Source organism: Bombus pyrosoma, linkage group LG4 (assembly GCF_014825855.1).
Source record: "Bombus pyrosoma isolate SC7728 linkage group LG4, ASM1482585v1, whole genome shotgun sequence".
NCBI classification, from domain to species: Eukaryota; Metazoa; Arthropoda; class Insecta; order Hymenoptera; family Apidae; genus Bombus; species Bombus pyrosoma.
The window spans coordinates 831646-902052 of record NC_057773.1 but is presented as its reverse complement, the minus strand read 5'-3'; the positions used below and the strand labels follow the sequence as shown (position 1 = coordinate 902052).

The 70407-nt window shown below is 29.7% G+C and overlaps 9 protein-coding genes, 1 long non-coding RNA gene and 1 other non-coding gene across 25 annotated transcripts in view; 9 read left to right on the top strand and 2 right to left on the bottom strand.

Moving 5' to 3' along the window:
- The window catches only part of LOC122567068 (ATP-binding cassette sub-family G member 4-like), an 8847-nt gene extending 4027 nt beyond the window's left edge, over positions 1-4820 (top strand). The window contains exons 2-12 of one of the 2 annotated variants that reach the window (XM_043725163.1): positions 280-367; positions 945-1168; positions 1613-1730; positions 1824-2013; positions 2112-2319; positions 2423-2599; positions 2676-3037; positions 3115-3283; positions 3354-3454; positions 3542-3697; positions 3795-4820. In XM_043725163.1, the coding sequence (XP_043581098.1) occupies positions 1009-1168; positions 1613-1730; positions 1824-2013; positions 2112-2319; positions 2423-2599; positions 2676-3037; positions 3115-3283; positions 3354-3454; positions 3542-3697; positions 3795-4139 (1986 nt within the window). In that variant the 5' untranslated portion in view covers positions 280-367; positions 945-1008 and the 3' untranslated portion in view covers positions 4140-4820. The remainder of the gene's footprint in view (positions 1-279; positions 368-944; positions 1169-1612; positions 1731-1823; positions 2014-2111; positions 2320-2422; positions 2600-2675; positions 3038-3114; positions 3284-3353; positions 3455-3541; positions 3698-3794) is intronic. The other variant, XM_043725162.1, reaches the window with a different exon arrangement.
- A 3286-nt stretch (positions 4821-8106) lies between these two features.
- LOC122567071 (40S ribosomal protein S28-like) lies at positions 8107-8769 on the top strand. Its single transcript, XM_043725173.1, has 2 exons — positions 8107-8452; positions 8592-8769. The coding sequence occupies exon 1, from the start codon at positions 8202-8204 to the stop codon at positions 8397-8399; it is 198 nt and encodes a 65-aa protein (XP_043581108.1). The 5' UTR covers positions 8107-8201; the 3' UTR covers positions 8400-8452; positions 8592-8769.
- A 6238-nt stretch (positions 8770-15007) lies between these two features.
- On the top strand, positions 15008-25941 carry LOC122567065 (ATP-binding cassette sub-family G member 4). The gene is made up of 12 exons (XM_043725156.1): positions 15008-15343; positions 15802-16149; positions 18962-19079; positions 19553-19742; positions 19864-20009; positions 22492-22730; positions 22802-23098; positions 23256-23413; positions 23518-23686; positions 23766-23866; positions 23958-24299; positions 24454-25941. Exons 2-12 carry the CDS (start codon positions 15957-15959, stop codon positions 24610-24612), a joined length of 2112 nt encoding a protein of 703 aa, XP_043581091.1. The 5' UTR covers positions 15008-15343; positions 15802-15956; the 3' UTR covers positions 24613-25941.
- A 127-nt stretch (positions 25942-26068) lies between these two features.
- LOC122567066 (ATP-binding cassette sub-family G member 1-like) lies at positions 26069-33871 on the top strand. 4 transcript variants are annotated; one of them, XM_043725157.1, is made up of 13 exons: positions 26069-27909; positions 28017-28031; positions 28106-28268; positions 29640-29757; positions 30106-30295; positions 30627-30772; positions 30854-31092; positions 31170-31372; positions 31452-31620; positions 31912-32012; positions 32130-32285; positions 32407-32647; positions 32728-33871. In XM_043725157.1, exons 3-13 carry the CDS (start codon positions 28124-28126, stop codon positions 32898-32900), a joined length of 1881 nt encoding a protein of 626 aa, XP_043581092.1. In that variant the 5' UTR covers positions 26069-27909; positions 28017-28031; positions 28106-28123; the 3' UTR covers positions 32901-33871. The 4 variants fall into 4 exon arrangements, with proteins under 4 accessions (XP_043581092.1, XP_043581093.1, XP_043581096.1 ...); XM_043725159.1 differs by lacking the exons at positions 26069-27909; positions 28017-28031 and adding exons at positions 28426-28457; positions 28799-29021 and having other exon boundaries at positions 28149-28268; positions 32728-33869; XM_043725158.1 differs by having other exon boundaries at positions 26069-27700; positions 28017-28268; positions 32728-33870.
- Positions 33872-34419: 548 nt separating this feature from the next.
- Positions 34420-35202, bottom strand: LOC122567067. The gene is made up of 2 exons (XR_006316687.1): positions 34776-35202; positions 34420-34710 (listed from the first exon to the last, which is right to left on the bottom strand). It is a non-coding gene; the product is annotated as an uncharacterized LOC122567067 (long non-coding RNA).
- Positions 35203-35523: 321 nt separating this feature from the next.
- Positions 35524-38330, top strand: LOC122566863 (60S acidic ribosomal protein P2). The gene is made up of 4 exons (XM_043724720.1): positions 35524-35652; positions 36234-36406; positions 37988-38089; positions 38161-38330. The coding sequence occupies exons 2-4, from the start codon at positions 36235-36237 to the stop codon at positions 38229-38231; spliced, it is 345 nt and encodes a 114-aa protein (XP_043580655.1). The 5' UTR covers positions 35524-35652; position 36234; the 3' UTR covers positions 38232-38330.
- On the top strand, positions 36095-36167 carry LOC122567263. The gene has a single exon (XR_006316741.1). It is a non-coding gene; the product is annotated as a small nucleolar RNA Me28S-Am982 (small nucleolar RNA).
- A 514-nt stretch (positions 38331-38844) lies between the features above and the next one.
- LOC122566860 (clathrin heavy chain) lies at positions 38845-49083 on the top strand. 3 transcript variants are annotated; one of them, XM_043724709.1, is made up of 14 exons: positions 38845-38985; positions 39087-39360; positions 40284-40491; positions 40565-42412; positions 42516-42835; positions 42972-43237; positions 43322-43556; positions 43688-44070; positions 44239-44536; positions 44645-45085; positions 45168-45730; positions 45831-46053; positions 46131-46206; positions 46582-49083. In XM_043724709.1, the coding sequence occupies exons 2-14, from the start codon at positions 39319-39321 to the stop codon at positions 46713-46715; spliced, it is 5037 nt and encodes a 1678-aa protein (XP_043580644.1). In that variant the 5' UTR covers positions 38845-38985; positions 39087-39318; the 3' UTR covers positions 46716-49083. The 3 variants fall into 3 exon arrangements, with proteins under 3 accessions (XP_043580644.1, XP_043580642.1, XP_043580643.1); XM_043724707.1 differs by having other exon boundaries at positions 38850-38997; XM_043724708.1 differs by having other exon boundaries at positions 38930-39360.
- Positions 49084-49662: 579 nt separating this feature from the next.
- Positions 49663-52412, bottom strand: LOC122566862 (ribonuclease P protein subunit p29). 4 transcript variants are annotated; one of them, XM_043724718.1, is made up of 5 exons: positions 51608-51902; positions 50714-50921; positions 50497-50636; positions 49952-50342; positions 49663-49854 (listed from the first exon to the last, which is right to left on the bottom strand). In XM_043724718.1, the coding sequence occupies exons 2-5, from the start codon at positions 50727-50729 to the stop codon at positions 49718-49720; spliced, it is 684 nt and encodes a 227-aa protein (XP_043580653.1). In that variant the 5' UTR covers positions 50730-50921; positions 51608-51902; the 3' UTR covers positions 49663-49717. The 4 variants fall into 4 exon arrangements, with proteins under 4 accessions (XP_043580653.1, XP_043580652.1, XP_043580654.1 ...); XM_043724717.1 differs by lacking the exon at positions 51608-51902 and adding an exon at positions 51155-51600; XM_043724719.1 differs by lacking the exon at positions 51608-51902 and adding an exon at positions 51013-51126.
- A 61-nt stretch (positions 52413-52473) lies between these two features.
- On the top strand, positions 52474-62716 carry LOC122566861 (UHRF1-binding protein 1). 5 transcript variants are annotated; one of them, XM_043724714.1, is made up of 18 exons: positions 52474-52661; positions 53054-53255; positions 53407-53598; positions 53686-53911; positions 54005-54171; positions 54244-54403; positions 54473-54730; positions 54810-55049; positions 55170-55196; positions 56101-56193; positions 56269-56456; positions 56531-56768; positions 56854-58058; positions 58137-58271; positions 58874-58885; positions 59886-60248; positions 60321-60468; positions 60682-61514. In XM_043724714.1, the coding sequence occupies exons 1-18, from the start codon at positions 52618-52620 to the stop codon at positions 60726-60728; spliced, it is 3945 nt and encodes a 1314-aa protein (XP_043580649.1). In that variant the 5' UTR covers positions 52474-52617; the 3' UTR covers positions 60729-61514. The 5 variants fall into 5 exon arrangements, with proteins under 5 accessions (XP_043580649.1, XP_043580645.1, XP_043580647.1 ...); XM_043724710.1 differs by lacking the exon at positions 60682-61514 and adding an exon at positions 61610-62716 and having other exon boundaries at positions 52475-52661; XM_043724712.1 differs by lacking the exons at positions 55170-55196; positions 60682-61514 and adding an exon at positions 61610-62716 and having other exon boundaries at positions 52476-52661.
- Positions 62717-65993: 3277 nt separating this feature from the next.
- Positions 65994-70407, top strand: part of LOC122566858 (zinc finger CCCH domain-containing protein 11B-like) — a 14572-nt gene continuing 10158 nt past the window's right edge. The window contains exons 1-5 of one of the 2 annotated variants that reach the window (XM_043724703.1): positions 65994-66151; positions 66405-66504; positions 67097-67216; positions 67307-67481; positions 68177-68293. In XM_043724703.1, the coding sequence (XP_043580638.1) occupies positions 66445-66504; positions 67097-67216; positions 67307-67481; positions 68177-68293 (472 nt within the window). In that variant the 5' untranslated portion in view covers positions 65994-66151; positions 66405-66444. Of the gene's footprint in view, positions 66152-66181; positions 66317-66404; positions 66505-67096; positions 67217-67306; positions 67482-68176; positions 68294-70407 lie in introns of those variants that run through there. The other variant, XM_043724702.1, reaches the window with a different exon arrangement.

The window sequence follows — 70407 nt, the reverse complement described above, 5'->3', positions numbered from 1 at the left end:
TCATATACACCAAGCAGAATTTTATTGGATATATTAGATTGAGAATGTATAACAAAGACCACCGCGGTCATCGAGTGAACATCGAACACGCGAACTAATATATCCCAAATACGACTAAAACGGATCTCAAGGTCTTCCCATTGATCGCTTTAAGGCTTTCACAAAGCATCAATATAATTTGTCGTTCACAAAGTAAAACTGCGCAAAGTTTTTAAACTAAGGTTGGATACTTATTGTTAAATTGTATGGGAAAAGTATTGGTACGTTTGACTTTTTCAGGTGGTCCTTCGCAAAAATACACATTACATTCGAATTAAATGATGCGAAAATAAAAATATAAGCAAAAATCAACGAAGTCAGATTTTTGGTAATTATATTTAATGTATATTCATAAGTACACAAAATCGTTCGAATTTGTTTACAAAAATTTAACTGATTATCCCTTTGGTAACAGTACATACGATCGCGATATCGATTAATCCTTATTTTTGTTGAAACCTTAAAACTAGAATGAAATGAGCGATTAAATTACAGATGCGACGAACATCGTATGCTTAACATCGCATAGCTTCTAAAATTCATTTTACACCACTGCAAGCCACGCTCGCAGGCATAGGATAAAAGACTTAGTTATGTTCTAACTTTACCGTAACCGGGCTAATATTTAAAGCGAGACAAAAAATGTAAAAAAGAAGAAAGCTAAAGATCTAACAATTATTAAAGTAGGACTAGAGTGAACTGTTTCTTGTGGCAGTTTCACTTAAATATCGCTTTCGTGAAAACGAAAACCAACAGTTATTTAATTTGTTGAATTAAAATATCTATTCCACAAGCTATTTCAATTGAGCTGAATTATCTGAAGTGTCCGAAATGTTCGAAATATTTGAAATGCGGGTAAAAGAGTCCTTTCTGAATGCTGCAACATTTTCTTGTTTGTATTCCAGTGGCTCGCAAAATAATCTCCATTGCAATTGCAATGGTAGTGCGTCTAATGGTACCGCAGTTGCAATGTGTAGCAGTAGTATGTTCGCGAGAAAAGTACCAAACCATAGTCCAGGACAAGATGGCAAAAGGCCGGCAGTAACATTGACGCATTTACCGAAGAGGCCACCGGTTGACGTTGAGTTCAAGAACTTAGCGTACAGCGTATCCGAAGGCAGAAAGAGAGGTTGGTCTTCGAAAGAACAACACATTACGTAAAAAACATAACGAACGAGAACGATATGTATAAATATTTGTGCATAGAAGCACATTCGGTAGACACTTTCTTCAAAAATATGTTCAACAACAACCTAGCTGAAATAATCAATAGGAATGTATAGGTTGTATCATCTCCTGTTTCGGCCCAAACGTACCTTAGATATGCAGCTGGACTAGGTTGTGAAGAGGCCACAGCTAGAGAATCTAGGCACTCGCGAAATATGCGCTTTAATGAAATTTCTGTATATTACCTTCACGAACAAGTAAATTTGACAAGATTTTAACTCCGTTTTGTCAATGCGAAATATGAAATAAATCGTTAAAATATCGTACAAAGAAGGAGAGATAGGAAAATATGAAAAAATAAAGAAACAAGAAAAGATGATGAATCTTATGGTGTTTTACGTTGCAGGGTACAAAACAATTTTAAAATGCGTAAACGGTAAATTCCAATCGGGAGAACTGACCGCTATCATGGGTCCTTCAGGTGCTGGGAAAAGTACACTGATGAACGTTTTGGCAGGTTACAAGTGAGTTACGTTTCTAAACAATTTATATGATGTTAAGAGACAAAAAAATACAAGTTGAATAAAAAAAAACATCACGGTATTCTATATTTTCAGAACATCTCACTTGAGTGGTTCTGTTTTGATAAACGGAAAGGACAGGAATCTGAGGAGATTTCGAAAGATGTCCTGTTACATAATGCAAGACGATCGTCTTTTACCTCATTTAACGGTCTATGAGACAATGACTGTTTCGGCTAATTTAAAATTAGGAAAAGACATCAGCGCGAGGGAAAAGAGAGTGGTGGTACGTTAAAAAAACGAAACTCTGGAAACAAATAAAACGCAGAAACAGTAGCCGAATCACTTAAAATAATAATTTGAACAAAATAACATTTAACGCAGATCGAAGAAATCATCGAAACGCTCGGCCTAAGCGACGCGAGCAATACACAAACCCACTGTCTTAGTGGAGGGCAGAGAAAAAGGCTATCAATTGCATTGGAACTTGTTAACAACCCTCCGGTGATGTTTTTTGATGAACCAACTTCTGGCTTGGACAGTTCGACTTGTTATCAATGTTTAAGTTTGCTCAAATCGTTAAGCAGAGGAGGTAATTGTGGCAACGAATTTCTTAAATATGAAATCATCACTATCTCATAGTTAGTAATGCTGTCTACTCTTTGATAAATGTTTTTATTTCTGGGATATCTTAGGAAGGACTATTATATGTACGATACATCAACCAAGCGCTCGACTGTTTGAAATGTTCGATCATTTGTACCTTTTGGCCGAAGGTCAGTGTATATATCAAGGAAACGTTGGTGGCCTGGTACCTTTTTTATCGTCAATGGGCTTGGAATGTCCTAGTTATCATAATCCAGCGGATTACGGTAGGTGCAATTATTAAGTTAAAGACTTGAATAACATTCAAATTTCATTAAAAAGAGGAAAAACAATTTCGTTTAGTTATGGAAGTGGCATGTGGAGAACACGGAGAATGCGTGCATAAATTAGTCATGGCAGTAAATAACGGTAGATGTGCTAATTATCAGCAACATCAGGCTACGATAAATGCAGTGCAAACTGTATCGAATGACATCGCAAAAGAATCGCCGCAGCAAGAAACAAAATCTGAATCTGCTTTAATACCAAACGGTGTGACAAAGCAACCGAATGGCGGGACGGTAATCAACATACCAATCTCTTGTACGACTTCTTTGTTGGACAGTGCGGAGAGTATAGAACAAAAAGTTGGCTTTCCAACGAATAGTTGTACCCAATTTTGGATCCTTCTTAAAAGAATATTCTTATCGCAAATAAGAGACATGGTTAGTATACTTGCACACAGCCTTGTTCAATAGTAATATTTCGTTTGCTTAACGATATTTTATCATTTTTATCGTAGACATTAACGAGAGTAAGGCTGATTTCCCATATAATCGTTGGATTCCTCATTGGTGCAATTTATTACGACATCGGCAATGAGGCCTCAAAGGTAATGAGCAATGCCGGTTGCGTCTTCTTTACGGTGATGTTTCTCATGTTCACTGCTATGATGCCTACGATTCTTACGTGTAAGTGAACTACACGATAAATACTTAAGCCTTGTCTTTCTATATGTATTAACAACGTTTTTTGATATAGTTCCGACAGAAATGGCTGTATTCGTGAGAGAACATTTAAATTACTGGTATTCTGTGAAAGCTTATTATCTTGCGAGAACTTTAGCCGATGTACCCTTTCAAGTAAGTACATATTACACTTTTTATTTCAACATCTATGTTTTCAATGAACACTCATTTCAATTAACGTGTTTGTTATTTTTATTGTAGATAGTGTATTCTATAGCATACGTCATTATCGTATACTTCATGACGTCGCAACCATTGGAAACAAATAGATTCATGATGTATTTAACTATATGTATATTAACAGCGTTAGTTTCGCAATCCATCGGTTTAGTAATAGGTGCAGCGATGAGTGTAGAGGTACTGTTTTATATTCTAATCTGTAAAATTTGCTTTTGTGTTATTTAGTGTCATCTCTCGGGCCTTAATGAAACGACAAATTTTATCCTTCTTGCAGAGCGGAGTATTTATTGGCCCTGTATCGTCAGTGCCCATCATTCTGTTCTCCGGTTTCTTCGTCAATTTTGATGCCATTCCAAAATATCTCAAGTTTCTTTCATATGTGAGTTATGTCAGGTACAGCTTTGAAGGTGCCATGATTTCTGTATATGGTTATAATCGTGCTAAGCTCAAGTGTTCTGACGCTTACTGCCACTTCAAGAGCCCGACGAAGTTCCTGGAAGAAATGTCGATGCAAAACGCTGTCTTCTGGCTAGACGCCGTTGCGTTGGCAGGTTTTTTGCTTACCTTGAGAGTGATCGCCTACTTTGTACTGAGACTGAAATTACGATCTCTTCGTTAAAACACACAGTGAATATAATCGATGATCACTTGGTCGTCATCGTGTTAGGAATATTCGTTTTACCTCAATTTAGCCCGAACGTGAGAGCTGACAAGTCTTCTTCGGAAATTCGCGGTTACGATTCTAAATTTCGATTCTTTCTCTGAAAATAGAAATACCCGGACATTTATGTATCAAAATAACATAACATACATGCCTGAAAATGGCGCGATGAAATGTTTTCTTTTTCATTTGTCGTCAACTATTAAGATTTTCTACTTTCTACTTACTGGAATTCATCATCTCATTTACACGCTCATGTTGCAAATGAGAAAATCGCCTTTAAAACGTTCTATTATGAAGGGTGTACAGTGCTTCATTACCTCGAGTTTTTTTTTTGAAAGAAACGAAGTTTAAAAGGAAGCCTTCATTCTCAATAACGCATTTCCAATATCAATTGCAATTAATGTAATTTCTGCCATGTAAATACAAATTGTAAATGTTGAAGAAAACATTCATATTTCACGCAAACTCAAAGAGATACGTATGTTGTTTCATACGATCAAATGAGATGACTAACAATAGTAGACACAAACGAATGGTACGCATAAAAGAACACAGTTTAGGCATTTTTAACACAATAGAGTGCGCCAGAATTACATTGAAATTGTAAATCATCGATAATAGACCGAAAAGAGATCACTGTTGGTACTATACATTCTCAATCGAAGTGCAAACATTTATAGCCAATTATTACAAACTCGCCAGGAGCCTTAGGCCCATTCAAGACTCATGGTCCCTCCAACGAGCGCGTGTGCACCACGCGACAGCATAGACTTTTTTTGATAGATAAGCAATTGAATTTACAAATCACGAAAATTAGAACGGATTCTTTATTGTTCTTATAGATATTTATGTCACTACATTCACTTACGATTAGTCTATGCGGGAGGTATCTCGAAGATATACCATTGATGATAAACGACCACTAATCGTTTAAACCTAACGGACAAAAAGAAGTTTTAGCCGAAAACATTGAAGTACCAAAAATTAATTTACATATATATGTCCGATACTTAGGTATATCGGCGAGATACCTATAAACACATATTTGTACTAAATGATTTCTTACGAGATCACGAGCAATCCTTATCCATATTGTCATTCCATTTATAGATAATTCAATAATTATAACGTTTAAGTGATAAAGAAAAAATGATAAAACATATACTGTAAAAAGCTCACACCTGACCAATCACTAGCTGCCTGTGCGTTTGCTTCTAAGTCTGGAATGCTGAACATTGTTATATTTATTACGATATAGTCGTTTAATTAACGAGGTGAAGGAAGTATATTATTAAAAAAAAAAGAAAGAAAAGAAAAAATTAGAAATAAAAATGAAAAAAAACAAATTAGGCATGTGGGTATGACTTTAACAGGATTATTTCGGTTTTTGGAACTTTTACAAGAATTTTTTTCACGGCCTATGCATTGTTCTTATCGCTACGGGTTCATTTACTCAAGGACTGAAAAAGAAAAAGCGGAAGGAAGAAACGAAAAATTTATAGACTTTTCTTTGACTTACTTAAATTAGATTTCATTTCATGGCGTTTCATAATATGTATGTAGTCATGTCATAATCATAATATGTAATCACACGGTTGGGGTCAGAATAATCTTACTCTCTTATAGATATTTGATGAGTTTTTCAATTTTGGGCAGAAATAATATATGTAGATTAAAGTATTATCATATAAATATTTTTATATTTCAATATCAAATATAAATCTGACTTACTGTTAGTACTTTTGGTTTAAAACAAACTTATTATCGTATTTTATCTTTATGGTAGAAGCGAATTATATTAATTGTATTCCGATGTATATTTATTATCTTTAATGTAATTGCAACATAATTATGACAGTACTTATTACAGGCATTCTATATGTTTAAAATCTTTCCAGGAAGTCGTTCTTCTTTACTCTTAGACAAGTTGTTTTCGATGCAATATCAATCAAGATATTAATCTATTTCTCTTTAATGGAATTTAAGAATTAATTCGACCATAAATTATCAGACTGTTTATTGAATGATAAACCGGTGACTTTGCATACTGCTAATACAGTATGCGAAGAAACAATTTGTGAATCATTAAGTAAGGATAGAGACAGGAGTAGGCCAAAAATTTCCTTATTCTTAGATTTGCTATATAATTATCATTTATATTTCTACTTATTGTTATATGTAAATAAGCAAATTAACCAAGCATATAATCAAGGAACAACGACGCACTGCAGTATACATAGTATATATCTATGTGTGAATATTTTGTTATTATTTCAATTTTACCATGGTAAAACAATTAATAATAAACGTTATACCGTAATCAAATTGTCAAGGCTTAAAATTGACATTACCATAAATTTGGATATCGTATGATCATTTATATTTCATTCCAAATGCGTTCTAGTAATAATAATATGGAATGTCTGTGATTCAGTATCGACAAACATTGTTTGGTGTTTAAAGACAAGCTCTATGAGGTGTACATATAAAATGGTATAAATGTAAGGATTAATAAACATGAAGTAATAGGACATCGAAATTGAATAGATACAATAAGATAACAGTTATGTTACCATGTATACTGTTATCATGTTTTGAAAATAAAGGGTGGAATATCTGTTTAGACCTTGGTTCGCATTTATAACATAACAAAAGTAAAATATTCAAAAACCAAAATAAACTATTTGATTCTACCATACTATAGTCAGCTCTATATTCTTAGTAGTTTTGCTCATAAAAATATATACCAACATATTATGTAGAACCAAGGTTTAAGCGTACGTAATATCGGTACAATGAATTGAAACTGAATAAAATTCATATTCGTTTACCATTCGTTCTTATTATCGGTTCATTGTTTCTTATGACACAAGTTATTGATTATTTTTTCTATGTATAATGCTGCGTAATTGCATTCGCGATTGAATGAATTATTAACAGATGTACAGATGGTAAAATGTTAGGTTTAGTGGTTTACACGAACAAAATGTTAGGTTTACACGAACCCGCGCGTATTGTGTTCAAGGCTCGCGAGAATTGAGACTGTAATAACGAACAAGCAAATTTTTAATTGCACGTGACCATCTTGCGAGCAGAACTCTCAAACTGCTGTTAAAGAATTTGAATAGCATAATATCACGTTTGCATATACATAATGTAGATACGCAGCATAAAAAAATTAATTAAGACGTTCTCGCTTTTAGGACACATATTCCACACGTACAATGTACAATGTATGTATATTGTCCGACCATGTATCGCATACAATTCATGACACTTTTTTCAAGTATTGTAATTTTATATAAACAAGAAAGTATACGTGTGTAAGGCTGTGCGTTTGTGTGTGCGACATCGAAAACAAATAAAAATATGTGTATAAAAAAGAGAAACGATATGTACACGCGGGAAGGAGGATATTACAAATCCTTGCGAAATAAAATTTCCAATATAATATTTCGTGTTTTGAGCAAAGAATGACACGTTTATACTAAAGCACAAATGAATAAAAACATCTGTATAATGTGTAAAAACACAATGATGTTACCTTTATTCAAAATGTAATTGTACTGGATATCGATAACGGATCTATCTAGTGCGCTTGAAATATAGAATTCGAAATTGTAGCCGAAAGAATTCGTCAGAAGCACGTGGTGCATAAGCGACCAATCTAATGGAGGAATAGAATTATTTTAAGCTTGCTTTTAGCAATGCTGCCAAAGTAAAGCGTCTTTAAGTTTTTCATTTCTTACAATTTAAGATTAGAATGCTGTAAAATATGACAATTAATTATTTCACTAGAGCATGTCAAAATTGTAACGTTAATTCTTTTCTACAAATGTTCTATGTTTTTTATTACATAATAAGTATTTCGAATATTATTGAATATATATATTCTCAAATTCTATTAGAAATTGTGTAATTAAGTTGGTAAGTGCAGTTTATAGAATTTGTTGCGAAAGTCACAGTCCACTGTGCAATAACGCATCAGAGTTTCAAAAAGTTTGAAAATTTAAAGTCATGGAGAAACCTATAGTTCGTGCAAGGGTAGTGAAGGTCCTCGGCAGAACAGGATCCCAAGGACAGTGTACTCAAGTCAAAGTTGAATTTTTGAACGAACAAAATCGTCAGTTAATCAGAAATGTGAAGGGTCCTGTACGAGAAGGAGACATTCTAACACTCTTAGAATCCGAAAGAGAAGCTAGACGGCTACGTTAATGTATACACTTTCTCCTCAAAAACTGAACAAAAGATATACCGGATCTCTCCAGGTATTCATATCCGTCCCCTCGTCTACCTAATATAAATTTACATCTAAGAGGGGTTTCAAGCAACGTTCAGTAATTTTTTTTTAACTTATTAAAGTCAATACTGCAAAAGTAAATCGTTAACTGAATACTCATTTCCTAGGTATTATGAACAGAAGCTTATTGACATTTGTTTTAAAACTGCAATGGAATTCCTATTTTCTTATATGTATATCTATATCTTTAACAAAAAAGCTACATTCACGCATACCATTGATGGAAACAGCATGTAAGTACTATCATTGTTCCAGCGTAATTAAAACATATTAAAATTTAAGAAATGAACTGTGTTTATTATTATATCCTGCGAAACAACATCTAATGTAATTTACATTTTTATCCTCAACCTGTTGTAATTTTATTTTAACCTGAACAGAAATGTAAGAAAAAAGGAAAACAAATTATATATCTGGAAACATTGTAAATACATATTTCTCAGAACGAAATCAGAAACTACTCGTATTTCTATTCTTTTTTTCGTCTTTTTTTCTACCAACGAACTTTCTCGTCGGTGTTTACATAGATTATTTATAGATGTCGCGTCCATCAGGTAATACAAAAAAGATTTTACTTTAGAAGTAGAAATAATTATTTCGTGATTTCATTTTGGCGAAAATTATAAACGTATTCATATAACAAATAAAATAAAAATATATTGTAACATTTTATTTCTATGATTTTGTACTTATTTAATACTTATCTGGGTTATTTTTACATGCAAGCTGTAGTAAACGTAGTAATATCGACTTCCGGTGGCAGCACTATCAATCCATCTAGACAACCGTTGGACTTCTTCATTTCAGTTTAGCTTGAACTATCGCGGTAAAATGTCGTTTTGCTGCTGTTCAATAATTCTTGTATCTTTCAAGGATTGATTTTATTTCTTTTTAATCATAATAGTTCGTTTTTTCATCATCCTTTTCACCTTTTTTTATTTTCTTTCAATTTATAGTATCGTGTTCAAGCTAGACTCCGTGTAATCGCGTCGTTCTATATGTTAGTGTTAATTTTTCGCGTCCACCGCGTCTTTCGTGTGGTGCAGTTTGGTTTCATTGCGACTCCCGAACGATCGTAAGTCCCCTTTTCACATTTCGCTTCCTTCTATTTACACGTCTGTAAGGTGAAAATTGTATACTTTTTGAAAGTAAGGCAAAACGGAAATCGCCGCCATTTTCCTTGTTGCTTTGACGCAGTCAAATCTAACAGGGCTTTTGGCAGTTATTTCTGAAGCGTTACGATCACAAAGATACAATTTGTGCTGCAGTTGGTAATAATCGAATTCTCTGGAATTCGAAGATTACTGTGTTGTGCACCGCCATTACATGACCCGTTTTACGCGGTGATTCGGCAGATATATAGTCTGCTGTTCCTCAACAGCCTCTTCATTTTTAATACGATTCTTAGTAATCGGGCTGGAGGGATCACACGTGTAAAATCGGTAACCCATTAGGAATCTTTGCTTATTGTAGATGAGCAGAAGCAACAGAAACATTAATATCTCTGCAACGCAGAGAAACGCAGTTTCCTAGCTTTGTCTCGTCTACAAAATTTGCGTGTGAATGGAATAGCAACACAATTATTGTTTCTATTTCATTTACGATTCTACCTTTTCCTGTATCCCCGAGACGACGAATCGGGCGTGGTGTGCAACGTAATTGAACTAGCACAACTCCCATGGTATGGAGATTTCTTATATAGTTTCATATCGTTCTACCGTTATCGTTGGCTCTTCTTTTATTAAGAAGTATGCCATTAAGTAACATATAAATTACGCGATTGTACATATCTATCTCCTACCTATCTAGTTTATTAGCTAGGGACATTAGGGATTAGCTCAATTTTTAGATTTTAGATAGGGTTTAGTATAAGTTTTAGTTAAGAGATAGCTTTAAAAGAGTTTAGAGGATGGTTAGCACCTCTACCTCTTTTTCGGGTAGGTCCATTTTTTTGTAAACCGTTCGTTCCAATTGGAATAAACGGTTAATAGACTGCGATGATGTTTACCGCAGCTTGTCGAGTTTTTCTGCAAAGGAAGGGTGGATGGGCCCGCTGGAGTTAGGGCGAGTCACTATTTGCAGCAACCTCCTCGTGGTGTGACTTGGGAAATTTGTATTACTATATAAGTAAATCAAATTTGCTAATGGCTGCAATGTTATTACATTTTTTAGTGGTCTAACTACATGAAATAAAAGTCACTAAGAATAAACATTTATAATATATAATTTTGTGTATACTTTTTATCCTCAAATAATTACATTATTATGTCCCAAGTTTTCGTGTAAGTATGTATAAGTGTAAATTTCACGCATAATTATTATAATTCATATAAATAATTTACATACCTCTCCCTAATCCATGTAGCGACGATAGACTTTGACCGATTGAATTCGCGTTCAGCAAAAAAAATTGATAGTTTGGCGATATTAATGACTTCCATATCAAGGGATCGAGTGAATGTTACAAATAAAATAGATAAATTGGACGATAAGTACCTATGGTGAATGGAACGGAGATTCAGAAAGGGGAAAAATAAGTATGGAAGTTTGGAATTCCATAATCTAATCGCTGACCAATCCGCTGATCGAATTTTAGGATGGAAAAACTAATTGTTGATCAGGAGACCATACAATCAAAACGTGCATCAGTTAGTCAACTATCTATTGGGATGGTTTGTGGAAAGTGATACCATGTACTGGTAACGTAAAATTGTTATATATATATGTGTCTATTTTGTGTTTTTCTATTTCTTGTAATCTTAACGATTTGTGTGAAATCTACATACATTGGTAAGTATCTACAAGGATATATTATTTATAGGGACACATACATATATGGAAAATTAGGTATATAGACGAAACCGAAAACAAATGAATACATACTTTATTAAATTAAATTCAGAAATAATACATGTAATGTGTGGTATTGTAACTACTAAGTAAATATTTAATTCTTTCTTTGCCTTATTTGATTTAAAACACTTGATTATGTTTTATTAAGCCTTCTTGGAAGGCGTGGAATAATTTATAGGCTTCTTCTGATCGTTGTTCTATTCAACTCAGTCAGGAACAATTGAGCGAAATACAGAATGAAAATTCCTCATTAACAGGATTTGATTAAATTTATTCATCATTTTTCCGCTACGCTTAAATCGTTTTCACAAATCTGATAATGTATACATATGACCTTATGATAACAGCTTTTTAGACACTTTTACTTGTTAAAAGTTAGTTTTAGGTAACTTTATGACGATGATGATTTAGTAAAACATTCAAACTCAAATTTTAATATTTATGTGTAGTTATACGTAAATTTCATGAAATCCTTATTATGTAAAAAGCAGTACTAAAAAAAATGGTAGGATATATATTACTGTAACTATCATTTTTGTCTTGCCTGCTTCCTGATATGATGTACTTAATAATTTTGATAATTTGTAAATGTTAATACATTTACCTTATTATTTTACCGTACATTATTTTTTTCTTGTATTGGTCCTAATTGATTATCTTGCATTACAATTTTATATAAGATTTTGTGCGTATTAAGCTTGTTCGACTTAACAACTTATATTTGTTCTTTTAGAAAATTGAATTGTTACGTTGATATTAATATAAATCTACCCACAAAGGTAAAAAGAATTTAATGCTGGTGAAAAGTGGAAAACAAAATAGCCACATCAATTTAGTTAACGATGAAAATAATCGGTGAGTTTCTACTTAATAAAAACTACTATTAACGTTCTTCAGAAATGATCTCGCAAGCTTCTAATAAATGTTTCTTACTGTTTGATTTAATAATTGCATACTAAGTCTTAAAATATAAGTAATTGCAAAAGTTGTGTCATTAACGCATTATTCATATTATATAATATATTTTTTTAATATTGATATTATTTTTGAATAATATAAGATTGATACGCACGTATGCATACATATATACATACATACACGAGATGAAAGGACATGCAGTTGGTGAGTGTGTAAATCTCAATGTTTTCGTCATTGTCATGTCTGTTCGTGATTAAAATTTTAAGACGATCCGTTATCTTTTTTCTATTCTTCGAGGTCTTAAACTTTCGACGTGATAATATATCATTGACAACAAAATAATGTTTCAAAAGTCATAATGTACCAGTATATACCTCTTATTCCTTTCGCGTATTCTTTAATATAAGTTGAAAAGTTCTTAATATGTATATGTGTACATATCTCCTTTCAAATATGTACATAAATATACATGTTTAATATATAATTAGCATCGAAGCATTATTTTTATACCGCTTATTACACTTATTAAAGTAAGGAATGTGTTTTTATTCATCATTAAAATAAAGAATTATTCTTGTAATTTTTACAATATATTATTTCACGGAAACAGAATAAATCAATATCAAATGCTTTCGAATGTGACACATAATTATTTACATCCTTATCGTAGCTACTTAACACAAATGAACGCTTGGACATTGATCTTCTGGTTGTGTAAGCAGCCTTTATTCCGGTTAAATTCATAGAACATCGTGCGATTATATTGTCGACAGTACATACGTATAATAGAATATACATTTTCCTAGTACACTATATATATTTTGGCAATGAATTTCAGCACATGCACAATTTTTACTATTGTATAAGTTTGTCCAAGAAGGAATCAGCAAAGGAATAAAAAGCAATCAGTCTTTTAAGACTAATCTAAAAGATACAAAAAGTAGCAACTTATTTTGATGTAAATTATTTATATCATAATATTTATTGAAATGATATTTGTTAGGAAAAGAATTGTCGTATAACATGCCATTGACAGATTCTAGTAACTATTTTTTATATTATTTTTTTTTAGAATCTCCTCACTTGTTTGCCTTAAGTGTGTCATCAGTTTCTTCCGAGTATAGTCATATTAGCAACATTTATTACGTGCCGCATATCAAATGTGTATGGTTATAAGTGTACCAAATGCATCATATTTATGACTTTGAAGTTATGTTTATGCATTTATCAACTGTATTATCGAGTCGCGGAATACGGGATGACTATGTATGTGCACGTACCCAACCAGTTCCTTCTACACACATACACAGAGAATGATAAAATTTTGTTCGTCGTCAATATAACTTTACAAGATATATATAAAAGAAGATATAAAAAAGATCGAATGTTTATTATTAAGAACGCTATTACAAAATTTGTTTCGTACCATCAATAAGATAGACATTAATACTGAAAGCGCAAAATACGTTATTTTAACATATGATGATTTTAGGAAAGATTCTCAATCGTTCAATTAAGTCACTAATATTAATAACATTAGTAATCTGATAATTTATTACTAACAACAATGTTAACCACCTACGTATTGTGCACAATTCATCTGTATGCTAGTTAAAGAAAATATTAATCCAGTCAAATGACGTTTGTATACAGATATCGGCATATGAGCATGTATTCGACAAAGTAATTAATATTATTTTTAATTAAATTCTATAATCAAAAGAGGCATTGTTTTACATTGCTTTGTAAGTAATCTGATATAATTTTGTAAACCTCGTTCCTGACGATCAATGAATCTTGTTACTTTAATAACGAACTACATGTTTTTTCCGTTTTTAAATTCAATACATTACATGATAGGATGACGCTAGCGGAACGTGACGTGAAACTTCAGATTCCAAAGCATTGTTTTTTCAATGATTAGCTTCAATCTATTCGTTTTAAAAAAATGCGGGGATAAATGCAGATAATAGATAAGTTCAATATATCATAATACAAAATTTGTAATTTATCGGAATGATGATCTTTGGTAATTTATAATCGATATCGATTTTCTTTATACATGAATGAATAGGTATTACCAGTTGCATGAAAGAATATTTTAAAACTTTCTCATTTCTATTATTTTGCTATTATTTATTTTATTTCTACATAATCTTCCCTTTTGGGTTTGGACAAATTTCCGGTTTTACATTAGGGTTATGTTCTCTAATTCTTTAATACTTCCTTTCAATTTTTCACTGTTTTCTATTATCTTGACTTATTAGGAGGCCGTATTGAACTCGTTTCTTTACAATCGCTAGAACCTTTAAACATTGTAATAATGTTACTGCTTCACCGTCATTGTGGCTGTGACTATATATGTTTCTTTTATAAAAATTTGTAACGCGATCAAAATAATTGACGTTTAATAAGTCTATGATCGACTAATTAGAAGAATAGCAGGAAGAAATTGAAGTGTAAAAGTAATTCGAAATAGGTTAAATAGTAATAGGCGGATAAGTACTAAAGGAATGATTACCGAAGACTACAACTAAAAAGATGTCGTGCATGATCTCGACTTTGATCACATTAACTCTTCGTTCCCCCTATCATAATCCTTTGTTGCGTCCTTAAAAAGGCAGAAGTGGTGAGGAAAGGGGAGTGAGTAAGAGAGAAATGGAAGAGAAACAGAGTGAGAAAGAACATTCAGCAAAGCAACGACGGTCAATGGTGATGGCCGCGGTGCAGCTAAATGGTGGAGTCAGCCAGTCCGTCTCGAAACACCGAGGTTTAAACACCGTCAAGAAAGCATCGGGTGGATTTTGTCTTGATTCCTCTGTTGATCTATCGTTTTATTATTATAATCGTGCAATTCTGAAAACGTTTATCATAGTTACGTATATGTGTGATCGTAAAAACTACGAGTGTGTGTTTTATTCTTAATTGTTCGAACGATATTGCCGTGTGTTACGCGGACGTGGGACACAGAAATTGAGATGCATTTACTTCTGACACAAGGATAAAATCGACGGTCTACGCAGTTATTATTTCTAAGTCATGGTCGTCTCTTTTTGACCGACTTCTCATGCGTCACTACTTGAATAATGTAAGAACGCGCGTTATTTGAAATCTATTTGAACCTGAATTGTTTCAATTCTTTATTTTCTTTAGAATATTTTAATTAGAATAATTAATTATTTAGAATAATTAATTTTAAATTCAGCAAGTGATGTGTTGTTGTCAAATCGAGTGTAATAAGTAGAATTATACTATTTGAAGAATTGCTTAAATTAAATATTTTGTCATTCTAAATTAACATAAACAATGCCGGTGTCATTTGTACGTCTTTATACAAAAGATTTTTGAAGCACATGCTCTACGTTCCAAAGAAACAACTATATTTCAATACGAAAATAAATATTTATAAATTACAATAAATCCATAATGAAGTTTCTTCTTAAATGTATCTAATTAAGAAAAATTTGTCATATTTATTTTGTGATAAAGAAAGGATAATGTCCTACTAGATAAATAACTTAAGGTTGAAAACAAATAATTTTTCAGGCGATGAGAGAATTTGTATGCATATCCAATAACGAAAACGTAATACTGCGGAAAGGTCGGTTCATTTGAACGAATATCGACAATAAGAAGAGAAACAGCTACTTAAATTTCATTTCAAAGCCAAGATAAGAAGTTAAAAAAGATTACAATATAAAATGAAGCTTGAGGGGAATTGTTCACATGAAGATAATACCAATGAAATTTTATTACAACCTAGGAATGGTTCAGGTATTCGTTTGCAACTTGTACCAGCACAACCCAAAACGATTACGCATCTACCGAAAAGACCGCCGGTTGAACTAGCATTCACAGATTTAACATACAGGGTGCGAGAAGGCAGCAAAAATAGTAAGTATGCTAACTTTTTCTGTAAATACTATTTGCAGCTAAGTTAAGTAGCGAAGATCATTGGACTCATGTTCTATACAATAAAAAATGAGTTATAGTTATGAGTTATAGTATTATACGAGAACCAAAATCCTTTCATACATTAAAAGAATATAAAAAATAATTTCGTTATTTGTTCCCTTTTGGTCAAATTTATACAGTTAAACTGGTTCTTGATGATACTGGTCATAAAAAGAACGTAAATATTATTTGTGTGAAAGTGCCGTTTACACAATTCAGTACTTGTATCTGGGGCTATATAAGTATATTATTTTCAAATAGTGGAATTAATTAACTAAACAACAAAATATTCAATATTTGATTTTATAAAAGCAAAAATAATTAGTTGATGATTAAACCATTCTTTTTGTTGTCATCGTGTATATATTTTCTTTGAAAAAAATTACTTTCTACGTTATGCGATTTGTAGAGCGTAGTTGACTAAAGTGAAGGAATTAGTAAGTGAAATTTTACAAGAGACCGGTTACGATGGAAGGTTTTAATCACGATTTCCGAAGTGCATCGTATATAGATATATATTTATTACTATATATACTATATATATGTATATTTATTACTCGAAAGGAGATCGTTATTGACATCTTTTTAAATATTTCAATCAGGTCGACATAATTTTTAGTGTGAATTATACTTATTCTTAATAGAGTATTTTCAGCAGTCCGGCACTAGCAGAAACAATAATATAATAAGAAAAACAAATAATGTGGGTGATAATAATACGGATAATTCTAAAAATTAAGTTTTTGCTTCCATTTATCATCAGTTTATACTCCAATCAGTTTAGTGTTCCAACCACAGCAGTTGTGCGATAAAGCTTCGTTTCATTTGTCGGGTTAGCATTTTCATTTTGTTTCAATTAATATTTCTAGAAATTTTCTTTCCTTTAATTTTATGATTGTATTTCGCAATCGAATGAACAATGAAATGTAACTAAAAAATGTTTGTTAAATTATTTAACTTGGTTAAATTATATTCCAGACTCACATTTTATAATTTATTAATTATGTTTTGGTTATAGTTAATACAAAGGTATCTGTAAATATGACGTAAGCCGGAAGCAATCCTAAGCTAAAAGGCAAGGGTTATAATAGATAATATAAATATTTCCAAAAACTTCGCTCTTTTCCCTAATTAATAATTCAGGAGCCACCATACATTGCGATGGCTTGCTTACGTGTCAATGACCAGAGATTTATAATAATACTCCAGCAATTATTTCATTATAATATGTACACAAATCTTATAAATAGGATAATAAAACGTTACATGTTTATATTTTTACGGATATTTAAAGAGTATGGACATCCTGTCACATAAACGAGAAGAAGAACGAGAACGAGAACGAGAGAATCTTAAAGTAAACCATGATATGTCTTAAATAAACGTAAAGGCTGTTTTTGTTTCAGGCCAAAGTTCATTCTCGTAATTGTATTTTTTTCACACTGCTTGTTAGCTATGTAGTTTCGTATGTGACATACATCTGCACACGCATACACCTGCAAGTGAAGCGATCAGGGCAATATGACCGCTTGCAGAAAGTGAATGTATATAGCAATATTTTTGCAACCCACATTTTGCGTAACTAGGAACAGCCTGTTTGAGGTTGACTTTCTTTTAATATCCAAAAAATTATTATCGCGATTACTGAAATTGGCGATGACATTGTACAAATTTATTAATTAATATAAATGAATTACCATTTGCAAGAGAAATGTTTATACGTTAATGGAAAATCAAGGTCTCAAATGCGTTTACCATCTTAATTTTTTATTGCGTTCAGGTGCACTGCTTGTATAAAAGTCTAATATTCTGACTTAAGAAACTGCTTGATAAAGGTTAAAAGATTTCTTCATACATTGTACTGCTATGTGAAACTATGTGTGTTATTAGTATTTATTCAAGTAGAAAGCTTGATAATTTATTTAGGGTTGTTATTACTAAAAACGGAATTCGCGTACTTTATTTCGTTTTTTACACATAACGTTGTCAAATGTAATATCCAACTTCATAAATACTCTTTATATTTTTCAATACTTTTATACTCCAACTTCATAATACTGTTAGGTATACAAAAAATTCACTATCATACAATCATCGCATGGGTAGGAACTTATGATGTATTGTGTGATATAACAACAATGTCATAATATGTATTAGTTTTGGTTTATCACGTAGCAGATAGATAGTTACTTCATTAATTTTTCCTTCTCGCCTACAAAATGAGGTTGGTTTACAAAAATTAATTCACATTCATCCACATATACATTATATGTATATATAATACAGTGGGTAATAGTAATATAACGCATTAGAATATAATAATGATAAATTATACGTAATTGAAAATATATCGTAGACTATTTTGAAAACGTGACTATTTTGAAGAAAAATACAATAACACATATTGATTACAAGCAGAATGATATTCTTACAATTAGGATAGTCTAACTATGAAGGCTAAAGCCCTCAGCTTACGATGAATGACAAAACAAGTTTTGCGATATAAACTACAGAACGAGAAAAAATAATGGATTATGCAAAGAATGATATCCCGCCATTAGTTCCCTTGATAATTATATAGATTAGGGGACACCTCATCGATTTCAATGATCTTTAGATATGTTAGCAAGGTTAACATTCTGAGCACTTTCACTTTAACACATAGCTGCTGCGCCGTTCGGCTTTAATTTTTGACATAGTCATAAAAATATTTTTAATACTTTTACTTCAGTGTGGATTAATTAATCTTCAGATGTAAAGACAATCTTAAAATCCGTCAGTGGAAGACTACGATCTGGAGAACTGACGGCTATTATGGGGCCTTCAGGTGCAGGAAAATCTACTCTTTTAAACATCTTGACCGGATATAAGTGAGTTGTTCTCCATTCGTTCTTCGAAAATTTTCTTCGTTTATAAATACGATAGAGATACATTTTTAAAATAATATCAAAATCTATCAACAAAGCTGTCAAGATTACAAAAAATTAAAGTTCATTTTTGTTGGAATATACTTGAGAGAGGCAATACTAGTTAATATGTACGTAATTCGTAAAATCCAACCGTTTCAACCATCCATAGGTCAATTAAATCTAAATGAGATTCAACTATTATTTATTATGCCGTCTTGTATCACGACACTTACCTGAATTATAGATACAAAAAGCAGCTCGATAGCTTACGAATGATAATAAAATTTGTAATCGCTCCTATTTAATTTATTCTAATAACTATGAATATTCTTTCGTCATTCGGCTTCTTAGCGATATTATACACATGAGATATTCAAAATTGAAATATTATTAAATAGATATTCAACATCAAAATATTTTGGATGTTTATTTAGATCAACAGGTACCGAAGGAAGTATCACAATGAATGGCCATGAAAGGAATTTTAGTGCCTTTAGAAAATTATCATGCTACATTATGCAAGATAATCAACTTCACGCGAATTTAACTGTAGCTGAAGCTATGAAGGTCGCTTCAAACCTTAAACTTGGGTTACATGTAAGCCAAGCAGAAAAGGAAGAAGTGGTATGTTCGTTAAATATTTTGTCTATAGATAACAAGAAAATTACTGCTGCTATATTACTGAATGGAGGATTGAGAATGAATGTTGAACTTCCTGGTGATACCATTCATTTGTATTTATTAGATTCAAGAAATTCTAGAAACACTTGGTCTATCTGAACATCGTCGAACTATGACTTCGAATTTGAGCGGTGGACAAAAAAAACGGCTTTCTATTGCGCTTGAATTAGTCAATAATCCTCCGATAATGTTCTTCGACGAACCTACTAGGTAAGGAAATCTTATTGTATTTAATATATTGTACAATGTGATTTAAAAGGATAAGGGATCTGGTTTAAAAAGGAGATGTTTTTGAAATGTTGATCTATTCGGATGCGAATACATACAGTGACGAGCAAAAGTGTTAACACACTTCGCTGATTTTATGTAAAAGGCGATAATACGACTAATTTTTCAGGTGATCGGTAAAGATTAGGTAACGGTAACTGCAAGCCGCATCTGATTAACGAAATATAATAATTCATTTTCATTAACATTAATAATGTACAGAACATTTTACAGAAATGGACATCTCAAACCGTGTTTACAGTTTTGCACTTTAATTATACTCGTCGAATTAAAGTTTCAACCTAGTATTTCGTCTACTTTCCTTTACTTTTTTTTTAATGCTTTTAATCTACGAGGCATATTGTCAATTAAATTTTTAATTATTTTTGTGGTTCAATATCGTACCATTCCTGTTGTGTTCTTTCCCATAATTCATGAACACCTGAAGGTGGATTATTATATTTTGCCAGCCTTCTTTTCAAAATGGACCACAAATTTTCGATCGGATTCATATCCGGACTTTGTGTTGGCCACTTCAACGCAGAAAAATTTTGATTTTCTAGTCAGGTTCTAACTATTTTTGCAGTATGCTTAGGATCCCCGTCTTGTTGAAATACTACTTCACGTTCATTATATCCAATAGAATTAACTACAGAAGGTAAATTATTTTGTAGAATGGTCAAATAATGCTCTTTTCGCATTATACCTTCGATTCGAACTAAGGGATCAACACCTCTGTGAGTAAAGCAACTCCAACACATAATTGAGTCACCTCCAAACTTCATAGTTTGTTTTGTATCATCTGGTTGATCATTATTCTCGGATGAAATCCAATACCAGGACCTTCTGTCGGATTCGAATCTGTTAATTTTTGTTTCGTCACTCCATATAACTCTTTTCCAATCTTTGGTCGTCCATTCTTTGTAGGTGTCAACAAATTGTTTTCGTAATTTAATATTTTTGTTTGAAAGAGCTGGTTTACTTTCTTTTTCTTTCCCTCGAAAACCAATTCTCTTTAAAGAGCGACGAATGGTCCATTCGCTAGCACTTATTTCGATTTCCTGAGCAACAATTTTTGGTGTTTTGTAACTATCCGACCGAATACAGTGTGCAATTTCACGTGCTGCTCTATCCGAAATAAGTCGCGGTCTACCGTTTTGTGAAGAAATTGGTGCACTAACATACCTTTTTCTTATTCTTGCAACTATCGTATGACTGACACCACATTTCTCTGCAATTTGCCGCAACGACAAACCTTTATCACACAAACAAATAATACTGTTCTTTTTATCTTCACTAAGTGACTTCATCTTGGATTAAGCATATCAAACTGAAAAGTAATCTAACAGTGGTGTGGAACAGTTGACTGCGAAACAGTGGACAATCAGTGCTTATTGACAGTTTCGTTTCCCTGACATTTGCATGCTATCATAAGCGTTTCTGACGAAACGTGCAAAACTGTAAACATTGTTTCAAAACATAATTATTATAAAATATTCTGTACATTATTAATGTTAATGAAAATGAACTATTACATTTCGTTAATCAGACGTAGCTTGTAGTTACTGTTACTTAATCTTTACCGATTACTTGAAAAATTAATCGTAGTATCGCCTTTTACATAAAATCAGCGGAGTGTGTTTACACTTTTGCTCGTCACTGTATGTGCCATAGCAGAAAGAGATATGCTTTTTCTCCTGCAAATAGCTTCACTTTCACCATCATCAATACCAGAGAATCCTCTTTGCCCTTTATATAACGTTTGAATGAAAACATGATCAGTGTCAGGGAATTACCTTTGCAAATTTTTAGAGATTTTTCTATGAATTTCGTTGTCTTATTTGTAATTTTCATTTTTTCGTCTTCTTAACATTCTAAAATGTATTAAGACTCATTATAATTTACTAATGTTTAATGATTACATGCACAAATGTGACGCATTAAAAAAAAGATAAAAATATATAAGCGAATTTCATTAAATGACAAAATGAAAGGATGAAGTAAGAGAAAGTACGCAAATAACAAGTTTTTAAAACTTTTTACTTTCTCGCTTTCACTGATGTCGCGTATACCATTCTTTTTTACACGCTATACTTGTAACTGTCAGTCGCTTTTATTATTTATATTTGCTGAACAATATTGCTTCTATGAAGACACACTCTGATCTATGAAATCATTTCAACAAATTCTTTAGTATGCAATTAATTAAAACTTAAAAAAAACTTAAACCGGCGTTTAACCGGTTCTTGAAGGTCTACCGGAATTCTTTTCCCTGTAATTAAGTCGGAAGAAAAAAGTGATTCAAGATCGTCCATGTATATAAATGTTCTAAAATCCAATGAAAAGCTATTCGAATCCTTTTTTTTTTTAGAAATATTCGAAATATTGCTTGATGATAAGTAACATATGTTTTATCAATTTACAGTGGTTTGGACTCTTCATCTTGTTTTCAATGCATTTCGCTCTTAAAAACCTTAGCTCGAGGAGGAAGAACAATAATATGTACCATCCATCAGCCCAGCGCTAGGCTATTCGAAATGTTTGACTCTCTATACACATTAGCCGAAGGACAATGTGTATATCAGGGATCTACGTCGCAGTTAGTTCCATTCCTTAGAAATATCGGACTCAACTGCCCAAGTTATCACAATCCAGCTTCTTTCAGTAAGCTATTTGTAATATCAGTGCATTTCTAGATTCTTTAGAGATACTGATTACTGTAATTCAATTCTAAGTTATCGAAGTATCGTGCGGAGAATACGGTGACAACATCAGAAATCTGGTAAACGCTATAAAGAATGGAAAATATGATATTCGAGAAGGATACCCATTCCCTGAAAATAAGTCGGAAGGATTGAATAATGTATCTAGTGATTCGTTTTCGAAAGGTGAAGGTCATGACGAAAACGTTGAAATGAAAGATAAAAATGATGTTAATAATGTGGAAGAAAAGTTTCAAGAGGATAAAATAAAGGAGATAAATAATAAAGGAATTATCCCATCTTACGCAACTAACGATATTACGAAACAAGGTTCATAAGGAGATCCAGTAAATTATTAACCTTTATCACTTTTTTAGAGTAAAACGCTAACTTATGTTTGACAGCATTACTGGCTGTTAAAGTAATAAGGGTTAAATAATATATACCAATTATATCTTTTATATAAATCGTTATTTTTATGTAATAGATGTAGTGATACCGGTTGATATGGAGAAAAAGGATAATGCTGAAGTAGCCTTACTTGATGAATCAATTGTAATCACTCCAGAGAGATACCCCACATCGGAATGTCAACAGTTCTGGATTGTTTTAAAAAGAGCTTTACTTTTTAGTCGAAGAGATTGGGTAAGTTGATCAAAATTCAGTTAATCAATTGATTTATTTAAGATTATTCCTCTGACTCATGAGTTATTAGAGATTTTACAATTCTAATGTTATTTCTTTTTTAGACACTTATGTATCTTCGACTTTTTGCTCACATTTTAGTAGGTTTATTGATTGGCGCACTTTATTATGATATTGGGAATGATGGTGCTAAAGTACTTAGCAACCTTGGGTTTTTATTTTTTAATATGCTGTTTCTTATGTATACGTCTATGACCATTACGATATTGTCTTGTGAGTCATATTGGCTTTATTTGTTCTTTTATTTCTTTTGTATTACGATAGTATTTGTAAAAAATTTTATTTCTTACAGTTCCTCTAGAACTACCAGTGCTTTTAAAAGAAAATTTTAATAGGTGGTATTCTCTCAAGGCCTACTATCTAGCAATTACCATATCAGATATACCATTTCAGGTAAAAAAGCAGGATATATGTGACTTGACTCTGTGAAGCTATGTATTCCTTTTTCAAATCTGAAAATTTATATATTATTTCTTTTTCACAGGCAATATTCTGCATTATGTATGTTACGATTGTGTACTTTATGACAAGTCAACCAACAGATATTATGCGATTCAGTATGTTCTTGGGAACATGTTTACTTATTTCTTTTGTTGCACAATCGGTTGGGCTAGTGGTTGGTGCAGCAATGAATGTTCAGAATGGCGTATTCTTGGCACCGGTCATGTCTGTACCGTTTCTTTTGTTCTCCGGCTTTTTCGTTAGCTTTGACGCTATTCCAGTATATCTTAGATGGATTACCTATCTAAGCTACATTAGATATGGTTTTGAAGGAACTGCTCTGGCCACATACTCCTTTGGCAGAGAAAAGCTTAAATGTTTCCAGGTATGATGTGCCTCGTTTGTTTTTATTAAATTCTTTATAAGAGTAATTATTATTAGATACTTTGACAAAATACGCATTTATAGAAATCTGAACTTCAGAACAATGCATATATATGCACATATATACATACATATAAAACTCCATATATTTACAGGTGTACTGCCACTTTAAAAACCCAGAAACAACGTTGGAGGAATTAGATATGCTCGATGCTGATTTCACTCTTGATATCCTTGCCTTGCTTTTGATATTCGTTGTACTTCGAATTGCTGCCTATTTGTTCCTTCGTTGGAAACTAAAGACTGCACGATAGATCACTGTACGATTATTGTCAATTTAACAATGTTATAGCGTACAACACTTTTCCAAATGGACGCTACAGATTAAAATAATGCATTTTTTCATATGATCGTACACTACAAATCCGTGATTAACAATTTTGTTTCTCTTCGACATCGAAAACTGTTCACATCAACAATTTCCAATCATCGAAAAAACCTTATGTACCGGGAGAATGAATTACCACATGCTGTTTATGCTTATGATTGAGGATGTTATAAGATTTACATGAATATAATTTATTCTTTGTTAGTTTTACGATAATAATTCTGTGGTAACTATTGCGGCCATAATTATCTACATTTTTTGTATCCATTTTGTTATATAACACAACAACTTTAGGAAATGTGCATGAACGTATACAGTGATCTCAAATTGATCATTAGTGTGTCTATTATCAATTTACAAAACGATAGCTAGGAAAGGGATTAAATTTACTGCGTCTGACTATAAATGAACACCCACAAAACTCTGCAGTTCTATACATTGAAAAGAGTAAGAGGCCTTAATTGACAACATTTCGCGAGTGATCATATTTTTTATCTGCCTATGGCTGTGAGTTTAAAAATGCAGAAAAATAACACAAAACAAATACGATACGGTGTATCTTTAATTTTAACACAGAAGCATAAATTGATGTTTTTCTATTCAGGATAATGTCTGAAATAGTAAATACCTTGTCAGGTTTATCTTATCACGTATCTCATGTGTTAAATTTTGGCAATACGTCCCCAGCATCATTGTATATTTGAAAACTTAAGATTTAGAATAAGTCTACCGAAGTTGTACATTCACAACTCTTCCAATTGATGTAACTCTTGGCTTTAGTGTATATCTTTAAAGCGAATTTACTTTTGTAAAAGTATAAATTACGTAAAAAATACATAGAGTACTTTAAACGCCTTAAGGGAGACAATTTTGTCAACAGTCCTAATCTAAATTCGTTTTTCAATTTTCAAAGTTTAGGAATTACGATATCGGTTGTTGATGCAAAACAAAAATTAAATTAAACGAATTAAAACGTTTTATTTGTAATATGTTAGTAATGTTCACTAACTTAAAAAATGTACGTTAATGAAAAAATCTGTTTATATCTATTTACACAAATGGGATGAATTATACATGTTTATATGTAAAATGTTTACCTGATCGATTCCGATCAATATACATGTATATATATATACAATATATAATATATTTTATAATATCGTCATGCGAATGCACGCACTTGTGCTGAATTGACATAATATTCGTTGTATTTTATAACGTATGTTTATTACAAATAAAAGTATGCCTTTCATAATATCGCTAGTTTAAACATTTATCATATATTATTACAAAATATAGGAAAGTTACATTTCTTGGTTTTCAAAATGGATGTATTGGTGAATCTAAATTTTTTTACACAATTTCACTTTAGCGAATTATAATAAAATAAATTATATTAAATATAATATAATATAATAAATTATAATAAAATAAAGAGCTACAATTTATGAAAAAGGAAATAAAGATAAAATATAAAATGATAAAAAAATAACAAATGAAATGAATATCGCTATTAAAAGTGTATCATTATTCATGTGTATGAAATTATGTGTATAACATGGTCATCATATTTGCAATAATTACATCGCGGTAATATTATTATGTTATGCTTAAGACTATTTTCTCAATTATCATTTGATTAATTTCATGGAATAGTGGTAATTTTCCTTCTTTATATAAGTATGTATAAGTATCATTTACATAAGGTGTTTATTCCGTATCAAACGTAGTAATTTAGTTTTTAAATCCAAGGAGATATTAAAACGTATGGTTGTGTATCCAAATCTTATACCTATTTTCCATGTAGTATATTAGTGAATTATGAGCTTATTGTCTCCATCGCTTCATGCTCCTTCTTATTGCTTTTTGAAAAACTCCCTATTTTCTAATGGTTTGGATTGGTATTTATCAGTCTTTTAACGCATTTGCTGGTTACATTACTTTAATAAAAAAATTAAATAAATTAAAATGGTCTTTTCGTGTTACATGTATATTAGAATTTGATTTCAATTATAATTTGCAACAGTTACACTTCAAGATTCTGAAGCTTATACTTGTTTAGCGTGGTATTATTTTTAACATGAAAAGAAATCGCAGTATACATAGTACATATATACAGAACAAGTAGCACATATGCAACTTAATCTAGATAATATTGACAATAAATAACTAATAATGGGAAGTTAAATGCGCATTTATTAATATTTCTATTTTACGGTACGCTTCAATCAATATCGCGATATTTTACGAAATACTACAATAAATATTAATACATTGCTTTTACTTTTTGTGTTATGAAAAATAACTAAAGAAAACAATCGAGAAGTTATATAAAACGTGTTTGAATGTAAATAAAGAAGAATAACAAGATTATGGAAAGAATACATGCTACAAAGAATGTTATTCGTTTTTATTGAAACAATGTAAAAAGGACAATGTTAAGAAAATATTGCTGCATATTTTGTAGATGAAAGTATACCAATAGGTTTTCTACAGTTGAATATATTTATATATTTGATTAATGGCAAGTAGGTGAAAAGATGAAACTTGAAATTTAGTTACTGCTTTTTTATAGCGACAATACTTTCTCTTTATCTTGGTTCGTTATCACGATGCGTAATACATTATACATATGTATATCGTATCTATGAAACATATACGAACATTGTGCATAGTATGATTCACACTGGACTTTGCGCGTATTTTTTGATGGTTTCTTTGTTACAATATATCTTTGTTTTCAATCATGTAAGCTATCATAGAGGAAGTTATTTCTTAACGTATATGAGTTTCAATTACAAATTACTTCGTTTCAGAATGTAGAAATGTAGTAATGTACAATATCGTTATAGTACCACCCGATACATTCATGTACGTATAATGTTAAGAATAGGGAGACGGTTAAAGCTATTTCAACTTCAGTCTTTTACAACGATCTGCCGTGTACTGAGCGTTCGACTGTCCCTACGAGTATTCCCATTTTCATTCAGTGACTCTCTTCTAAACAGAAAACCGTATGGCCTTATTAATGTTTTAGATCTTCAATAATTTTAAAATTCGTGTTGCTCTGACCATTACACGTTTATTAACTCGTTTTCGATAAATCTTGCTGCTATTTCTAATTATGTGTATTTGACTTAATTAATTGAGTGAAATTTATCTAAATGGATGCTCATACTTGATCGATTTATCCATAAAAATGTTTCGTAATCATTTATGAAAGGTTCGTGAAAGTTTATTGTTTACCATCGTCAACCTCGATCACAAATAATTTCATAGAACGTAATCGAATTTTTAAAATTTTTGAAAATGTTTTTATAAACTCACTAGGGAATTTTTAACGCGGTAAGTTATTCAACGTATGAGGAAGGTACTTACGTATTTTGAATAATGATCTGAACAAAGTGGATATAAATTAGTGAAATTACTGATCAATCATGTCCACAAAATCGGAGTGCAAGGAGAAGCAGAGCAGCGATGGAATGCAAAACACCCCAGTATCACCATCATATTCAAAAATAACAACCCCTATTGACATCGAATTCAATGACTTAACTTATACAGTACCTTGTGGTAGAAAAGGTACGATAATATAAATATTGCTATACTGTTTGAATACAATAATTGAAGTATTAAAATCTTATTTTATAATTTAAGTACTAAATATTTTCTTATGCTCTAGTAGAACAAATCTGTTTAAAATAAATATATATTGCAATTTTTCATTTTTTTATTTCAGCTCCGTTTCGTCTGAAACATATCCGTGAAAAAGTATATTTGATATTCTACATTGCAATTTTAATAATATGCCTTCAAAAGAAAGATAATAATAGATTAAGAACTCAAAAATGTCTACTCGAAACATTGATTCCTTAAAAATTTCTTAAAATTCCTTTACGATTCAATGATAAAGAAAATTATTCTTATAAAATTATCGGGTAAAAAGATTCTATAAAAGTCTTTTAGTTTTGTTGTGGTTTTAATCGTTTTGGCGCTGTATCCACTCCGTGACTTATTTTCTATAGTTCTATTATGTTTATAATCTTTCTACTTACAAATAACAATATTATACTTGAATAAAACATCTTATGCTTGTTTTATTTTATTTAAAGATATAATTAAGTGCTTTTAAATAAGAAAAGGTATATTCGTTCTGAACATAATTGAGAAGATCAATTTTTTAAACAAAGCATGCATATTGTATACATAAAACACATCTAAAATGGAATCGTTTAATGCGTACCTCACAATCAGTTACAATTCTAAAAAGCAAAAGATGCAAATTAAGTTAAACACATCAACGCTATCATGCTTAAGTCAATCGATTCGATAAAGGTACAGTAGATGTTATGTAATACAAAAAGTAAATATGTATAAGATAATCATATTTGAATCTAGGATAGCAAAAACAAATTTTATTGCTGTATAATTTTTTAATTATTGGTATTACAGTAAACAAGTTAAGTATGATACGTTAATACTTGTCCAAGATAAATCTTATTAAAATAGGTATTTTGTCATGCAATAATACATTAGGAAGATAAATTATTCACTGATTCGATAATTAAATAAATAAAATAAAAAGGTCATGGATTAATCTTGATTCATTGGACCGTTGAATAAAAATGTGTAGTTTTATATAATACAAGATTTTAATATCTTTCGTCACTTCAACATGATAAATATGTACCGTATGCAAATAATTAAAGAACTGCATGGAAAAATACTAAAATTATTCAGGAAACTATATCATGTTATATTTTCTTCGAAATTTTGTTTAATTATGTTACAATACTTGTTTATCATCGGATATTATCAGAAAATTATGCATAGAACTTTCATCTATTTTTCATCTCGATAATGTATCTGCTTTGTATTTATAGTGTATCTACTTTGTATTCTTTTTGTATAACATTGTAAAATAATGAAATGTTCTATTCTCATATGTCTTAGGTACAAAAGTTATATTAAGAGGAATTTGTGGACAATTTAAATCTGGAGAATTAACCGCTATATTAGGTCCATCAGGCGCCGGAAAATCCACCTTATTAAATATTCTCGCAGGATACAAGTAATGTTTCACATAACTAGAATAAAGTACTTACATGTAATGTAAAATTAATAAATGCATTGAGCAATTGTATTCAAATGAATATATGAAAAATTTATCGTCACGACGCGTTATCCGTATGCTTTTAATGAAGTTTAAATTAGACTATTCTGCTTAAAAGCGCAATCAGCATGTCGAAGGTCATTGACCGCACGGTTTACGTCGTAGACTTTACAATAAATAAGTAAACACTCTGTCTAAGTTAAGATCGATAGCTTAGTTGCTCGCTATCATAGATACACGACTAACAATTCTATTTTCATCATTTTTTACTTTTTTCGATTTTAAAATCAAAGCTAACGTTTTCAGATCGGCTGATAGCGTTACGGGACACATAAGTATCAATGGACAAACACGAGACGAGAATTATTTTAAAAAAATGTCATGTTACATAATGCAAGAAGACCTTCTTCAACCATGGCTTACAGTACAAGAGGCAATGCAATTTGCTGTAGATTTGAAACTTGACAACATTTCCCAAAAAGCAAAATCGATCGCTGTAAGCATTTTACGCGTTAGCAATACAATTGCATAAGAACAAAAACATATTTCTTTCGTATGGTGTATGTAAAAAATATCAGGAGAAATCTGTTTGGTTAAAAATGCCATTCTTGTACGCAACCTTAAATTATGTTCTCGGAATACTCAGAATACATTTCATCGCGCACATTTTTTATATTATCGTCGCGCACTCAATGACAGTCTTGAAACAAGAGATCCAAGCATTTCGACATAATGATACTAGCTTTTTAAAAATTTGTTGAAATCTATGAATTATTGACATAGTATCAATCCACTATATCCACTACTAAACATTTACATAATTTTAGATAGATGAAATTCTAAATATTTTGCGATTACGTCATGCGAAAGATACAACTACCGAATGTCTATCGGGTGGGGAAAGAAAAAGACTTTCGATCGCTTTGGAACTCGTGAGTAATCCTCCTGTTGTGTTTCTTGACGAACCAACTACGTGAGTACTTTATGTCGTTTATTAAGGAAGAAATAATGAAATTTCAATGATTGCTCTACAATCCACCCATTCAATTTCTAGAGGACTAGATGAAATATCAGCTGCACAGTGTACCGACCTTTTAAAATCTTTGGTGCGACTGGGGAGAACGATAATCTGCTCCCTCCATACTCCAAGTGCAAGCATTTTCGCAAAATTCGACCACATTTATGTTATAGCCGCTGGCCAATGTATCTATAGAAGCACTGTACATAATCTAGTACCATTTGTTCGACAAATTGGTATCGAATGCCCAAAACACTATAATCCTGCCGATTTTGGTAAATAATAAGCTAATTAACTTTATTTATTGGCCGAATTCATATATCGCTCGAAAACTAAACTGTTATCGTTACAGTGATAGAAATATCTGCGGGCGAATATGGTTCAGAATGGATAAGTCGAATGATAAATGCTGTGGACACGGAATTTCCTATCGTTCCTGTTTCTCGACGAACGAGGTTCGAATTTCAATACAAAGCAAAAATATCGAAAGTGTCCTGGTTCAAACAATTTGTTGTTCTATCGAAAAGAATGTTATTACAGTTAGGTAGAAATAAGGTGCAAAGTAATTATAAAATTTAATGAACGGAAGATTTTGGAAGAAATATGTAACGTAACAAATGCTATTATTTTGCAGAGTTATATGTACTTAAAAATAAGTTTATATATATTCCTGGGCTTCGTCGTCGGTAGTTTATTTTTAAACATTGGAAACGACGGGTCAAAAACCTTATCCAATTTTACTTTCTGCTTTGCTTGTTTGATAATTCTCCTCTATGTACCTATGTCACCGGTATTAATGCACTGTAAGGAAACAATAATTATATGAGGTGAATCGATGATTCTTAATGTGCGTTTATTTAAAAAGGATAGGTTGAACTGCCTAATGGATAATAACATTACTATACAATTAAAAATTAATTAATTAACAAATAATTAACAAGTTGCTAAGAATCCTTTGAATGGTAGAATATGAAAGAACGTCCGGCTGAATGTTCGACTACATTTTCGATCGATTATCCTCTATTATCTTACCAATTTTCATTGTTGTTTTCTTCAAATTCGATCATACTTTTTAGATAATTTTAAAATTACAGTTCCTTCGGAAGTGCAATTGGTTAAACGAGAATATTTCAACATGTGGTACGATTTGAGTCCCTATTATTGTGCATTTACAATAGTTAATATACCTGGACAGGTAAGAACATATTGCAGGTAATGGCATATTGGATTTCATCAAAAGTTATACAATATGGCAACTTTATAAATCACTTAGAAGCGAAACAACGTTCTAATCAACAAATCGACGTTGCAGATATTACTATCATCGATATATTTATTGATGGTATATGTGATCACAAATCAACCTCTGGAGTTGTCCAGATGCGCAATGTTTTTTAGTATTTGCTTCATGTGCGCGTTTATCGCAGAAAGTATGGCATTAGTTATAGCCAGCACGCTGAACATCGTGGTATGTTTCGTATTATCCCTTTATTAGTAATGATAATACTATAACACCGTGAGCTAATTGACGATTACCAACTAATATTTCGAAATCTTGACTATTCTCTCTAACGTTAATTATCTTTTAGAATGGTACATTTGTTGGGCCTGTAATTTCCACTCCACTAGTGTTGGTAGCTATACAAGGAATCGGTGAAACGGAAAGTTTATCTATCTATCGTAAACTCATAATGTATCTAAGTTACATTCGATATGGTATAGAAGGTCTTGTAGTTGCTTTGTACGGTTACAACAGAGAAAAGCTATACTGTTCGCCTGCGGAAATATTCTGCCCCTTCGGAACACCTCGACAAGTTTTACTAACAATGAGTAAGTAGTCTCCTAAAAGTATTTAAAAGAATTCAAAATATATTATTTGCTATGATACAATGTCTTAATTATTGTTTCAGAGATGGAACATGTGGTTTTTTGGGTTGACATTATCGCTTTAATAATTATCCTTATCTGTCTAAGGGCTCTCTCCTATTATTTGCTTAGACAACGACTTAAGCCGAATAAAATGTTTCAAGCAGTTCGTCTCATTGGAAGGATAATAAAAAATCATTTTAACATCGACAATTAAAACCTAGTCTTATTTTATAGTAGAAATATACAAAATATTATTTTCAAAAAAGTAATCTCGATCTTTTATGATTTTTTTCCGAATGTGATGAAAAGAAGATCACATAACTAAATTTAATTTAATGAACTTATATTGTAATTACATATAAGCAAATCCATGGCTACTAGTGATTTTAAATGATTTTGTTCATTCTGCCACTAATTAGGTGCAATCAATAAAATGATCTGAAAAGTTTAAAGTATTTACAATAATAGCATTTTGTTTCCTTTTATTTCATTATTGGATATATTTTGTAATACTGGACGCAATATTATAAAGAGATTGATTTATGAAATGTTAATAGAATAATCTACTGAACCTCTTCATTAATAAAGCAGTAATGATAAATGGTAATAAATAGCGATAAATGCATAATAATGAAGAATCATTAATAATAGCCCTCAATAAAAAATTGTTAATATATTACCATGTTGAAATTTCACAGAAACGCAAAGGTATTATATTATTGTATTTTAAAATATATAAAAGTTACGCAGTTCTCATATTATTCAAACTGTAATTTTCAAATTCTCAATTTCGATTATCGAGTGATATTAGTGTTGAAGACTAAATTCGAGAATATCGAATAGAAAAATGCAAGTACATATATACATACATTTATAGCATTGGCGTCGTCCGGTTATTGAGCGACGAAAATATTTGGAAAACGAAACGTTCACATACATGAAATGTATATAAAATAGAGTTTAGCAGATACAAATAAGCGACATAAGATATAATCAAATAATAATGATAATTCTGTTATGACGAGTAAAGGTATATCGAAACATCCTAATGTAAGTTTTATTCATGAAACAAACATACAATTGTAACATTAAGATCTAATAATTCTTCCAATTCTAACAATTAACATCTAATATTCGAAAAAAATTTGATATTCCTAACTTTTCTTGTAAATAAATGAGTGAGTTTCAAGAGGAATATAAAAAAAGGAAAGAGAATTTTTAATAATTTATTTATAACTAAGTTAGTAATACATATGTATGTATCACTCTCATCTATTGTTTGCTAATGCTAATTGTTATCCGATGCAATATTGTTTAACTAAATTCTTTTTTTTTATGATATTAAAAAAGACAAGGGCGGGAGGGGAGTCAAAGTAAAAAAGAGACAGAAATATTTATACTCTATACAGTTATGATTAACAAGGAGACGGCAAGAACTGTGAAATCTCGGATGAGTTGGTTGTATGTTCATTCAATATTTTAGGTTCATAGTAAACAGTCCCAAAAGAATTCGAATGTATGGTCTTTTATTTTTAAAAAATTAATCAAGAAAGAATTATGTTCTTGGTACAGCAGTTCCTTATGTTTTAAATATTTTAATTACAATTTTCATCTGCAAAATTGTAAGAATATGCAGACGTATTATAATAAATAAAAATAATCAAAAATTTATCAAAATAAATTGTAAAAATTTAATATTTAAGAAAATATAATATTAATATTAAAAGAATGTATAAAGATATAAAAATATATTTATTAATTTTTCTAAAATAAATTTAATAAACAATTGAGTTCTCATTCTGAGGTAACTTAGTGTAATTATTGTGCGATTTTGTTATTCTAATAAGTGTTTTTATCGGATAGAAAAGTATGAACTTTTCCGTAGAAGCGTACAATGAAATAGATTCTGTAGAGTGGACACACAGGCGATTATATCTCGTTTGCGGTGGAACTATGTAAATAGGTTCTTGTATATATAGCGTGGAACATCTTCCAGCATTTGACCGCTTGGTGTAGCACCTGTACTGTGGAAATACTATAATAATTGGCGTAAGCACGATTATATAAACAGGTCTTGAGACTCATATACCAAAGCCAAAGAGGAGATTTCCTCTTTGCCGAAGCTTAGGAAAAATCATTCGAAAATTGAGTCGTAACTAACTCGTGAAAAACCAACATGGAAGACAAGAAGGTTCTCGTTCTGCGCACCCTTGACACGCTATGAATATCTCAAACAGAGATAGGGACACTCTTTTCATTTCTTCTACCTTCGTAAGATCGTGTACTTTATTAACCTTCCATGATGATTTTTCACGACTGTAACACGACTCAATTTTCATACGGTTTTCCCTAGCAAGTGTCGAGACCTATTTATATGATCGTGGGCGTGAGCACTTTCATTTTTTCTTTGGTAAAACAAGGGAAAAAATAAACTCAAGCTCAAATCATCAAACGCCATCTCTTGGAGCCAATATTGTTAACCAAGAGAAAAAATAAACTAGAACTTGAACTTGAAATCACCAAATATGTATATCAAATAAAATAATTTAGAATTAATTTTAAATTAGTGTTTCAATTAATAACATTAATTTGTAACTCTTGTAACTAAACGTAATAATAAAAGTTATAAAAGAACAAAAAAAAAAAGAAGTATGTAATATTTAATTCCTGCCAAGCGACAATAAATGATAATTATACTTTTATTTAATAATAATATTTTTGTCCTGAGAGTGTTATATATATATCAATTTTTTTTATTATGTAAATTCATATTATTGTAGAAATAAAAATTATATAAGTTGGAAATTTAATATTGTATTTGTGTACGATAGATGGCGTTTCAATAGATATAAATGTTTCCTTCCTTCAAAGTTTGGTGTTCTATGTTCTTTACTTCTATCAACGCGTCGAAGTGGACGTACTTTTCTTTTTGAGCGTGTACACGTTTCGTGTCGCAAGGCTTAAAGGTAAATATATGTATTTCAACGTAATTTATAATAAATAATATTGTTCATTTTAAGTGTGCCACCTATTCATATATTAAATAATTAAATTTATTTATAATATAATATATTACATTACAAGATGATTTACGATACAGTAAAGATTTCATTATTCACGTGTATTTGTAATTCATAATTTTTCTAATATAGTTAATTATATTATTATATTTCTCAAGTTTTATTATTTCAATATTATGTAATTGTACAAATTATTACACAAATAATTAATTATACAAATATACACTCTGTGTATAGTTAATAGTATCTGAAACGCAAAAATAGATTTCAGTATAAGGAGACGTAAAAAATTATATTTAGATTCCTATATATCTAATGCTAATTATTTTTCTTGATAAACGAATGTTATTTGTTTCCAAATTCACTTACGTATAATACTAATATGCACTGTATATGATGATATAAATAATCACCATCTTTCGACTGAGAACTGTGATGGCAATTTCTTGCTGAAAGAAACTGATCAATATAAATAATGACGAGATATTAAATTCAAAAGAGCATTCAAAATGTGTTTCTTATTTCAGAATGCGTTACGTGGCCGCTTATCTTTTAGCTACCCTGGGAGGGAAAGCATCTCCTAGTCAAAATGATATTGAAAAAATTTTATCATCCGTTGGAATTGAAGCCGATACAGAAAAGCTTAAGAAAGTCATCTCTGAACTGAATGGAAAATCAGTAGATGAACTTATCGCACAAGGTACAGCTTCTTTAAATTTAAATATTAACACATACATATGTATAGATAAACTATGAAATAATTCAATGTTTAAAATATCTTTTTTACTGATATCTATAAAAGAAATGATTATTATGTGAGTTTGTCAGAAGTTAAATTAATCAGCTCTATTTTATATGAATTTTTCAATTTCATCAAGTTTGTTTTGTCAGATACACATTCAATATTTTAACCCTTTGCGTTTAATGACTCTTTTAGTCTGGTGAAGTAACAACTCCAGATGATTTTGCGCATATGTGATGAGTGTCTTACAGGTAACATAAAATGATTATATACACAAATTAATTTACAAAAACATTATATTCTAATAATTTATTTTTAAAAATTTACAATTTTAAAAAATATGATTTTGTGATATTAATTTCTGTATTTTTTGTATGATAATTTATGAAGCATTCATCAAGATGCATACTTACTTTGGCCAAAATTTTTCTTTGGTGACATTATGTCATATTTGCCAAATTGAACGTTATAACAATGTTCTCCCTCTTATATCTTTTTTGCAACATAACCGTTTGTTTCAGTTATTATTTGATTTATCGATAAGAAATATCTTTAAAAAATTCAATGGTTCAACATTTGAGGATACCTGTGGCCTTCCAGGTATTTCGTCGGCTATGAATTTTATTCTCTGCGGTATTTCGCTAGATTCTTCAAAAGGTGCCCATTCTGAATTATTAGGATATTGTGGGGCATCACTGTCACTTTTGGATTCACTATCTAATTATTCTAATTTTTTTTTTATTAGAAGATTATTCTAATCTTTCGATTTCTTACACTTAATACTATGTCACTATCTCCATCACTGCTTTCATATTTTCTTTATCAATAATTCCTTCATGAATACAATCAATCTCGTCTCTCAACAATTCAAAATCAAATTCATCTTCATTTGACCAAATTTCATTTCCGAAATCCATTTTTTAGGGCTTCTAAGCTATACTACCATGATCGTAGAATCCGAACTAATGTAGGAGAAGTCAGAACCATGGTTTTGGAGGAATTTGAGACTAAATATCTTACCTCCATTTCAAAGTGTGACACTTCACACTTCCTAACAAAGAACATAAAGAGCTAAGGAACCTATTTACGAAAAATACTGTGCTATCATTAATTGTCGATGACGAAATCTAGCATAAACAGAGACTTGCTTCTCACTCGCCATTGCTTGCTTTTCAAACGCTGTAACAATTGAATCTCCTCTTGAGCGCAAAGGGTTAAGAAACAAAGGGCTTATTTTCACGAACCTATTTATTACAAAGAAATGACATAAATAATTGCAAATTTCAAGATATATTTTTAAAAATAATGTTTATAATCGCAATTTTTCTCTATGTTCCAATTTATAGAGTTGATCAGTAAGACTTTTGAATGACTTGTCTATATCTATTTTTATCTTAACATGGTTTGTTTTGTTTTGGAAATAATGTTTTGTCAAATTAATTAAAAACTGTTTTGTTTCATTGGTATCAATGTATTAATATTATTCGACATTCTACTAACACAGGTCATTTTTAACAAAAAGATGTTTGATTCTTTCAGGGATGGAAAAATTATTATCCATGCCAGTTGGTGGTGCTGTAGCTGTTAGTGCAGATGCTGCACCTGCAGGAGGTGCAGCAGCCCCGGCTGAAGAAAAGAAAGGTAAATGTTATATGAATATATAATACAATTAGAAATTATGTAAAAATTATTCACATAATTTCTGTTTACAGAAGAGAAAAAGCCAGCGAAAGAGGAATCTGAATCGGAAGACGACGACATGGGTTTCGGTCTTTTTGATTAAAATGATCAACAATAATATCTGTATAATATTTGTGCAACATATGTATTATACAGTTTTGACAACAGCTCTGGAAATGAAATAAATTTTATTTTTAATGTATATGTGTTTTGTGTGTATATATTGTCGAATAGTTATAAATATCTATAGACCTCAAATTTTTTGAATTAATATTGCAATATACTTAACGTACTTTAATTAAATTAATTCTTAATCATCTATATGTGTGTATATATTGTCGAATAGTTATAAATACCTATAGACCTCAAATTTTCTGAATTAATATTGCAACATACTTAACGTACTTTAATTAAATTAATTCTTGATCGTCTATTTGTGTGTATATATTGTCGAATAGTTATAAATACCTATAGACCTCAAATTTTCTGAATTAATATTACAACAATCTTCGTGCATAGATATGTGATTCAAAACTTCAAATTCTTGAAAAATCATAATGTTATAATACAATTATGATTACTATTTCCTTTACTGTAGTAGTAAGTTCTAGTGAGACTGGATATTAATTTCCTATACGAGGAAATGTACATGATGGAAAACGTATACGTAATGTACTCAATTGTGCGCCGTTGCAGCTTCATTCATAGCAAGGAGTGGGGGTTGAGAATTGAAGAAAGGAAGGGGTGATGTTGGAGAGATTTGCTAGAAAATCCAGTTACGTGTATTCTTACGCTACCGAACGTTTAAATTGACGGAATTAAAAAGATAATCGTGATTATTTGATATTCGATTACAGGTCTCGTATAATGTAACTATTTGGATGCGTTTACAAACGTTTGGCAATATCAGAATATAGGATCGATCGAAACACTTTTGTACTTGAGGGACTATTTTTAGATAGAGGGGCGGTCATTGGCGGCCATGATGGGTGTCAGCGGCAAGTAGTGACGGCATTCACTTTGCGTCAGTTGGTTTTGTGCGCTGATGGTTGGACCGAGGTTTTTTGGTTGAGAAGAGCGCACTATAAGCCAAAACAGTTGTACATAGGAAAGATAGACAGCCGCGATAGATTTTTCATTAGGTAACCGCGGCTGAAAAACCTCGAAAATTTTGGGAAAACATTAGGAAAATGACGCAGTTACTACCCATAAGGTTTCAAGAACATCTCCAGGTAGGTGACCTGCTTTCGTACCCGGCTCTTCTATTATTTCGACACGTCGTCAAACATCTTCATTTTCGCCAACTACATTTTCAATTTCATTTTACTATTATAACGTTCTTCTAGAAAATTTTTAGCTGCCAGTTTTATTGCTGTAACGAGGAGATACGAATTCCGTTAAAATACTTTTGAATTGACATTACTTTGACAGGTATAATAGTGATCGCATGTTCGTTCGTTATACTAAATTTTAATCAATTTATATGAACGTTCGTAATAGGATATTTAGAGGTTAACTAATCATAATATTATTCTGTATAGCAATGTCGACGAGAAAAATAAATTGATTTTTTTTATCAACGAGGGCCACGTCTACTCGACATATACGCCCCTTATTTCCGTCTTTATACATCGTGAATTTTCTAATTAAAATATTCGTTGTATTTCGCAAATCTCGCGATAGCAATATGGAATTAGATTATGATTCATTAATTCGTCGGTAGTTTACTTCTTTATAATAGTGATTTGCGATTTCGCGTGAAATAGCTTTTAATTGCAATCATGTATCATTATGTATTTTTTATTCTACATTCCAGATAAACTGCATTTAACTAATCTATTTCTCCCATCTTCCTGAAGCTGATGAAATTAATTCCTAGCGAGAAATATAATTTAGTTCAATAACAATTTTTATTAAATTTTTAGATTAGATAAAAATCAATGTGGAACACTTTTATGCTTATTTATCTTAAATTAATTATTAAATATGTTTAATATGAAATTATATTAAAAGCTCCCTCCAATAATTTTGATACATTAAAGTTATTTAAAGAATAAGATATTCTAATTACAATTTATAGAATATTTAGATATATTTCAATTAAAGAGCTGTTTCTCAGTATGATAATTTGTTTTTGTCATTTTCTTTTTTCTAGCTTACAGCTGTTGGGATTAATGCTAACAATGTCAGCTTTAACACACTCACAATGGAATCTGATAAATTTATTTGTGTCCGAGAAAAAGTTGGCGATACTGCACAGGTAGTTATTATCGATATGAATGATTCTGCAAATCCAATCAGGAGACCTATTTCTGCAGATTCTGCGATCATGAATCCTGCAAGTAAAGTAATAGCTTTAAAAGGTAATAATTAATATAAAATAAGTACATGAAATTTAATAATAAATTTAGTAACATGTTTTATTCTTACTATTAGCAATGAAAACTCTTCAGATTTTTAACATAGAAATGAAATCAAAAATGAAAGCTCACACAATGACAGAAGATGTAGTCTTTTGGAAGTGGATATCATTAAATACTTTGGCATTGGTAACAGAAACTGCAGTTTATCACTGGTCTATGGAAGGAGAATCTACACCGAATAAAATGTTTGACAGACATTCGTCACTAAATGGCTGTCAAATAATTAATTATAGAACTGATCCAAAACAAACATGGCTATTATTGATTGGTATTTCTGCTCAGCACAATAGAGTGGTTGGTGCTATGCAACTTTATTCTGTTGAGAGAAAATGTTCTCAACCTATCGAAGGACATGCTGCTTCTTTCGCCCAATTTAAAATGGAAGGAAATGCAGAATCAAGTAACTTATTTTGTTTTGCTGTTAGAACAGTACAAGGTGCAAAGCTCCATATTATCGAAGTAGGTCAACCTCCTGCTGGTAATCATCCTTTCCCAAAGAAGGCAGTAGATGTTTTTTTTCCACCAGAAGCTGGAAATGACTTTCCTGTTGCTATGCAAGTCAGCTCAAAGTATGATGTTATATATTTAATAACAAAGTATGGCTATATACATATGTATGATATTGAATCTGCTACATGTATATTTATGAATCGCATATCTGGAGAAACTATTTTTGTCACTGCACCGCATGAAGCATCTGGTGGTATAATAGGAGTAAATCGGAAAGGTCAAGTATTATCTGTATCCGTCGATGAAGAAAACATAATTCCATATATAAATGGAGTACTACAAAATTCCGAACTTGCATTGCGAATGGCTGTAAGAAATAATTTGTCAGGAGCTGAAGACTTGTTCGTCAGGAAATTTAATTTGCTTTTCCAAAATGGTCAATACGCGGAAGCAGCTAAAGTTGCAGCAAACGCTCCGAAAGGAATACTTCGAACTCCGGCGACTATTCAACGGTTCCAACAGGTACCAACTACGCAAGGACAAACATCACCCTTATTGCAATATTTTGGAATACTTCTAGATCAGGGACAATTAAATAAATATGAATCTTTAGAATTATGTCGTCCAGTGCTTGTGCAAGGTCGTAAGCAACTTCTTGAGAAATGGTTGAAAGAAGATAAATTAGAATGTAGCGAAGAATTGGGTGACTTAGTGAAACAAGCTGATCCAACTTTAGCTCTTAGTGTTTATTTAAGAGCTAATGTCCCTAATAAAGTTATACAATGTTTTGCAGAAACTGGACAATTCCAGAAAATTGTATTGTATGCTAAGAAAGTTTCTTATACCCCTGATTATATATTTTTGTTAAGAAATGTCATGAGAATTAATCCAGACCAGGGTGTAGCATTCGCCCAGATGTTGGTCCAAGATGATGAACCCTTAGCCGATATCAACCAAATTGTGGATATATTCATGGAACAAAACATGGTTCAACAATGTACAGCATTTTTATTGGATGCTTTGAAAAATAATCGGCCAAGTGAAGGAGCTTTACAAACACGACTTTTAGAAATGAACTTAATGTCTGCTCCACAAGTTGCTGATGCAATCTTAGGAAATCAAATGTTCACACACTATGACAGAGCTCACATTGCACAGTTATGTGAAAAAGCTGGCTTATTACAACGTGCTTTGGAACATTACACCGATTTGTATGACATTAAGAGAGCTGTAGTACATACACATTTACTTTCTCCGGATTGGCTTGTTGGATTTTTTGGAACATTATCAGTTGAAGATTCTTTGGAATGTTTGAAGGCAATGTTGACTGCTAACATAAGACAGAATTTACAAATCTGTATTCAAATTGCAACAAAATATCATGAACAGTTGACTACTAAAGCACTGATAGGTATTTATAATTTGCTAATAATGTTATTTTAAACACATATTGATTTATGTTATTTATATTACTATGTATTGGTTTATTTACTTCATATCATCATTATTTTCAGATCTATTTGAAAGTTTTAAATCATACGAGGGACTGTTTTATTTCCTGGGGTCTATTGTTAATTTCAGTCAAGATCAAGAAGTACATTTTAAATATATTCAAGCAGCATGTAAAACTGGACAAATTAAAGAAGTGGAACGAATTTGTAGAGAAAGTAATTGTTACAATCCGGAACGTGTAAAAAATTTCCTCAAAGAGGCAAAACTATCTGATCAGTTACCTTTGATCATTGTTTGTGATCGATTCGATTTTGTACATGATCTTGTACTGTATCTCTACCGAAATAATTTACAAAAGTACATAGAAATTTACGTTCAAAAAGTAAGTTTCATTAATAGTCATTCTGCATCGAATTTAATATAAGAGTTGTAAATTTTGTAATGAATAAACTTTATGACAAATAATAATTGCAATATAGATTCTAGCTTTATTTATTGTAATGGTGGTTTAATTTTAGGTAAATCCGTCACGTCTACCAGTTGTAGTGGGTGGTTTACTTGATGTAGATTGCTCAGAGGATATAATAAAAAATTTAATTCTTGTGGTACGTGGTCAGTTCTCTACTGACGAACTTGTAGAAGAAGTTGAGAAGAGAAACCGTTTGAAGCTCTTACTTCCATGGCTGGAGTCTCGTGTCCATGAAGGTTGTGTTGAACCTGCAACGCATAATGCACTAGCAAAGATATACATTGACAGTAATAATAATCCAGAGAGATTTCTTAAGTAAGTAAATCTAAATATATCTTGACATAACAAAAAAGTATATTATATAAAATGTTCTTTATTAACTAAATTTTAATTTTACAGAGAGAATCAATTTTATGATAGTAGAGTAGTAGGAAAATATTGTGAAAAACGTGACCCACATTTAGCGTGTATTGCTTATGAGCGTGGTCAATGCGATAGGGAATTGATAAGCGTATGTAATGAAAATAGCCTTTTCAAAAGTGAAGCTAGATATTTAGTGAGACGTAGAGATCCAGATTTATGGGCTGAAGTTCTTCTTGAAAGCAACCCTTATAAAAGGCCGTTGATTGATCAGGTAAGTTTACAGTAAAGAAAAATGATAAAAGTAGCGTCAATGATTTTTTAAACATTTAATGAAACTTTGTTTCTATAATTTTAACTATGCTTGTATGCAATTGTTATGAAATTATCGAGATTTCTTTCTAGGTTGTACAAACAGCTTTATCAGAAACACAAGATCCTGAAGATATATCGGTTACTGTTAAAGCATTTATGACTGCTGATTTACCCAATGAACTAATTGAGCTTCTTGAAAAAATCGTACTCGACAGTAGTGTATTTAGTGATCATCGCAATTTACAAAATCTTTTGATTTTAACGGCAATAAAGGCTGATCGTACGCGTGTTATGGAGTACATCAATCGGCTGGATAATTATGACGCCCCTGACATTGCTAACATTGCTATTAACAATGAGTTATACGAAGAAGCTTTTGCCATCTTTAAAAAATTCGATGTGAACACGTCAGCTATCCAAGTTTTAATCGAGCAGGTTAATAATTTAGACAGAGCTTACGAATTTGCTGAAAGGTGAGCTATAATGAATTGAATTTGTAGAAAGTACCTATGTATGAAATTTGTAGAAAGTACTATGTATGAAATTTAACGTGAAATAGTATATTAATGAACTGAATAACATAATTGGTAGAATGGTTGATTGTAATTCATTTTTTAAAAATTAATGGTCTGTTCTTATAGATGTAATGAACCGCCGGTATGGTCTCAATTAGCCAGAGCACAATTACAACAAGGTTTAGTGAAAGAAGCCATAGATAGTTTTATTAAGGCTGACGATCCATCAGCGTATGTAGATGTAGTAGAAACTACTCATCGAACTTCTCATTGGGAGGATTTGGTTCGTTACTTGCAAATGGCTCGCAAAAAGGCGCGTGAATCTTTCATTGAAAGTGAATTAATTTACGCATATGCAAGAACCAATAGACTTGCAGATCTTGAAGAATTTATTTCTGGTCCTAATCATGCCGACATACAAAAGGTAAGTTTTATGTATACATATCAGACACGTAATATTTATTTATGTATATTATCTCTAAAACAGATATATTTATGTCCATAAATGTAAATTTATATTACTTGTTATTAGATTGGCGATAGATGTTTCGACGACAAGATGTACGATGCTGCTAAACTTTTGTACAATAATGTATCGAATTTTGCACGATTAGCTATTACGCTTGTTCACTTAAAAGAATTCCAAGGCGCCGTTGACAGCGCTCGCAAAGCGAATTCAACTCGTACTTGGAAAGAAGTTTGTTTTGCTTGTGTGGATAGCGGAGAATTTAGATTAGCACAAATGTGTGGATTACATATAGTCGTACATGCCGATGAATTAGAAGATTTAATCAATTATTATCAAGATCGGGGGCACTTTGAGGAACTTATTAATTTATTGGAAGCTGCTTTGGGACTTGAAAGAGCGCATATGGGAATGTTCACTGAATTAGCTATACTTTATAGCAAGTATAAACCTCAACGAATGCGAGAACATCTTGAACTTTTCTGGTCTCGAGTTAATATACCGAAGGTATACTATTAATTACATTTAAAATATTTGGATATGAACAAAATGGAAAAGAATGTATTATATTTATTAATAAAATATATAGGTACTCCGTGCAGCAGAGCAAGCACATTTATGGGCAGAGCTTGTATTTTTATATGATAAATATGAAGAGTACGACAATGCAGTTCTTGCAATGATGCAACACCCCACTGAAGCATGGCGAGAAGGTCATTTCAAAGATGTGATTACTAAAGTGGCAAACGTTGAACTTTATTACAAAGCTATACAGTTTTATGTCGAATATAAACCCCTACTTCTGAATGATATACTACTTGTACTTGCTCCACGCATGGATCATACGAGAGCAGTTGCATATTTCAAGAGAACAGGGCATTTACAACTTGTAAAACCATACTTGAGGTCGGTTCAAGCATTAAATAATAAAGCAATTAATGAAGCACTAAACGGTCTACTTATTGACGAAGAAGATTATCAGGGACTCAGAACATCGATTGATGCGTTCGATAATTTTGATAATATTGCGTTGGCGCAACAACTGGAGAAACATGAATTAATTGAATTTAGAAGAATTGCCGCATACTTGTATAAAGGAAATAACAGATGGAAACAATCGGTGGAACTATGTAAAAAGGATCGATTGTTTAGGTAAGTTGCAGTAAAACATTTAAATATTCTATTTATGAGTTTTCATTATTTATTTCCATTTTCGTTATTCAGTATTTTAATTATTGTGTTAACTGAATAGAGATGCTATGGAATATGCAGCAGAATCTCGCAATCCCGAAGTTGCTCAAGAATTATTAGAGTGGTTCTTGGAGAGAGGATCAAAGGATTGTTTTGCAGCATGTCTGTTTCATTGTTATGATTTACTTCATCCAGATGTTATTTTGGAACTTGCGTGGAGACATCGTATTTTACACTTCGCTATGCCGTATCTTATACAAGTTGCACGGGAATATATTACTAAGGTAATACCTCTCATAATTCAATATATTTAATTGCCGACATTTTATTATTATGATAATAACATATATTTTTTTAAAAGGTTGATAAACTGGAAGAAGCTGAAAGTCGCCGCATGGAAGAAACTGATCATCAGGAACATAAACCTATGATTATGCGTAAGTATTTATTTATTTCTTAGTTTAAATATTTTTTAAGAATTTAAATAAATTATTAAAAAAAAATTATAAATTAGAAATTTTCATAAATTGTACATGTGTGAAGAAGGCTGTGTTATTTAAAAGGAAAATTTGTTTCTCTTTTATTATGACATGAACAATCTTTTTATAAATTGATCTTGAGCAAAAAATAAAGATTTACAACTTTTCTTTGTATATATACACTAAAGCAATTTTTTATAACATAAAAGTCTTATTCAACACAAAATTATATAATTATTTTTGATATAATAATATTAGAAAAAAATTCTTGAAGAAATAACAAATATGTGTTATATATATTTTGTATCTTATCATATCATATGTCTATTATAGCGGAACCTCAGTTAATGTTGACAGCAGGACCAGGTATGATGGCACCTGGTTATGCACCACAAGGCGTATATGGAGCACCACCGCAAGGTGTCTATGCACCACCTGCAGCGGCGTATCAGGCTTATGGTATGTGAAACACAATGTGCAACACATTCAGTAACAGAGATCAACAAAATCTACTTTTCTATAATATGTAGGTAGAACAAGATTATTTCAATAGCTCACAATTATATAAAATGCTAAAATAATATCATTAAAGAGAAAAGCGTTGCCGCAAGATAATTGTAACATAAATAAAAATAATGAATTCGAAGTAAACTACGAAATATTTAAGCGCGAATTTCTAGTTTATGAGTAACATTTATAAAATGTTTAATTTACTGTTAAAGTAATTAAAGAGTACACATTGACCATTGTTTATGGAAAAAAGCAAATAACCGTAATAAAAACAAAAAAAATACTTAAATATTTTGCGAATACACATCATATAACAAATCTTTAAACGAGTATGCAATAGTAATAATTTTAGTAATCCATATTATATTGCAACATTCTACATTCTACCAATTGAATTGGATTATTTTATGTTACTTCATAAAGTAACTATCAACATACTTTCACCGAAATATCGATGTATTGCGTACGTACGTGCCTTTGTTTAAGTATTGAAAGAAGTTTTAGTTTAAGATAATATAAAATTAACAATATTAAACAAAAATATTTGTAAGTTTCAATTCAATAAATGTGTCATGAAATTACACAGTGCTTCCTTTTTGGTAAAAGAAAAGAAGAAAATTGGGCTAAACATATTTAAGTGATTATTAAGAGAAACGATAAGTACTCAAAACTAACATATATTCATGTCCATTCAATGGAAAATGAAATGTGGTGAAAATATTATTCTAATATATAATTTGTAGTAATAAAATAAAGGATCTATTTATTTAGATTCAATGAAAACATTGTTGTCACAGTCAAATGTATGAGCCTCAAAATACCTAGCAAGATAAATAAAAGAGAGCGGCATATATCAGTACATCAGTATAACAACAGTGCAAAATAAAGCTGAGAAGTCTGTAAACTGTATGTAATGTATCTAGAAATTTAAATATAGTAAGATATGAGATACGTTTGTATGTCTGTCAGTATATAAGTTTAGTATCTGTGTGTGTTATTGTTGTGGCATGGATAAATAACAAATTTAGCATTTGATCAGGCAGCCAAAATGTGAAGTATAGAATAGAAATATTACATGCTTTCCTAAAGGAAAAAAAAGAAAAAAGAATGATAACAAAGGTAGCTCTCTGATATATTCTCACTAGACAGAGAACATATTTAATCCATTGAAAATATAACAAACTTTATAACGATCTCGTCATATTGATGTATGGATATATGTACTGAGACTTGTTTATGCTGGCTTACAATATTATAATCTTATCTTTTTTGTACACGTTACATTAAAGTATTATAACACTTGTAAAGAAAACTCAGAGGTGTTATAAAATTATATGAACTAAGTAACAATTTTGTTTTACTAACGTGTTCATTTTTTTAGAAGTATAACTTCAAGTTCTTTTTTTACTTATTGTATTTGGTTTACATAATGTATGTATAGTATCCTATTTGGATGTATTGTTCAGTATATTAATTGTATTAATGTATAATGACATTACAAGTATTAATGCAAGTTGGGTAGTCAGATTCCGATACATATGTAGAGAATGACAGAATCGTGTTTGTTGACGTTTCTGTTCATTAAGTGATTCATATTGTCTGTATAAAATGCCCTACTAATAAATCAGGATCAAATACAAGATGTAAAAGGTATATCGGAAAAAATAGTACCTTTTTCTGGCATATCTTACATTCAATGTTCCTAAAGGAGCAACATTATTGCATAACACATTTTTAGTGACATTTTCTTCTGTCACATATTTCAAAAGGAGCAGGAGATATGCACTTATAAATTGTTCTCATTATTCATAAATATGAAACAAAAGTTGAAAACTGGAAAATCATAATATCACAATGATAATGATAACAGAATATTATTCAAACATTTGAATAATGTTTGTTGCGATAACGATACTGATCATTGTGAGCAACTTTCGTTTGATATTTAGCGATTGCAGTAATTTTAGCTGCATATATTAAATAAAAGATGTTAAAATTAGGTGATACAAAGAAGAATCTGTAACATTCCCAATAATCACTTCACTTTCATTAAAATTATATAACGAATGAAAATGTAGATTGAAAAATGTATCTAATACCGTTCTGCAAAAAAGATAATAATGTAATTGTATCATTGTTTGAATATTGTGGATTAAAATAAAATATTAGTAAATTTAGAAATAAATATATCAAAATTGGTTGTTAATTACACGAATATACATATACATGATCAAAATCACATGTCTGTAATGTTGAAAGTCAGTATAAAATGTGGAACATTTGTCGCTATTAAATTTATTTCAATAAACAACTGTATGAATTGAATACACAGTTTACATTAATTTTATATTCCTATATGTATTTCTTCGCTATATATTATATATTTCTATTTAGAACATTTTTCACAGGTACTCCTATGTCAAATGCGACTAGATTTTTTTTATTAAGGAAAAGAATTTATTTAAAAAAATTCTCGTTGATAAAAGAATTATTTTTGTTTGGAAAGAAATATATTTCTGTTTTATATATGTGTACATATACTCCTATGTCGAAGGTGACCAGATTTTTTTATTAAAAAAGAGAATTTATTAAAAAAACTTCTCGTTTATAAAAGAATTAATTATTTTTGTTCGAAAAGTAATATATTTGTCTTATATATGTATACCTATATCCTATTAGCACAATATTTATCTACTTAGTCAGCAGGTGATATTTGTGAATCATATGTACAAATACTCAATGAATTTTCAAAATCATTTTCTTGAAAATAGAATTTTCTCCTTTCTTTTTCTTTTTGGAAGTTTCAACAAAATTCCTTTTTCACTTTTTTTGTAGGATAAATTGGTATTGCTCCATCTAGCATAATATTTTTCGGGATAAATATTCTATATATTAATCATTTTGTACATATTAAAAAGGATGTTTATTTCTAACTTTACAAAAATTATAACAGATTTCACTATAGTTCGTATATACGTCCACATTTAAACTTTTTTATTGTTCGTTCGGTAGGCCTTATAGAAAGATCTTTTCCAAAGAACTCCAATTTTATATTTTTTAAATAAATATTTATAATAACATTATCTTTAGGTATTGCTGAAAATAAACATGAATTAATGATAGGACAAAGGAATAATAATAAAGTATGAGACATAAAAAGGAATAGAAAAAGTATAAAATAAAAATTATATACTTCGCATAATATTATCTCTTCCACAAATTCTGAAAATATTTTTTGTATCTTGAACTACAATGCCACTTAATCCAACTAGACTAGGACATTTTGATCCAACAATGGAAATTTCAGCACCATGAAAATCTGCTTTAATTAACTGTTGATTAACATTTTCCCAATTTGGATCTGTAGAATCTTTTGGAATATTATTAAAAAACTTGGGGCCAAGTACTTGTTCCACATAATTTAGCCATAACTGATTTAATGGTAATAAGGCTGTATATTTCATATCACTTTTGCAACTAATCTTACGTAAACCAAGCTGCATTCGTTTCCTATTAGTTAATAACTTTCCTTGACATCGCTTTTTCTTGTTCCATTTATGTTTATGCTTAGCAAATATTAGTGACTGTAAAATAATTATAATTATGTCATAAATTAAATTTCTGGTAATTAATATGAGTACTGATCAAATTTTATTAGTAATACAATATAATTCCTACTCATTTATTTATTTATTATATATTTATATTCTATATATATATTTTTTATTGTTATTATACCTTTCTTAACTCATCTGCTACCGAACCAGTATCAGAGGAAGGCAATGCATTTTGTAGAAAATTCGTGATATATTGTTCACTATTTTCACATGTACTAATTTGTTTTGTTATACTTTTAGGTAATGTTAAACATATGCTTTCTGTAACAGTTAAAATAATTAATCATGATAACATTAGCAGCATATATTAACTAACCTTTTAATTAATAGATACGTACGATTTATTTGTGCCATTATCAGTAATAACAATAATAGAAATAAGTTAATTAAAGTAGATTTATTTTACTTTATCAAATTATAATAGATGAATTACAAAACGTAAACACAAAGTACTATTGACGTTAATATATTGTATTTCCAGTTCTTTCCTCAAAATTTCTCGCGTATATTATATTATTTTTTAGCAAATTATCTTAGGTTAGGTGACTAGAAGAATATTTTTTTAGGTTAATTTAAATTCAAACATGTTTAACTAATATTATGATATGTAAATATAATGATATATTTCTGTATTAACTTAATTATGTCAATATATATATCACTACATATTTTCTTTCTAAAATCTATGAAATTTGAATAAAAAAATCTGCGAAAACGAGACAGCACAAATTGCAGAACATGTAAATGAGTACAGCTAAATAAAATAACGGTTCATTTACTCGTAAGTAAGTAAAAATGATAAGTTCTTTATGTATTAGAAATTGAAGAAAAAGAAAAGTTATCAGACATCTATGTAAAGAATGCAAATTTAGCCTTTCTTTCATAAACTTATAAGTAGAACGATTTGTCTACTTTCACCGTGTGTTATAAGATTGTTTGTGTATATGTGTGGACCAATTTTAAAGAGTAAATATTTAAAGATAAGGTTTACATTTTTTCTATTTATTATACATCTATTTAACTTATATATTTTTTAACATTATTTATATCGTTATATAAAGTGTTCTAACAATCAAGAGGTATAGTTAAATAGTTGGCACGGAATGTTTCTAAATGTTGAATGTTACTTTTATGATTCTACGTGAACAAGCAAGTCGAAAATGTAGAATACAATTTGTTTATATGACTTCGTTAAAATCGAGTTTGAAAATTTGTCAAGCCTAGAAGCATACTTGAAGTTTAATTCCGTACTGAAGAGAACACATAAACTGAACAGTTGACAGGAGATTACTTTACGTGTGAAGATAGGTAAAAAATGTAGAATAAAATTTTTTCATAGGATGCTTCATTCGTTTCCAAGAAAACAACATTTGAAAATTTATCGAGTACGCGTGTACTAGACCAATTCTTAACTGAATACGTTCAAAGTTTCAAATTTTATTTTTCTCTTGGGTTACAAATAAATTAAAAGCTTTTGATCGATTCAAAATCCAAATTGTACTTCCCTGAAACGGACAAATTTTATTCTACATTTTTTATTTATTTTCGTATATAGAATAACTTACTTCCTACTGATTGCTTACTCATACCGTCGGTAATTAAACAAATTCACATATGTTAAACAAATTTTCACATTTGATTTTATTGAAAGCGAAGCGCCATATCAAAAAATTTTATTTTACATTTTTGATTTATTTTTTCAAAAGTAGAATCAATCACTTTCTTCGATTGTACTATGTTTATTGGGACACCCTGTATATTGTACTTAAAGATATAATTCGGAAAATCATGAAAAGATAAGCCTTATTTGTACGCTAATCCTGTAATGCACAGATGCATGTAAATAAAATAACGCTTGAAACAACATTTTGAACGTCAAATAAATATGTTAAAAAATAGATCAATTTTATTGTATTAAGGACAGACCGATATTCTATTTGTTAAAGTAATATTTCTTCGGTAATATAAAAATTAAGAACGTAACTAGGTATATTTTGTTGATCTTAGAATCGAAAGTTAGAAACTTTACATTAAGACATTAAAGAAAAAAGTTAAAGAAAGAAACTAGAAATTTAGCAGTGTAGTCTACTTACTGACTACTTGAGTCGAAAGTCGTCGACAATCGTGGCATGTATGGACGGACCGTGTCTATAATCGTGGCTCGGTGTAAATGTATAGTGTCAAATTAACCATGTTGAAACGCATATTTGGCATCGTAGAAATCAATTGAAAATAATAAAAAATGGTGTCATTAATAAAAAAGCAACTATTGAAACATTTATCAAGGTATTTACACGCTAAACTGTTAAATAAATTTCATTATTAATTGCACAGTACAATTAAAAATTGTACCACCCTTAATTAAGTAGAACAAGCAAGTTATAATTGTGGACAATTTTATTTATTTTGTTAATCACCGTTATTATTATTATCGTTAAATTATTAGTCGTATTTTTTTGTGTTTATCTACAATTATTAACATAATTATTAACATGAAAAGTCTTAGATAATTGTTTAAAATTACAATATAAATAAAATGTTATCTTATGTCTGCATTATGAACAGATTTCAATATGTTACATATAAATTTACAGAAGATAAATCTATTGTAAAAAAGAAATATGCCACTGTATTTTATTCACAATATGATGTTTATGTGTATTTATTTAAATTTATAGGTTTACCAAGAACTTATCAGCTGATAAAATAAATTTAAGTGCATTTAAAGGTGAAGGCGAACTAACAAATTTAGAACTTGATGAAATAGTTTTAACTGATTTGTTAGAATTGCCGTCATGGCTTAGATTAACAAATGCTTGGTGCAATAAAGTTTCATTTCGTATACAATGGACCAAATTAAGAAGTGTTCCTATTTTTTTGGTAAATAACAACTGTCTATTTATTCATATTAATTATGTACATTTTTATATATTCATTTTTTAAACTATTTGTCGATATACTTTTCCATAATACAATAGAATTACTAATATTATGTTATAATAAAATTTTGATTAGATCTTGATATTTATAGAGTTTAGATGAAGTTCATATAGAAGTAGAAACATGTGAAGATTTGAGGGATTTATCTTCTCCGCAAGGGCTTTCTTCATATACTGGTCCTGCAAAATATTCTTTTATACATAAAGTAATCGATGGTATAACAGTGACTGTTAATACTGTATCAGTTACATTCAAAAGTCCTGCATTCATTGCTTCAGTTCAGGTACATAGTGTTATTGGTTTATTTACTAATGAAATCTGCTTTCATATCTTTATTAGAAGCTATTATGAAATTATTATTTTGTTATAGATGAATCGCATTATTGTGGAATCGAAATCTGCAACATGGCTACGGTGTGATCTAAGGACTACTAGAGTGAAAGATCCTGATCGTGGACAGTTACTTATTTTTAAAGAATTAGAATGGCAGACAGTTAGAATAGAGGCACAAAGTACTAAAGATAAGAACCTTACGCCATTACGTTTACTTACGAATCAAGCAAGGTGTCGGATTACTATTAAAAAAAGAATATCAGGTTAAAAATATTTTAATAAGTAACAAATATATTTCCCATTCTTTTGTTTTCTAAGTACAATAGAATGATATAACATATGAATTTGTATTTTAGATTGTTTTGTTATGGGATCAAGACTGATTCTTATATTAGATGATCTCTTATGGGTTTTAACAGATTCGCAGTTGAAAGCAGCACTTCATTTTATTGACTCTTTAGGTGGTTTGATAGAAAAAGCTACAGTATTAGAGCGTAAAACTAAAGCAGCTAGAAAATTAGAGGTTTGTAAGGCAAAATTAGGAAACAAAATAGAAAGTTTCAATCATATGATAAGTATATTTTCATGGTTTTAGGTATTGCCAGAGTATCAAGCACAAATATCTCAACAATCAAGGACAAAAAATCAATATAATACTGCTATTTCTAAAATTTTTACCAGATATGATGTTGTAGAAACTTCATATCATTTCCTTTGTCAAAGAATTGATTTACATTTATGTGATGATGCTGGTAGTAAGTAAATTCAAATCTTTTATTGTTTTTTTAACAACAATGTTGTAATATTATTTATTTTCTACCTAGATGGTAGATCCTCCCATCCCGACTTAAAGGATGGCGGTGCACTGCAAATTTCATTAGTTAGATTTCAAGTTGATTATTATCCATATCACTTAGCAATGGCTGATAGAAAACATTGGGCTAAATATAAAGAGAATGCTACACCTCATAGCCAATGGTTACAGCAATCCTTAAGTTCTTTTCGAAGTCAGTTTATGGATCTCATAGATTCTGGCAGAACACAGCATTCTCCTTTAACTAGGAGCCAAGGAAACATTACAGGTTTGTAATGTTTGTAAACAGTCAATCACAAACATGTCTTTTTAATATTAATAAAATATCGTTTCTTATTCTCATTTAGTTAATAACACAAAAGGTTTAGGAGACAATTCGGAAAAGGGTAATCAATCTCAAAATATAAACATAGCTGTTGATGAGAAAAAAAAGTCGCAACATCCTAGTGGTAATCCAGTGAAAAATTACATTTTGGAACAGCTGGCTAAATTAATGACAACATGCATTATAATAAGGATAGATGATTTTACCTTATACAAAGTAACCACAACGTCTCGTAATCCAGTACCAAAAGAATTTGTTATGGGTATGTGTAAGTTTTACGATGATCAAATTAATTTATTTACTAGGTTTACTTTTTTAAAATGATCCTTTATATAAAGCTTCCATATAATATCAATAATTATTTCGTTTAATAATTGCACAGCTCAAACAAGGAAGAAACATGCAACAGGTACAGATTACAAACAGTAATAGTATATTCATATTAATATTGCATTATAAATATCAATTAAACATAACTTCATGTTTAAGAAGTTTTGTTGCTTCATGTATTATGTTGTTATTATATCTTATATGTATCATATTATTGAGCATTAATTTACAACTTAGTACAAAACGTTTTTAACAGCAGTTCTAAATATATGAATATTATTATTATTATATATTATAAATATTATACATATATTAATTAATATATGTATAATTAATCTGAAGCGTAATTATAATATATTTAAAAGATAATCATAGTATAATTTGCTTTTCTAAAGCAAACATTTTAATCAAAATTTTTAAACGTCTTTTTTATGTTCTTCTTTTAAAAGATACGTATCAGTTCTATTGCAGTTGTAAGTAATATTCAATAATCTTTTATATATTTATTTCATAGTTTCTAAGAAGAAAATTAGAAACAAAGTATGTAAAAAACATTACAAATATTCAAAAAATAAGTAATGAATTATGTAATATACTTTCCAAGTATTTCGAATGGAACGTTATTCTATTTAACATTATCTACCACTTTTCAATTATAAAAATATAGAAAATTATAATTCTGTTAAGTAATTAAAATTTCAATCATTTATAAAGAAGCATATAATTTTTCGTGTCTTTTAAGAAGGCTTCTGATAAAAAAATTTGTTGTATTTATCTTACAGATTCTAGGGACTATGTTGTGTAGATATATATAAATGGTTATACTTCATGCAATCATTGTGGTTTGCATTTTGTAATATGTAACAGATAACATCATGTGAATTTTTACTGTTGTATGGAGTATATTCATAACGCATGTATGTTATTGGAGAATATATTTACATTTCTATTACACTTTATTGAAATATTTTTATGTTGCTTAGGTGACAGAGATAAATTTTGTCTTCCAGAAGATGTTACAATTGTTCATGCTGAATTTACATATTATTATTATCCTGGAGATATTACATTTCCATGTAAGTAAACATATAATTATCATGTTAACAAATTTTAAATTAATCTACAACTTCATCTATTTTGTAATTGTTTAGTGCCACCACCAAAATTTTATGTACAACTGAATCCTATCCAAGTAAATTTTGATGTCTGTTCCTGCTTATGGTTTAATTCATTTGCATTAAATTTATATCATTCTCTAATGGATAAGGATAAACAATCAACATATACTTCCACTAATTTAATGTATTTTGATGTAAAAATCGAAGCTATACTTCCAAGGGCAAGTACTAAGACATTTGTATTATAGGTTAAAGTCTCGTACTACTATACCCTCAATATACTTATTATCCTCAGGTAGTTTTTGAAAGCCAACAAGATTATCCTAATCAGAAGGATAGGCCAAAGTCTTTGCACATACAGACGTCGAGAGCGTCAATAACAAATGTTCGATCCGCAGAAAGATCTTCAAGAGCAGATTTAGCACAGTGTGTAAACGCTTTTCAAATGGGACAGATGTTTTTTGCTACAGACTTTCCAAATAGATCGAATGATTTTCATATTCTTACAGATAAATTTTTGGCACATTGCGCAGGTAAAAGTTTTGTACACAAATATATTTTTCACATTATTATTATATAGTATGATACATATATTTCACATTCATTTATTTATTACAGGCACTGATAATATTCGATATCCACCACCTAATTTTAGCAGTAATTCTGTAAACGAATTAGTTCGTCAATTACACCGGGAGCTTTTATGGACTGAAGCTAAAGACATATGGTGTTGTAATTTGGAACCCGTTTGGGGAGATTTTCTTGGTGCTCGTGCGGTCGGACAAAACCGACCTGTGCCGTTCCTTGATGCATTTCCTTTAACTCTATGGTGTTACATGTCTATGAAATCGTCAGAGAAAGATTCATCAGAAAATAAATCTACTGCTGACATTCATGGTCTTGCATACATAAGCAATTTAGTTAGCGTCCAGATAAATCACTATCAATATTTGTTCTTGTTAAGATTATCGGAAGTTTTATCGGAAATGGCAACGTATCTAAATATTGATTCTAATAAAATATTAAAGGTTGATTGTGGTAGTTCACTTGTTATTGGTGCATTGATACCACAAGTAGAAGTAACATTTGTCATGCCGTCGCATACCCCTGGTAAAGAAAATTCTGGAGGTGATTTGGAATCCGTTATGCCAGATTCATCTAGCATAGCAGATGACATTCCAGGTTCGTCTATTCCATGGCAAAGTACAGAACGAGTTGAGAGCAGTAGTAAAAAGATTAATATAAATAATGAAACAATAACGCCACAAAGTGACGTATCATCAATGTTGTCAATGGATTTTATACATTCTAGTATACCTCAAACTGTTGTGACCTTTAAACAGAATGGTACCAATAAACACGAAAATAATATGCAGATAAGAAATGTAGCACATGATAAAAGGTGCATTGCTGTAGAGGAAGAGAAATCATTGCCTACTTTAAGATATACTGCTGATGCTACAAATAAGCATAGCAAAGGAGATTCGTTTTCAAATACACCATTCATTCCTAATAATTTCAACGTTGGTCTCTCTTCTATGAAAAAAGGATTAAGTAATTTGATGACATCAATTGATTCAGCTTTGAAGGCTTCTCCAGAAGATGGTAGCAGTGATACTGTGTCTATAAGAAGTGATGTTAGTTCTGACAGTGAGAACTACGTTTTAATTAATCTTCAAGATCAAGAAAAATTAGATACAATGTTTTCTGTTGATAATTCAATTAGAATAACAGCAGTAGAAGAAGCTAGTGAAGTAGTTGAAGAAACTCCTGATACTCAGAGTGAAAAATCTATGGATAGTGTGTGTAAACGAAAGGATATTGTAAGTCTATGTTATGTAATATAATAATATAATACAATTGAAAACTTTAATGTCCTGATTAGATATAATCCTTTTTAGGTATCTATGGCAACATTTAAATTATCTAAAGTTGAATTTATTCAACAATCTCTTGGATATGCATCATCAATTAAAGTTCAAATTTCAAATATTGGTAATGATGAATGTTCATCTATCCCATGGGATGAATTTCAGGTAATATTATCTTCTATTCATCTAAATGATAAATTTCCTGTTTGCTGATTACATACAATATGCTATTTTAAATCTATTAAATAGATCTAAATACTGAGGTTTTTTTTAATATTGCTGCAATCGAAAATATATTATTCTTTAGTGTTTCTTTCATACAATAATTTCATTAGAGAGTTTAAACTTTTTTTATATACTATATGAAGTGCTTTTTATTGTGTACAGATTTAATATATTTCTAATCAATACAAATTTAACCATTTATAGAGGACATATTGCTCTGAAACTTATGTTAAAATTTTTTAAGATGTTTCAAGTATGAAATTTGATTACATTAAATTAGTAATGCAATATCTTATGCAAATAATATTTAAGTTTTTTGTATAAACTTGGAATGTATTCATGACTAACATTTTATTCCTAGTTACATACTTCGTGTGCCACGAAACTCTTTTGATTTTATTTCTAGCTTTATATCACGTACATTATAAACATTTTTATATTATATATGTATATTTATACAATGTTTGTCTTTAACTTTTTTTGCATGCTTCTCCTGCGTCTCTCCTTCTCTTGTGAATGTTTTTATGTGGCACTTGTGGCAGGTCAAGAGAAAGGTATTGGCAAAGTACTCATATATTTCATATTAAATGCCTTGTACTATGTACATTTTATCGCATGTCTAGTTCTTTTGAATTAATTATGTCACTATGCTGTACAAATTGCATATATATAAATATTTGTCCTACTGATCATTTCAAAAAGATTATTGTGAATGTATAGATTTGGTTTTTAGATTAGTATATAATAACTAAAATATAACTAGTATATAATAACTAAAGGAAAATATTTGACGATTTACTTTTAGGTGATAATTTGTAATCCTTATTGATAAGTAATTATTGATATGCAAATGATAAATTTGTAGAGTATATGACAATTACATACAAGTTTATTATTACACTATTATGTTGCATAATTAGCAGTTAATATTTTATTGTTATTTTTTATTTGTATATACAAACGAATTATGTAAGCATTTCAAAAGTACACACTTTTACTTTTATGTGAAGGGTTTAAAGCTTTTTAGTTTTTAATTTCATAATATGTATATGTACTCAAAGCGTAATAATTTCATGTAGCATGGTATGAAATAATGCTTAGCTGGAATGTATTTGAAAAGCTTTCAAATGCGATTGCAGATTATGTGTATTTTATATGAATTATACGGAAATGAAAGTAGCTTTGTTTATAAAACAAGTTTTTGTAGCTTTTTATGTTAAAATTTTTTAACTTATCACATATTAATAAGAAAAAATTAACAATATTTTTGTATTTAAATGTTTAATTACATATTATGGAAATATATATAGAGTATGCTTATAAAGAAGCTAATATTAAGAATTTGTTCTTATTATCTAATATATGCAAATGATAATTTAGTTTTCAACGATTTTATAGTTTATTTTCCATAATTTCATACTTATAGCTTAGTTTTAAATTTTTATGAATTTATTACAAAATAAAAGAATTATAATTCTATTACATAGTAGAAATTATAATTATAATATAGTTTAAATGTTATACATATATTTTTTAATATTTTTTGTTTATTAGACAAAATTCAGTGCACGATCACGAGGTTGGGTCGAATTACCTTCAGATTCTAACTGTAGATCATGTATTAAACTACGTTTGGATCATGATTTAAAATGCAAGTCAGATTCTTGGAAATTGTCTCAAGCAAGTCGAGCTATAAGGAATAAAAATATGCACTTAAATCAGAATCAAGATAATACAACTGAGGAAGAGGTAGATACTACTATAGACGTACATAACAAACAAAGTGTTTTGGATTTGTTTGAAGATAAATTAGAAGTTAAAGTTACTAATGTATCAATGGCTTTGTCTATGAGTTCAATAAGTGGTCTTACAGACTTAACTGAAGATGAAATTATACCTAGACCGATACCATTGCAGGTATGTTAAATTTTATTGTATTATTTCTTTTAACTTTATTTTTAATTACATAACATTTCTATTTTATTGCAGATATATCTGGAGAGTATATCATTGCGTTTAAATGAAGATCGTCCACCAAATAATATAACTTCGCCAGGACCAATTCCTATAGATCTGAATATTGCAAAGCTTAAGATAGTACGAGATGCAAATGGGGTTTTTCATATCGAACCAGTTGGTAGGTAACAATATACAATGAAGTTTTGTTATTATTATTTGCCACTTATTATTTTCATACAAGGAAGATATATAGTGTTTAATATAGTATAGTACAGTAAGTTTATAATATAGTAGGTTTTCGAAATACATTTAAGTGACAAATTCTTTTATTTAAAAATTTGTTTACTTTTTTAAAATTAATGTTATACATTGTATAATTCTGTGCATTCAGACGGCCTTTCTAATGTGAGCATTTATACAAAACAATTAGAAAAATAGTAGTAGCATTTATTGCTTTAATAATATTGTTTAATAGGACATTGAATAAATAGAATTTTAGATTTGCATTTAATTATGCAAAGGCATGTTTTATATTTTCTCAAATCAAAAGAAAATAATTTCTGCTTATTATCACGTATGCTTATTAAAATTTTTAATGCAATTTATAAATTAGCATGAATGAACAACATATAGAGTGTCCAGAAAGGTTGGGACAAAACTTATATTATATGTTAATGAGGCCAAGTAGGTATGAAAAGTTCATGTAAACTTATGACCAAAAATGTTTTATTGAAGAGTTATGAGCGTTCAAAGATTTCTGAGAAAGACTCATTATATAGAATTGCAGAAAGACACAAATACATTTACTACTATTTCTACAATAGCAGGAATATTCGAAAGAGTTCAACAATTATTAGTTCGATGAATGATTTGCATTCTTGGTATTCTTACAGAAGCAATTTCAAACATTTATTATAACTGTCAAAGCTATTAATAAAAATTTTTTGATGCTTATAACTCTTTAATAAAGCATTTTCGGACATAAGGTTATATAAATTTTTTGATCTACTTGACCTTATTAACATGTAGTATAAGTTTTGTGCTAACATTTTTGGCCCAACATGCCTTCTTTGGACATGCTGCATATAAGGTACAAAACATTGTTTTATAACGCTGCTTATTGTTCACAAATAGTTTAGATAGTAAATATATATTGTTTACTCACCATCTATGTTTAATAAAAAATATTTAATTTCCTAATTCGTTAAAAGTAATTTTTTATTAGAAGCACAACTTTTTTGTGTATTTTATAGATCACTATAAAATATTTTCCTATACATTCCTCTACTATTAATCTAACTCAAACATTTTATTTCTAGTAAACCTGAGCAGAAGTAATTCCCTTGTAACACTCACAAGCAGTGATACTCAAATAGTCGAAAATATGAATCATGAAATGGAACTAAATATTTTAAGACAGTCCAGTAAACAGTTGAAATTGGATAATGAACAGCTTCGGCGTCGTCTTAATGCTTTGGAGAAAATATCAGAAGAAAATACGAAATTAATACGTATAAAAGAAGAATCTACTGTAATCAAATCTCATTTAAGTGCAGCACAAGAAGACATACAGCTGCTTCTGAAAGAAAAAAGAGCCTTGCAAGAAACAATAACAGAACTTCAAAATCGAATAATTGGAAGTGGCCCAGGCAATGCTACTCGTGCATCTTGGTCATCAAAGAGATAGCATACCAGTTGTTTTGATTGTTCCAAATGCTGTAGTTCGAATAAGTCATAATAATAATTTTATTAATTGTTACTTTTCATATTATTAGAAGTGAAATTTTACACAATTGAGTTAATATGTGTTTTCATAGCATCTATATTTACCTTAAAGAGAGAAAGGTATGTCATATTAGAACGTTTGGTTCCTTACTATACGAATTTAATATGTTACATTGACTTTTAAGTCTTATAAAGGGAAAACTTGAATAACACATTTATTATAATATGTTATGGACAAAAATTTCCTGAGTTTACTTGTTGTTTTGTATATTATCTTGTCTACCATATTTATGCTAGTAATTGCCTTTAGCTATTCAATAGTCATTATTCAAGCTATTGAATAGTTATTCAAATCTATTCAAGCTATTCAATAATCATTAAGATAACATTCAGTTATATAAGATGCACTTACATGAAATATACTGATTTTTACTATGAGCAAGTACAAGGCGATAAATAATGGCAATAGTAGTCAGTGTTTAGCATTTTCATTAATAAAACAAATAAAAAAAAGATTGGTGGAATGAATATTCTGGATATATACATGTGTATTTATTATATGCGATAATACACGTGTTAAAACGTGATGTATATACGAGGTTGTTAATATTTTTGCGCGCGTACCACACACACACACACACACACACACACACACACACACACACACACACACACACACACACACACACACACACACACACACACACACACACACACACACAATTATTTATATATATTAATATATAATATATTAATTAATGGTTAATATAATATAATTATTATATAATTTATTATTTATATTTAATATATTATTATATATTAATATTAATATATTATGTATATAATATATAAATATTATGTAATATTTATATATACATATTTGTTGCATATATAGATATAAAACGTACATGATAGATTATAGTATGCTAGTCAAATTATTGCAATATATGTTTGGTTTTATAGCAGTGGTTGTTACCTAGTATGAAAACAGAGAATTGAATATAAATTTTTTACCAATGCTTTTTGTTCTTCTCATCGTAAATGTTCTGACGAATTTCATAGGCAACTTTTAACGGAATGGGAGTATACAGTAAAGTAATATAATAAATGTAAGATATTAATGGATATTGAATGATAAATTATTTGAGCCTACCAGATAGATTGTCTAGCTTAAAATCAATGAAGAACATGTTCGTATTAATGTATATGTATAAGATGTGTATAAGAGTGAATACATGTGATTTAATAATCCGTTACGTGATAAAAATAAAACTGACTATAATATACAATATACAATGATAATCTAGAATGTTTTGATAAGACTGTAAAACTGATGTTATTTCCTGTGTCATTTCCTGTATTTCTGTTAAACTGAAGATATGCATTGATTGATATTTATCTTTGGAAATGAATAATATTGGACTACAGTAAACCAAAATTAATAGTGTATTATAGTGGACTAATAATTTTGTCATATTGTATGTTGTGATATCTTGACATTTTATCATTGTATGTTACAATAAATTTAATTTCCAGGATGGGTTGCTGGCCAATCCTTTTGTTACAAAACAATGAGGTATTTTTCTAATGTGTATCAATGACAATTGCTAATTAGATCTTTTTTATTTTAAAATTCTGATTTTTTCAAATAAAACGAAAACAAAAACAGTTTTTTCCACTATAACAAATTTATTAAATTCAGTGTCAGTTTTTTTAAAATAAAAAATAAAATAAAATAATTCACATTAATATGAGATGTTGGAAAAATAATTTTTTTGCACTTAGGTATTATGCAGAACATAAAAGTCTTGACTGCGTTGTATAATATTTGTTTACTTAGTCAGGAATATTTAACTATTCGATTAGATTAAAATTTTTGTATTTTATCTCTATGATTAAATGTAAGTTCTACTTATCATGTTTTATTTTTTAAAATGTTATATCTCTAAAATTTTGTATTTAAAATTTAATATTAAATTTTTTATTGTGTTTATTATAGTATGCTAAATTAAAATATTTTGGGACATAATCACAGAATCATATATAGGGAAAAATTTGAGTCTATTATGAAAATAGATTATATGTTACCATATATTATAGTGGAATGAACTGTATATTTATAATTGTCTGTACATATCTTACATATCTGAGTATGTAAAAAAATTAAAACGCAAGAATTTTAGATGTTCACATCACATTTAAACATTGATATGTTCTTATAATCTATGTCTTGCAATGGAATATTCAAGTTTTAATTTAATTATAATAAATCTTTACTTTCTTACTATACAATTATATACGTTTAGTCCCTGAAAGAATAATGCTTGAATCTTTTAAATATTATATATTTGTTATATTGTAGTATTGTATAATTTTATCAAATATGTTTGTTAAAAATGTTAATTTAAAATGCTTCTTTTTCATTGTTATTGTATTTTAATTTCTCCAAATATCTTTATTGAAAACAATATTTATATTGTTGTATATAAAACATATATTATTTCTAAACTTTATGTTATTTAATATACGAAAAATTAAAATTTTATGATTGAATATAAGTTATCTTTATAATAAAATAAAATTTAAGATGTTATTTTAATGATTTTAAAATATTTATTTTGATAAATTATTTTTTCTACTCAGTCGATTTAATTACACATTGTTCAAATTTTTGTTTTCTCTTTATATGAATATTTTAGGATGTAACTATTATATTGTTATGAATAAATTTTGTCACTTTTGATGAATGTATGTTAAAAAAATTATTATCTTGCAGTAATTCTGTGATAATTATAGTATTTAAGTAACTATATTTCAAAATTTAACTTCATTTGTTAAATTCTAGCTTAAGAAACACATTATTTTAAATATTATATATATTTATTCAAACATATAATTTTTAAACGCAATTATTTTGTAATTTTGTAATCAAATAATGTATAATACAGGTAATATACTTAATATTGTGTATATTTATAAAATCATTTGTAAGAATATTATATGCTAGTATCTTTACTATACAATTTGTGACTGTTATATTACTTTAAATATGCAATTAAATTGTAAATCATTAACTTAAGTGTATTTATTAATCATTTTATATATAATATTTTTTAATGGTTAAATATGAATGTAATACAGCTCAAAGAAATTATTTTTGAATGCTTTTTTGGCTGAAAATTTTGTATTTATTTCCGTTAAATACATATTATAACAAATGTATTGCAATTTATAAAAATCTGTTCTAAACTTACAGATGTAAATAAAGTAAAGATGTAAATAATTACTTATTTCATTTATTATATTATATATTATATAATATGCATAATTTGTTTTAACTTAGTTCAGTTAATATTTATCGAACAAATAATCATTCATTTCTTAGCAACGGTGTATTATTTAATGGTATTATTAGCTGAAAATCAAACATGTTATATAAATCATCATTTTAGCATGTAAAGTAGCTCACGAAATACTTACGATAAAAAAACTTTTATATATATATATATTCTATGTGTTATATAAAACACTTTGAAATTTCATTAGTACTGCAATGAAACATGATCATTATGATTATACTGGACTTTGAAACCGATCTGAAAATATATATGAGAGTTACAAGGTATTTACTGCAAACATATATTTAGTAAAAAATAACTATACAGTACGAATACTGGTTTATTAATATAATGGATTTTGTGATCTCTGCGAAATTGGTATTTTTATTAAATATTCTATAACTTTTACATGCATTTTCAGATTGGTTTCAAATTTGATCAATATAATTATCATAGTTGTGTCTCGTGAAAGTGTTAGTAACGTTTGAAAATTGTTTTAATAATTTATATAACATATACAATTGTATATAAAAGCTTTTAATTTCATTCGTGAGTCACTATAGCTGTGTAATAATTGTACTAATTCAAAAAGGGCGCGTAACAAATCGTGTAGTTCCGTGTTTTCTCGGAAGTTTACGCCATCGTATCTGTAGCGGTAGCGAATAGCGTCACTAACGAAAGGGGCGACAAGTGCCACGGTCGAACTATTTACTTGAATCTGTGTGCGAGTTGATTTAGTGTGTGGGTCAAAGCGAAGGGGCAAAAAAGAAGTCATCCTAGGAATCATTGCCATCACACGTAAGTAATGAATATATATTGAATACATAATGAAAAAAGGTCATTATCGTCGGTACAAATATTGGTGGTTGCGAAACCTCTACATTCAAATTAATTTTCCATAACATTGGATCTGGCGGTTGAACACGATACACTATAAGTTGTAATCATGTTTCGCACAAAGTGGTAATAGATACTTTACTTTGATCTTTTTCGCTTTATTTCTACGAAATGTGACATTTAATAGTGATCTGTTTAAATATTCTCTTTTCAGTAAAGAACACGATCATTCATCTTTCTATCGGTTCTTGCAAATGGAGCACAGTCATAAGAATACCGACTGTTATTTTTTCTATTACTCAACATGCACAAAGGTATGTAAAATATAAAATGCACGAAACATTCGTTGTATTTAATCATCACCGTAAAATTTTAGATGTTGGATAGATTTGTTCCATATTGTTTCTGATACATTGAATTCGCGAGGTTAGATCGGCCATGTTGGTGGCAGGCTCTACGATATCATCCGTCGTTTTAAAATAATTAGTGAATCGTGTTATTTATATACCACAACAGTTGTATTTCTTCATTTCATGATTACTTTGAACTTTTTTTACTTTGACAAATTTAACTCTCTTATATTGTTTGCTGTGTTCGTGTCCGAAACAATTTTTGTTACTCGTGATGGTAATATTAATTGAAAATTGTGATGTTTGTCATTATGTACAAATAGTTAAATATTTATTTTCATAATGTATTATGAGAAATTATATGAAATAACATTAACTGTTGAATTTTGAATTGTTTGAAGTTTAAATTATAGATTAGGTTGCAGTATTTACAATGTACATGAGCACTGCAACTATTAATGATCATAATTCTTTGTTAGTTCATTATTATTATACTTTTGATGTATCTGTATTATATTATTTGTTTTTTTTTGTTAATTTATAATTATATTTGTAGGGTGATAACTGTCCATTTAGACATGAACCATCTGCCTTGGGTTGCGAAACAATGTGCGTATATTGGAAGCAGGGCAAATGCTTTGATGAACATTGTAACTTTAGGCATATGGAATTAAGAGTAAGCATCATTCAAATATTACAGATAGATAAATCATTAATTGGAATTTTAAATAGTTTACTAATGTTTCTTTGTTACTTGTTCGAATAGAAAAATCGCAAGTCGATCCCATGTTATTGGGAAACACAACCTGGCGGTTGTAGAAAACCACACTGTTCATTTATGCATAAAAACGCTCGTACAATTACTAATGATCCTATTAATCCAGTAAAAAATTTTGATTTAACATCAAAAACAATGAATCAAGAATGGTCAAATCGTCAAGGTAAGAGTATTATGTTATCATATGGGGTATTTCAAAATTAAACAATCAAATTATGTCAATATATAGAACAAGCATATTATATAAATATAGAAAATATTTTATTAACAAATATATTTAAATGAGAATATCCAGTATGAAGTAATAGCAGATTTGTTAATATGGTTAATATTTATTTGTTAATATTTCAGTATGAAAGTAAATCAACAGTGTTTAACTAAATTGTTTATTTTAATTATATATATTATTTTAAAGTATTGTAAGTTTAATTAAATATAAATTATCACTATATGACAGCAAAAGAAAAAAAATATGTACATCCATTTAATTTTACATTTCAAAATGCTGTTCTTGTTTTTAATGAAAGCTTTATTATTTATTAATGAAATATTAAATGTAACATTCTGGATATTTTGTTTCTATATTATGTTGAACTTTCTCGCGAATGTTATGCGATACATTATTGTTCTTATAACCTTTCATACAGGAATAAAATAAAATAAAAGGTCAACGATAGTATCATGATTAATATATTCATTATAATTAATTAATAAATTTTAAATTTCTGTTACATTCATAAAATATATTATTTAATTGTTTCATTTTAGAATACCCTGTACATTATGATTTTACAATATTTTATAATCTTATGTTGTTATTTTTATTTATTTTATAAGATCTTCTTTCATTGCTAACAGATGACACAAAATATGATGGTAGTAGTACTGAGTCAGATCAAGGTAGAGGAAGCAGTGAAGCAGGCAGTTTTATTGGCAGTCCAGCTGTTGATCCTCTTATCGTCAAATTTGAAGAAGGTATGAGGCTTTACTAGCCCCCCCGTCCATCTTTCAGCGTACATTATCTTACGTCGGCTACTCTTTCCCTTCCACCTAATCTACAAACAAGCATAAATATTCCTAATGCACTGAGTATTCCGAGTAATCTGACAATCCCTAATAACGTGTCTAACAGTCTCAACATATTAAACAATATTAACATTACGAACAATTTGAATATACCACAAGCTAATGTACAAAACTCACAAACTTCCCCTTGCCATCATGCATTATCATTTTCTCACCCACAAAATTTACATTCACATTCTCCTGGACAGTCATTGTCTCCACTACAAAATCAACAGAATTCTCCGCTGCTACAGCAGCCATCATATTCACCTATTCATACTCAGCAAACTTCTCAACCTCAAACATCAAGATTTCCTTTCCCATACCTTGAAATGACGTCATATAGACGATTTTAAAATTGCCGGGAATGCCCTAATTGTAACAATGTAAGTTTCTATTGACCAATAACCAGTATAGAAAAAATACGTTAATGAAATATTAAAACAAGGGAGAGAAACACAGATAAAATTATATGAAACAACTAAACATTGTCTTTTAAAAAAAGCTGGTGTAAAGTATTGTATAAACGTACAACATATACAATGCTTTATATGCAAAAGTGAAAAAGTTATACTTTCTGTTTTGCAGTAAAATTTATTACAGATTTTTATATTGATTGAGCACCAGGAATGTTAGTACATTTCCGATACTTAATCGATTTTCACTTAATTTATCTGATTCATATAAGACTTACAAATTAATACAATTAAGTTATTTAAGAAAGAAAAAGAAAAAAAAAGACAAGTTCATCATGAGAAAACAGCTTAAGCTGCATCAATGTCACTAAAAACTTATATGATATTTTGCTAATAGTAATGGCTTTTGATAGTGTCAGATACATATTGATGTATTGTAAATTTCCACAAGATACGTTTTAAATTTCCTCTTCAATAATAAAGACTGCACTACTTAGAATTTATTGATACATATAATAAAGTATTAATAGTTTTTATTTAGCTTACATAAAAAATGAAAGAGAGATAAAGATATATATGAAATTATATATATAAATATATGCAAGAAGAATATTTCATTAGTTATGAATATGTAGTGAAAAAGCAATAGGTGATCTATATCGTCGTCTTTATTATTGGATAGAATAAGGTTATAAAATTATATTGATATGTGAAGGATTTCTTTGAAAGATCATTTCGTACGTTTGTGTACATAACACTTTAAGAATTATAGTCAAAGGTGTGTGTTGTTTCAATATAATGATTAAATTACACATATAATTTTGTATACACATATAGTGTATACCATGGGGAAGAGGGATAACATGCAACATTTAGATTGATCCGATAACTCTGTGTTCTCAATGATATTGGTTTAAATTTACCGACTAGTTGTAATCAGAATTTACATCTATATTTGAACACAGTTATGGTTACATTATAATTATATTATAAATTAGAAAAGTTGAGAGTAACTGTATCATCAAAAATGAGCATGGTAACCTAATCATAAACTAAAGGAAAAAAAAAAACAAAAAAGTTAACAGAATAGAACGAAAAAAGAAAAAAAAAACGTAGATTTGAATATCAATTTTTGCAGGGGCTGCTATATCTAAACTTTGCCTGTAGCCCTCTAACTGCCTATGGCTATCTTTCTCCAGCGGCAGCGCGATGAGCCTTGAATTTTCCCGAATGCCGCATAATAGAAAAAACAAGATCGGAGTACTCACGTCTTTTCGTTGTGCTATAACACTAACGAAACACGAACCTATACCGGATGAAATAAGAAGATAGCTATGGGTCGTCGCTTTGCCACACACACACGATTTGAACTCGCACAGATTTCTTGATAACCAATTCGACATCCGAGACTGGTTTAGGGTGAAGTAGTTTGTTTAGTTTTTAATGGAGACTGAGTTTTCATATGTTTGATGTTTGATCGTTTGAAAAAGGCTCAAAAGAAAGGATACTTCTTTCGTCAGAGAGATGCCCTTGAAGCATAACCATTTGTGCAAAGTGATGAAAAAAAACAAAAAATCCAAAAAAAGATTATTCTAACATGTACTAATT

Bases quoted from the DNA above. Each gene is read 5' to 3' on its own strand.
- LOC122567071 (XM_043725173.1), top strand. From the start codon at position 8,202: ATGGAGAAACCTATAGTTCGTGCAAGGGTAGTGAAGGTCCTCGGCAGA.
- LOC122567065 (XM_043725156.1), top strand. From the start codon at position 15,957: ATGAAGCTTGAGGGGAATTGTTCACATGAAGATAATACCAATGAAATT. The intron at 20,010-22,491 runs GTAAGGAAATCT...ATCAATTTACAG, and splicing joins TTCTTCGACGAACCTACTAG to TGGTTTGGACTCTTCATCTT. The intron at 23,099-23,255 runs GTTCATAAGGAG...TTTATGTAATAG, and splicing joins TAACGATATTACGAAACAAG to ATGTAGTGATACCGGTTGAT.
- LOC122567066 (XM_043725157.1), top strand. From the start codon at position 28,124: ATGTCCACAAAATCGGAGTGCAAGGAGAAGCAGAGCAGCGATGGAATG. The intron at 30,773-30,853 runs GTGAGTACTTTA...TTCAATTTCTAG, and splicing joins TTTCTTGACGAACCAACTAC to AGGACTAGATGAAATATCAG. The intron at 31,373-31,451 runs GTGCAAAGTAAT...ATTATTTTGCAG, and splicing joins TACAGTTAGGTAGAAATAAG to AGTTATATGTACTTAAAAAT.
- LOC122566863 (XM_043724720.1), top strand. From the start codon at position 36,235: ATGCGTTACGTGGCCGCTTATCTTTTAGCTACCCTGGGAGGGAAAGCA. The intron at 36,407-37,987 runs GTACAGCTTCTT...TGATTCTTTCAG, and splicing joins AGATGAACTTATCGCACAAG to GGATGGAAAAATTATTATCC. The intron at 38,090-38,160 runs GTAAATGTTATA...TTCTGTTTACAG, and splicing joins CCCGGCTGAAGAAAAGAAAG to AAGAGAAAAAGCCAGCGAAA.
- LOC122566860 (XM_043724709.1), top strand. From the start codon at position 39,319: ATGACGCAGTTACTACCCATAAGGTTTCAAGAACATCTCCAG. The intron at 42,836-42,971 runs GTAAGTTTCATT...GTTTAATTTTAG, and splicing joins TAGAAATTTACGTTCAAAAA to GTAAATCCGTCACGTCTACC. The intron at 45,086-45,167 runs GTATACTATTAA...TAAAATATATAG, and splicing joins CTCGAGTTAATATACCGAAG to GTACTCCGTGCAGCAGAGCA.
- LOC122566862 (XM_043724716.1), bottom strand. From the start codon at position 51,962: ATGAGTAAGCAATCAGTAGGAA. The intron at 50,637-51,940 runs GTAAGTTATTCT...TAACTGTTACAG, and splicing joins GAGTAAGCAATCAGTAGGAA to AAAGCATATGTTTAACATTA. The intron at 50,343-50,496 runs GTATAATAACAA...ATTATTTTACAG, and splicing joins TAGCAGATGAGTTAAGAAAG to TCACTAATATTTGCTAAGCA.
- LOC122566861 (XM_043724710.1), top strand. From the start codon at position 52,618: ATGGTGTCATTAATAAAAAAGCAACTATTGAAACATTTATCAAG. The intron at 53,256-53,406 runs GTAAATAACAAC...TGATATTTATAG, and splicing joins GAAGTGTTCCTATTTTTTTG to AGTTTAGATGAAGTTCATAT. The intron at 54,404-54,472 runs GTAAGTAAATTC...TTTTCTACCTAG, and splicing joins TTTATGTGATGATGCTGGTA to ATGGTAGATCCTCCCATCCC.